General features: G+C 31.9%; 2 long non-coding RNA genes across 2 annotated transcripts; one reads left to right on the top strand and one right to left on the bottom strand.

Moving 5' to 3' along the window:
* Positions 1–32,776: 32,776 nt before the first annotated feature.
* On the bottom strand, positions 32,777–59,637 carry LOC114164593 (uncharacterized). Its single transcript, XR_014984334.1, has 7 exons — positions 59,462–59,637; positions 59,203–59,280; positions 59,052–59,112; positions 40,075–40,151; positions 34,162–34,259; positions 33,302–33,409; positions 32,777–33,103 (listed from the first exon to the last, which is right to left on the bottom strand). It is a non-coding gene; the product is annotated as an uncharacterized LOC114164593 (long non-coding RNA).
* Positions 35,972–40,060, top strand: LOC146883910 (uncharacterized). The gene is made up of 3 exons (XR_014984335.1): positions 35,972–38,845; positions 38,997–39,099; positions 39,180–40,060. It is a non-coding gene; the product is annotated as an uncharacterized LOC146883910 (long non-coding RNA).
* Positions 59,638–72,089: the final 12,452 nt, after the last annotated feature.

Below are 72,089 nucleotides of genomic sequence, written 5' to 3'. Positions count from 1 at the left end.
TTGTATCACTTTCATCCTCAATATTAATAGTTCATACGAAGAAGTTTCCAATATATATATAAGCATTATTGAGAGTAGATTAGCATATTATTAACTACCCCTCCTTTTACTTGAACGTTAACGCATTTTAACACACCTTTTTTTACACATCAATTTTTGTTAAAATTGATTCAAATTTGATAAATTAGAAGAATTATCCAAAGATCAGAGTTCATGTACTTTTGAAAATCAGGCGACAAACATAGAACTCGAGGGTAAATCCAAAGATCAGAGTCGATACTAAATTGTCACTGCTATTTTTCTGACATAATAATCATCTGCTTCAATATCCTGTCAGCTGAGTGTGTCCAAATGCAAATATATCAATCAATATATAATGTTATATTTTACTCGGTCCTCATTCACTAAATAAACTATGCCATGTTGTGTTATGAATTGAAGAAAACGAAGTTAAGCTCCAAATCCAAACATATTCAACATCTGTTTGTAGCACAGTGCACTTAAATCACATAAGGAAAATAATTAAGGTTTAGATTGATACCTTGAAGAACGCAAGTTTGGAAGGAATGCAAATTGGGTGAATCCCACATGCTCTAAACTTTGTTTCCATTTCAGTTACCCAGGGAAGAATTGAATCTAACATATATCCCTGAAAAAAATGAAATGCAACAGTTATCACACACAAAGTCATACTTGCATACATGAGAGCAATCATTTCAAAGTTTCACAAAAACAAAGTTTGGTACCATATATGTAATGCTAATCATATATCTAAGTACATTCAACATCATAATGGAACCATAAGATTTGTGAGGGAGACTGATAAGGTGCAAGAAGAAAAGTAACATTAAGATGATGGAAAAAGAGGAAAAAGTGTAGGTGCGGAACCTGGTCACTGCAAATCTCAGGTAAAAGAACGTGGAAAATAGAACTCAATGTTTTATGAAATCTTTAAATTAACAACTAGACGTTATAGTTAAGAGTATTTGTTCTCTTTGGATATATGAACTCCTAGAAAAAAAATGAATCACTAATACAACTATGCAAGAAATGGTTCACACAGAGATGAACTGAAAGCCTAAGAAGATGAACAGAAATGGAGGCAACAGAGATAATTGAAGGGGCTCCTTCAGTCCAAGCAAAAGAGACAGGATGCAAAATATCTCCTGCTTCATTCATTCACACAAGTACAGTAGCAAAACACCTCTTATCAATAACCCCTACTGTGTGTAAGAATGAGTCAGCAGATACTTCAGCAACCCTCCATACCTTTGCTAGGACTGAAGAAACTCCTTCACTCTTTCTCAGTAACAATGCATTTCTTGCAGCCTGATGAGGTTAATAAATAAACTAATTTATACATACCACATGAGGTTTTCTGATTTTTTCTTTATTAGTTATTCAATCTTTTGTACTACATATATTTCAATTGTGTATATTTGTTTCGAATTATGTCAACAGGTTCTTTCATAATTATAATATTCATATATTTTATTTCAATTATGTGAATGCTCAAAATTACAATTCACATATAAGGGTATATACACCAACAACCCAAAACCTAGAACAGAAAATAGGCGTAGTTAGGTATAGAACTCCAATTGCAGGAACCCTAAGTTTTAGAACTGCAACAGTGAAAAAAGATTAATCCAACACAACACAATATAGAGAGTAAATTTAATTTAAAAAGATGAAAGATAGAATAGAACAATTGTGGATGTGAATTGAAACATAAAATAAAAGGAACAGAAACTAAAGTTGCAAGTTAGAAGAATTATGTAAGAAGGTGAGAGCAAATGCTCAAACGCTGCTTCTGCTGCCAAAAAACCCTAAACCAGGTAGGTGTGTTTCTGTGGTAGACAGAGGAAGAAACCTAAATTTATAGAAACTAAATCAAAACTGTAATGACCAAAAAGGACTCCTAGGTTGACCATGTCTAATGATGAACAAAAATTGTGTAATCATTATTATTTTTTGTTTTGTTTTATCGGAATTCATATAGTAGAGACATGATTTGTTGTCCCCATGCATATGTACAATTCAATTTCATATTAATTGAGAGCATAGGATTCTTCACATTTTTAATTTTTCCACACATGTCAATTTTTTGGTTACCATATATCAAAACAATAAAAATATATAAAAAGTAAAGGTGTCAAAGTGAGTTAATCCGGCTGATACGGGTTGATTCAGCATGTGTTGAGCTAAAACAAGACCAGTTTAACCCAACTCACCTTTTGGTGAGCCATAAATTTTGCAACGTGGTGGGTTAGTAGGTTAACTCACTTACAAATATTTTTTGTTGCAATTTATTTTATATACTTATTGCATTACAATAATGAGAGTGAATTAACTTAATTTATTTTTTATAGTAGTGAAATCAAAGTGTTCACATAATTCTAAAAATATTATCATAAAGATAATAGCTAAAGATTAAAGTATCAATGTATATAACTTGACAAATAAATTAATTAAACATTCAAAATATTCAAATATTATTGAACAACATTAATATTTAAAAATATGAAATTGTGAACTTATATAATTAGAAGGAGTAAATAATGATAACAAAACAAAATTCAAAAAATTGTAAAAAAATATAGGTGGGTTAAGTGGGTCAACTCATCTTCAATCCAACTCGAACCCGTTTAACCCGTGAGTTAAGTGAGTCGGGTTCAGCTCAACCCACTTTTGAAAAAATTGATTTTCTCTCAACCCAACCCCACTCGAACCAATAGCCAGATTGACTTACGGATTGGCTCACAGGTTGGAACCCATTTTGACATCTATAATAAAATGTATAAATTGAAATTCTTTTACCTTTTTGTTGAACAAGTAATAAAGTAAAGTATTGCATATGGTAAAATAAAATACAGTACAATTATTATTAAGGAGAGTCTTTTTGTAATTGCTTTTGAACATTCATAATTTATTATCAAATTTATCCTTACCATCATGACTTATTTTATTGATTTTATTATTTATAAAAAAGTATAAAATAAATAATAATTATTCTTTAATGTTTTATTATTATAACATTATATAAATTAACAAAAAATATTTATTTAATTTTTATTTTTAATACTTTGTTTCAATAATATATAGGATTAAGTATGTCTTTATTTCCTGAACTTTGACTTAAAATTGGAATTCATCCCTAACTGAAATTTCAACATATTTTAGTTTCTAAACTTTAAAAATTAATGAATATAGTCATTTTAATCCAATTACGTTAATTTTTTTTGAGGTATGAAACACATCAATAGATATTGAACCAGAAATATATTAACGGTATAAACAACTTTAATACTAACATGAAACGCATCCGATATGTCGAAAAAAATTTAACGTAATTGGGTTAAAAAGACTATATTCATTTAGTTTTAAAGTTTAGATACAAAAATGTATCAAAATTTCTGACAAGAACCAATTCTAATTTTAGATCAAAAGTTTAGAATATATATATATATATATATATATATATATATATATATATATATATATATATATATATATATATATATATATATATATATATATATATATATATATATATATATATATATATATATAACCCACCCCAACTTTCTCTTTTCATTCTAGAAATCACAAACCAACCCACAACCACTTTTTGGACCACACCACAAAAATATCAAACTTTTTGTGTGCCTTATTGTGGGTGGAGAATTCGAAAAGGGATCGCATTGATCTGATTCTTGTGAGTGGATTATGCAAGATTTGCTTCACAGGTTCCCTTCTTATTGGATCATGCGATCCCTCAGGAACTTTAACTTTAACTTTTGTTCATCCCTTTGATGAGGTAAACTGAATCATCAAGCTACATGTGTCATCTTCCTTCTCTGTATTATGAAATGTATATTTGGTCATCTGAAGTTTATTATATTTTTGTTTTCTGACACTGCTTGGTTTGTAATAACTTATATTAAACTGCCTTAGCTTTTTTCTTAGTCCATGTTTTGCAGATGATGATATTCTTGTCTTGATTAATCTTTTGAGACATAAAAATATGTAGTCCTCATGAATTGTTGATGATGTTCTTAACAAGTTCTGGTTTAAATAATTGATTTTGCTAATTTCATCACAGCTAACCGCTTTCTGCAGTTTCCTATGTCAGATCTTAATTTTGCAGAGCTAAGCTATCCATTTTACTCTTCTTTTTCTTTTTCAGTAAAAAAATAACAATATTAACTTTTCATTCATGGGGAGAATGAAAGAAATATTCATCTCTAGGATTTACAGAAAGTTTGACAGATAGAATCATACTTATTCTATTTGAAGATTTAAAGTATATATAAAAGTACAAGTGAAGTTTATTGAACCATGAATCATAAGTGAAATTTATATAGTTTTGTAACTTTTTATAAGTTTTAGTCAAGAAATGTGTATTTCGTGCATATATTATGGAGAATATGTCACATCCTTGGAATAAAATAAAAAGAACAATTCTATACTTAAAAAGCAAATACATTATACATCAATTTTGTTAAAATTGATTCAAATTTGATAAATCAGAAGAATTATCCAAAGATCAGAGTTCATGTACTTTTGAAAATCAGGCGACAAACATAGAATTCGAGGGTAAGTCCAAAGATCAGAGTCGATACTAAATTGTCACTGCTATTTTTCTGACATAATAATCATCTGCTTCAATATCCTGTCAGCTGAGTCTCACATAATTTTTTGTTAAAATTGATTAAAATATGATAAATTAGAAAAGAATTATCCAGTAGAGCAGAGTTCAAGTACCCTTGAAAATCAGGAGACAGACACAGAACTCGAGGGTAACTCCAAAAATCAGAGTTGATACTATATTCTGCCATCATCAAGATCTGCTTCAATCTACGTTAGCTGAGTTTGTTTCCAAATGCAAATATATCAATCAATATATAATGTTATATTTTACTCGGTCCTCAATTCACTAAATAAACTATGCCATGTTGTGTTATGAATTGAATAGAAAACGAAGTTAAGCTCCAAATCCGAACATATTCAACATCTGTTTGTAGCACAGTGGAGTTAAATCACAATAATTTAGTTTTAGATTGATACCTTCAAGAAGGCAAGTTTGGAAGGAATGCAAATTGGATGAATACCACATGGTCTAAACTTTGTTTCCATTTCAGTCACCCAGGGAAGAATTGAATCTAACATATATCCCTGAAAAAATGTCATACTTGCATACATGAGAGCAATCATTTCAAAGTTGAACAAAAACAAAGTTTGGTACCATATATGTAATGTTCATTAGATTGCATATACGCTAATCATATATCTAAGTGCATTCAACATCGTAATGGAACCTAGAGATTCGTCGGGAAGACTGATAAGGTGCAAACCCTAAACCAGGTGTATTTCTGTGGTAGACAGAGGAAGAAAACCAACTTTGAAATCAAAACTGTAATGACCAAAAAGGACTCGCAGGTTGACCAATTTATAATAATGAAAATAAATTATGTAATCATTTATTTGTTTTTTTTTCTTTTTTCAGAATTCATATAGTTGAGACAGACATGATTGTTGTCCCCATGCATATGCACAATTAAATTTCATGTCAATTGAGAGTCTATGATTCTTCACATTTGATTTTTTCCACATATGTAGGGATGGCAACGGGACGGGACGGGACGGGGACGAGTTTCACTATTCCATATCCATCCTAGTAAAAAAATATTCATCCCATTCCCATACCCAAATCCAATGGGTATCAAAGTTTTATCTCATCCTCATCTCTACCGGGTTACGGGTATAATCTCGTACCTATACCCATACCCATTTCCTTAGTACTTCAATATAAATTTTACGGTAAAGGAAACATAATATTATCAAATATTTAATATTAGGAGGATGGTTGTTTCTTCAATTTCAAATACGTTGAAATAAATTATAATTATTTACATTTTAGATTGGAATACCAAATAAAATTTCATGACAACTAAAACATTTATTAAATTTACAAACTGTAAACATTAATGAAACCTAGTTGTTAAAATTTAAAATTTTTTTAAAAAAATTTAGAGGAAAACAAATTTCAAATTAAAATATATTTTAAATGTTTGTTTACTTTAATTTTTATATTCTAATAAATCTTTTTTTTATACACTAATAAAAATGATAATACGTCATTTAATCAAAATGAGACAAATAACAAATAATAAACATAATAAAAAAAATTAACATGGATATTGTATCTTTTGAACTCCAATATATGTTGGATGGTGATAAAAAGATATTCATGTCAATTACATTAAATTTTGATATTGTTAAATAAAAGTTATTTATACAATTATAGTGAAAAATTACAGTATGATTGATATAATGAGTTAGAAAACAAAAAATAATTAGATAAAATATACTGAAATAGTATTCTACATGATGAAAATAAACAACAAATAAAAATATTAGAAAATTAACAAATGTATGTCTTAGAAATAATTTTAGAAACTATTGAAAGAAATCGCACAAAAGAAAATGAATGTATAATTAAGGGTATGATAAGATGAAAAATACCTAAGACATCTAAGAACATTTTTCAAATATCAACATATATATACTCAATGGTTGAGAAATAATTGTTTTAGGGAAGCAAAAAAGTTCTTCAAATGAAACAAAAATTAATAAAAATAAGCAAAGAATTTTTTTTATATTACCTAGTAAATGAAAGGTTTATGCTATTAAACACTTAAATTGAGAGTATTAAACATACTCATGTGAAAGGAAAATATACAATAAATAAAAATATTCAAATATGAGACATAAAAAAATTTTAATTGACATACATTATTTTAACATAATTACATAAATGTTATGATAAGATGAAAAATATATTGAAGATGAGAATGAGTTTCTTGACAAACCAAATAATTAGAAGAAATAAAAAGTTGAAATATATATATATATATATATATATATATATATATATATATATATATATAGGGTTACTTAATTAATTGTGAATATTTTAATAATTTAAATGAGGACGGAGATATGACGGGGACGGGTATTATGACGGGGATATGTACATCCTCATAACCATCCCACTACCAAACTGAAAAAGTCGGGGATTCCCCATACCCGTACCCATACCCAGTCAATGCAGGGATTCCCCTTCAAAACGAGGACGAGTTCGGACAATACCCACGGAGACGGGTTTATTTGTCATCTCTACACGTATGTCACAGTTTTTTAGTTACCATACATTAAAACAGTAAATATATAAACAGTATAAATTAACATATTTTTAACTATTTGTTCAACAAGTAACAAATTACTTTATATGGTAAAATAAAATACAGTACAATTATTATTAAGGAGAGTCCTTTTGTAATATTCATAATTTATTATCAATTTTATTCTTACCATCATAACTTATTTTATTGATTTTACTATTTATAAAAAAAGTATATAATACATGATAATTATTCGTAAATGTTTTGTATTTAACATTATATAAATTAACAAAAATATATATATTTAATTTTATTTTTAATACTTTTGTTGTAATAATGAGTATAATCTAATATTTTATTATTTCTGATTTCTAGTTATTAGAAAAAAAAAAGTAGATACACATAAAAGAAAAGTATGAGACGTGGAATGTTCTTCATCTTGTTCTTTATGATCAGAATATGATTTATTTCTCTTTGTATGTTTCCATTTAATATAAAAAAAAAAAAAATCTACTTCTTTGTGACAATGCCTTCAAGCTTTGTCCTCTACACAATCAACCACCACACTGTGACATCTTGCTAGCATTTGCTATTGTGGTGGGGGAGACATGTCCCCCAAATTTTTAAACAAATTATATATATGATAAAATATATTCGAAGTCTCTTTTAACTCCAAATGCAAATATATCAATTTTTTTTTTTCTCGGTCCTCATTCACCAATTGAATCTTCCATATTATGTTGCTGAAGAGTTGAACAGAAATAGGAAATGAAGTTAAGCTCCAAACGCAATCCGTAGTACACTTGAATCATAAATGGAAACAAGCTAAGGTTTAGATAGACACCTCAACTAGGCAGGGTTGGAATGGAAATTGGAACCATATCATGTTGTAAATTTTTCTTCCTTTTCAGTCATCATGGCAATAATTGAATCTAAACATCCTGGAAAATATGTATGCAAAAAAAGTAAGCTGATTCGTATTGTACTCTCGGAATTTATTACCAGTAGTTATGGCAAAAGTTGTTCGTGTATTTATTTTATTCAGTTCTCGGTTTTCTATGTATGAAAGATGAGAGAGTCTACGAATTAGTAGCTAGTATCTAGAAGTGTAGAAGGCCTTTGTATCTGTATCTTTTTGGTCTCTCTGGCCTTGTTTTGTGGAGAAGGAACTATACCTTCTCATATTGCTCTCTCTCTGTATATATGCGCTGTATCAAAGATCTCTTCTTCAACAAGCTAAATCAGAAAGGAAAAACTTTTTTAATTACTGAATTTTTACAACTTTTTCTTACAATTTTAGATGTTATTTTTTAATTGATTTCCATTTCTCTTTCTCAATGTTCCAAAACTACTTAAAAGATGACATCTCATATTGTAAGAGAAAGTTGTTAAAATTTAGTAGTCAAAATATCATTTTTCAATCCAAAAATACTTTCATATGACTTTCACAGATTATAAGGTCGGTAGGCCTAGAACAACAACTGCCGGTAACCCTAATTTTGTGAACTGCAACAACAGTAAAGAATGATTAATACAACACGACACAATATGGAGAGTATAAATTTAATTTTAGAGATGAAAGGTAGAAAAATTGTGGCTATGAAGTGAAAGAGTTGTTCATTTTCTGTGTTTGGATGACATAAATTGAAAATAACATAAATTATAGTTGGAAGTTATAATATGTAGGGAGAGGAAGGTGAGAGGAGAAGCCAGATGCTCAACACTGGTTCAGCTGCCATAAACCCTAAACTAGGTCTTTTGTTATCTGATAAATATATATATATATATATATATATATATATATATTAATTAATATCAATCGATATATAAAAAGTTCTGTGTAATGTTTCCTAACATTAGGGTAGGTGCCATAATTCATGGTTAAGATCTTTATATTTGAAATGTAAATATCGCCACCCTAAACTAGGTGTGCTATCTGTGGTAGACAGACCATGAAAACGAAATTTATAAAGAAAAGAAATCAAAACTGTAAAGACTAAAAAGGACTCGCAGATTGACCAAAGTCTAATAATGAAAATAAATTCAAAATCATTTATTATTTTTTGTTTGTTTTCAGAATTCATATATAGAGACATGATTGCTGTCCTATGCATACGTGCACATCAATTTCATATCGTGGACAGTACGAGATTCTTCAAATTTGATTATTTCCACATATGTCACATTTTTATTAAAATAAAAATAAAAGTATACATGCAGTATAAATTATAATATTTTTACATAAGTTCAATAAGTAAAAACTGATTGTATGGTAAATTTGTGGAAGTAACAATTCGATTAGAGAGATAAACGTTGGCAAGAAATAAAGTTTGGCTCACATTTGTGTAAAACCACCTTTCCATCAAGCAATTGATTTTCACTTATCCCACTGTATTAGAGTGATTTAAGGGATTTAAGATCATTTTTTTTCATTATTTCAAGACCGATATGTATAAGTAATTGAAAGTTTTCTCTAATTAACAATTTTACGAGGTCCTCATTAACTTCACTTAGTTAAGTAAATAATTTAAAAATATTTAAAACAAATAATCAACATAGATTAAGTTTATTACGTAATTTATTATGTTGACTTTCAGGGAATATATCTTCGTTAGTGCCTAAGAATCACCCATCCGTTCCATCTGCTGTGTTTCTCAATTATCATCAAAATGAAACAACTTTCACTGCATTCAAATTCGTCTTCATCCATATAACAACAGTAAAAGAACAAAAGCAAAGAGAGACCAAAAGGAAATTGAATAGAAAATAAAGTTTAGCTCCAAACCAAAGCATATATATTTTCTTACCTTTTTTTTAACTAAAAGAAAGTATGCACAGGATTATTATTCCTTTAAAATATCAACTAGAAATGTTATGTAAAAGTAACGAGACAGAAGGCTACATTAGAACAATCATTTCAATTATAAGTCTATCATACTTAGACTTTAGAACTCCTACATAATAATATAATAGCTACTTTTAGCATCATCATCACTTTCCTAGATAGCAAGATAAAAAGTACTTGGTGGACGTTTTGGGTTGTGTAGTTAGTCACAGTGAAGAGTCAATTTACAAAGATCACCAACTATACATCAGCTACATATGGTGTGGCTGCACTGCACCATTTTTTATCACCAGTATAAAGAATATCCAGGTTATAACATTAAGAAAAAATGTGTTCCACAAAAAGAGATATGCGTTAACTAAAACTATCAGCCATATAAAGATTAGTCCCGGTTATATATTAAAAAAATAGAAGAGATATATAATTTTTTTTATTAACAATAACTAATAAATAAATAAATAAATGAAACATTACGAATGTCTCAACCCATATACAATATTAATAAAAAATAAAAAGGATGAGAAAAAAAACCTATAAATATTAAATTTCCTTTTCAATATACAAAACCCTCAAATAACACCAAAATTCTGTATAAGACTAAACACGAATGAGATATATATTATAAATCCAAAATATTAATATATATATATATATATATATATATATATATATATATTATAACCAAGATAAAAAGTACTAGGTGTAGACGTTTTGAGTTGTATACTTATTTAATCTTTATTAGATATTCTCATTTTTTTTCACCATACTTATTAGATATAAAATTTATGTTACATCTGTATGTATATCCATTGGTAGCATATATACTTGTACCAGTGTTTCTTTCGCTATTAGGACTTTTCCAAATATTAATTAAATGGTTTTTACAAAAAATTACAATAAAGAAAATAAATATTAAATAACATTACACAATTAAAATTTCACAACACCTATAACATCTATTATATATTCATTAGTGAAAAAAAAGAGTCATTACTTGACTGGTTTAATGTCTAACCTCAAAAGACCTGAAATGAAGGTTAGTGATTTAAATCATCATTGAGATCATTGAGGTTAGTGACACTATGATATGAGTCCTTCATAGAGAGAACTAAAATGCAAACCTGAACTTCATTGATAATACTAAATCGATGTTGCACTAGATCATTTTAGTAGCACATCAAAATGTCCAAATAGTTTGAACAGCAGTGAGACAAAAGAAAGTAATATCAATATATGAAATAGTGATTCATGAATGTTGTAGTTGGGTGTGTGAGAGACTCATAGCATTATCTTTAGCGACTAAAGCATTGTTTGGTGGAGTGAGTAATAAATTTACGTCGGGTTATCTAAATTTGACGTAAATTTACATTGACATTTTCCAGTTCTGACGTAAATTTACAGCAAAGAATATTTAGGTCCGATATCGGCAAATAATTTAGGCAACATAACCAAATATTAAATGGGTCGTTCTTCACATATTTTGCTTTCATTTCCTCTGCTATTGTTGCCTTTCATGGGAGGGTTCAATACTTTGAAGCCGATGGGAGATTTTCAGCTTACTGCAAGTGTTGAAGGGTCTTCACCAAAAGCAATGCCATCAATTTGGTCATAAGTTCTCTTGGTAGATGACTCAATGTAAGTCCAAAGGGAAAGGTGGAAGTAATGAAAATGGTGTAGTATAGAATTGTGTGAAATGCTAAAAGTAGAGATGTCAAAAATACACTTGCTCTTATTCCTATAAAGATAAAAGGTTGTGCAAAAATATATTGAAAACTAACATGCATGTGGAACTCATGAGAAAGAAGTAAGAGCCAAGAAGATCAAGATTAAACATCAAGCCAAGTGGGGTTCAAAAGCTTAAATGAAATGCTAACAAGGGATATTTGCAACAAGGTTTGAATGCCTTAAAATGTCCTATAAGTATAAATGTTGGAACAATATGTAAAGAATATGAAGGTCAAAGACTATTCTTTTGAGTCATTATATGTATGAGTTATTTAAATATAAATTTAGGATAGTTTACTGAAATGTATTTGAACATCATCAAGGTGGTATTATTTGTAGTGCTTATGTCAATGTAAATTAGCTACATTGTTATTATTTTTAGTGTTCTGGATTATTATAGAGTTACAATATAATAGTAACTAATTTGTAGTGTTTCTGTAACTTGTAAAAGGGTTAGGACATCACAAATGTCCTATTATATTTATTTAATTTTTGTTGCTGATAAAAAAAGAGAAAAAGATATGGTCTAAGATCTTATCAAATTCTCTTTAATTCCGTACCTTTTTGTTTAGTAAATTACTTTCCCTTGAAGGAATGAATGTTTACTTATCCGAATGCATCAGTGTAGTCTACAAATTTAAATGGTATTATTTTGTGAATAGGTGAGGAATAAGTTATTTGGTGAAACAAAACTACTTACTCTGGATATACTTGTGACACTGGTGTTGGAGATTTTGTGCCTGCTGACATTGAATCTGTTGGGTAAGTTGATTCATGTATGCTATGCCTTCTTTCTTAGTGTTTCCTTTATCATGTTGAGAAGCTTACTTGAATTTCCCTGTTGGAAATACCGAGTATTCCTAAGAAATAAGCGATTCTTGGTATTCATCAAGGTATTGTACTCGATCTATAATTTATATAACATTACTCTAGTTCTAGATGTCTTCTTGTTCCAACCCAAATGATTCCATAATTTATATAACATTGGATGAATATTGATGTAACATGGATGTGAATTTGTCATAATTTCTATCGGATACATTGTTATATAATTTGTTCTTTTTTATTAGTGTTTTATATAAAATTATAATTTATAGAGGGTTAGGTTGGAAATGATTCAGGTCCAGCGCGAGCTTCCTTCAGTGCCTCTTAATTTAATCAGAGGCTGCATGCTTTGACTCATGGATACTGTATAAACTACAAATGGGACCTCCTTTGTTTTCATTGTTTATGTTAGGATTTATAAATGAGGTTTCATCGGAGAGATATAACACCAATGAGATCTGAGCATAATCATATAAGACATTGGCACCACTCTCAACCCAAAACCTTAATAGGTTTATGGGTCTTTATTCTTATATAATGCTCTACTTTCTCATTTCTAATTAATGTGGTACTTAGACTCACACTTAGATTCCTAACTGTTTAGCACCAAATTTTGTGGATTTACATTCTATTATGTCATAGGATTTTCTGTTTTTAAACTTTGTGTAATTAGACTTGGTTAAATTTGTAATTTTGTAGGCTAAATACATGTGGATATCAGTATTCTTCCACTATGGTATTAAAATAAAGTAGTTAATTTTGTGACATTTTTTTGGATGACAACATCAAAATAAAGAAACTGCATATTATAATGCATGTAGTGTAAATATTGGTGTGCAATATTTTACGCAGTGTATACAATTTAACGTTAATAATGTGTTTTCTAATTAATTTGTTGAAATGTTACAAAATATTTATATCAGTGACCTTTTATATTGTTACCTTTATAAAAAAAATATCACTTTTTAGTAATATTTGGAAAATATCCCTTTATTTCATAAAAAAAATGTTACTAAAGGTTTTCGGTAACACTTTTATACTTTTATAGTGTTACTTATTTATAAAAAAAATAATACTAAAAATGTTTAGTAACATTTTATGCTACATTTTCATTAAATAAATGATACTAAAGGTGTATAATAACATTTTTATAAATGTTACAATTAATATGTAAAAATATCACTAATAGAGTTATTAGTAGCCTAGTATATACGAAACATTTGGTATAATACTATTAAATCATATTAGTCATATTTTTTATAATTTAGTAATTGTTATAAATTAAAGCTAATAATAGAGAGAAGAAGTAAGGGGATAAAGAATGACAGGATGAGGAGCAACATCTCTGTGTGTCTTATTATTAATAGAAAAAGTCCTATTTATAGATACAATATAGTAACCCATAAAATATACAAATTAAATAGGTTAAAATACTCTATTTGTCTATGTGTTTGTTCAAAAATCTCAATTAGGTCCTAAGAGTTTTTTTAGTTTTAATTAGGTCCATTTTTTGAAAATACGTAACAATTAGGTCCATTCGGTTAATATGGTGGTAATGATGTTAAGGATGTGTCATGTGTCAGCTCCTCATTTTTTTGAATTTTCTTTTTTTTTTAATTTTTTTAAATTTTTTTTTAAATTATTCATGCCAAGTGTCACATCAATATTGTGCCACGTGTCAAGCTAGTCAAGGTGACACATGTCAAGTCATTGTCTGAATCTCAATTTAGTCTATATATTTGTTATTTTGATGACATTTCAGTCTATTTATTTTAAAATTTTAAATAATTTATTTTAACTTTTTACAAAATTATTTTAAAATTTTGTATTTAAATTTATAAAATTGTTATTTTTAAACCAACTATAATATTTGTATATAAATTATTTAAAACAATTTTGTAACAAATTAAAATAAATATTTTAAAATTTTAAAACAAAATATAAGTAAAGTTTAATGTAAAATAAAAATTTAAATAAACTTAATATTATTAAAAAGTTTAATAAAAATATTATTATAAAATTTATATAAAAGTTAAATGTGGTCTCATTGGAGAGGATGAAATTGAAAATTAAAAAAAAAAATAGACTGAAATATAATCAAAATAACAAATGAATGGACTAAATTGAGATTCAAATAATGACTTGACACGTGTCACCTTACTGACTTGACATATGACACAATATTTACGTGATACATGGCATGAATAATTTAAAAAAAGGAAAATTTAAAAAAATTTAAAAAGATTCAAAAAAAAGTAAAAAAAAAATTCAAAAAAATGAGGAGTTGACACGTGGCACAATCTTCAACACCGTTACTAGCATACTAACGGAATTGACCTAATTGTTACGCAGTTTCAAAAATATAGACCTAATTAAGACTAAAAAAAATCTTAGGACCTAATTGAGATTTTTGAACAAAAACGTGGACCAATAGAATATTTTAACCCAATTAAAATACTAAATCGGTCCATAGTTTCGAAATGGACTAATTCCAAAATTTACTGAAAGTTAAAGGACCAAAAACATATTTAACCCTTAAATAATTAATACAAATATTTAGATAAAGAGTAATGAATCATATGAGTATCAATCATATCAATTATATGAGTAACTGTATCTCAAATCAATGGATGATCATTAATTCATAATGCTCCCATTGGGTGTTCATTGATAAGGAAATATGTCTCGTTAAAACCTTATTAGGAAGAACCATTTGGAATAAAAACCTAGTGAAGGAAAAAGAGTACACCATTCTACATAATATTGTTCTTTACATCTTCTATTTCTCCCCCTCATATAAACTTACATCATTAAGATGATGGAGTGCAATCTTGTGAACCAATTGCTCAAAAGTTCTCCTTGGCAAAGACTTTGTAAATAAATCTGCTAGATTTTCGCATGAACGAATCTTTTGGATCTCTACATCATCCTTTCAGTTGAGCAATGCACTATTATCTTCATATATGGTTGTTGATTCCATTCTTCTCAAGGATAGACCACAAATTTGTCGCACATATTGAATTATAAACCTTAACTATACATATTCACAACTTACCTCATGTAGTGTTAAAAATTATGCATGATTTTTACAATGTTTCTGTTATGGTCTCTTTCACATATCACCATGAGATCATTGTGCTACCACATGTGAACAAATATCTTGTTTGTGATCAACCATTATGACATTGTGAGAATATAATAAATAACATGCATCTGTATAATCCATTAAATCCAATTTTGAATCATTTGGATAAAATAATTCCATATTCATAGTACCCTTAAGGTAACAGATTATATTTTTTACTCCAATCCATTGTCTTCTTATAGGTGAAGAATTATACCTTGCTTAACAAATTTATAGCAAATGCAATATCACGTCAAGTATAATTATCAAGATACATTAGTGCTCTTATAACACTAAGATATGATACTTTTGGACCAAGAAGATCTTCATCATTTTCTTGAGGTCTAAGAAGAGCATTTATCAATATCTAACGACCTCACAACTATTAGAGTGCATAATGAATATGACTTGTCCATTTAGAACATTTTACACACCTTAATTATATAAGCCTCTTGATGTATAAAAAACACATTTGTTTAAATACTCAATTTGTAATCTCAAACAAAAATTTTGTCTTTTCAAGATCCTTCATTTTGGCCAATCATTTCTTTGTCAATAATCTTCAATGATCATTGGTTATTGATCCTTATTGTCATTCATAGCATTCATTGTAACACACCGTCAGGATATTACAAATTTAATAAAACAAAATAGAAATAATACGTCAGCATCATTTATTAAAAATCTCATTTAATAGTAATACCTCGTTTCCCAAAACACGGGAAATGTAAAACTTCATTAAATTACCAATAAGTCCACGAATACAAAACTGTGAGTTTAGTCAAATAGGCCATGAGCCTTTACATCATTTTCTAAAATAGAATAATAAAAACGTGAACATAAAAATTCCCCTAATCATCCCCTCTCCGTAGCTAAGCGTCACTAGCTCCACCTGCATCATTACCTGCTCACGTGTACCGCGTACACGATCATTGCCAAACATAAGCACATAGGGTGAGCTAACAGTTGAAACACACAAAAGTATACCAAACATACATATACATGTAAAGCCAATACAAATAATATAACCATAACACAAACTCTTTCTTTATATTGCATGGCCACAACCATATAAAATACTCTTTCTTTTCCCACAGATCCTTACTCAATTTCCATCACATGGCCACCACCATGTACACCGATGGCACCTAGTGGAAGACTCGTTACCTTCCCTCCACATGGCCACCACCATGTATATTAAGTACATCAGGGATCACACACCGTAACGCTAGGTGGAGTTCCCAAGTACGAACATAGTCCGTAACGTCCCAGGACTACCAAACTCGTCAGCAACCATTGAGGAAGGCAATCCATCTGGACCCATCCGTACTGGCCACAACCAGGCACTCACACCGGCACACTCGCCAACCCGAGCCACAACTCAAGGATACGCTTCGGGTTTATTAAGTACATCAGGGATCACACACCGTAACGCTAGGTGGAGTTCCCAAGTACGAACATAGTCCGTAACGTCCCAGGTGGAGTTCCCAAGTACGAACATAGTTCGTAACGTCCCAGGACTACCAAACTCGTCAGCAACCATTGAGGAAGGCAATCAATCTGGACCCATCCGTACTGGCCACATAGTCCGTAACGTCCCAGGACTACCAAACTCGTCAGCAACCATTGAGGAAGGCAATCCATCTGGACCCATCCGTACTGGCCACAACCAGGCACTCACACCGGCACACTCGCCAACCCGAGCCACAACTCAAGGATACGCTTCGGGCCACAACCCTTGGAACACCAGCAAGCCCACCATCAAGATATTCTTAGAAGCCTTATAGACCATGCTTTACAATTTCCACCTCATCCCATTAATATAGCCTGATTCAGGCACATACACATTGCACCAGCACCCAACTCTGCATAATTTGAAAAATCCCTTGCTTAACTTCTGAAATTGGAGAAATTCCTTTGATCACCACTTCAAGCCCATTATTAGTTGTTTTCACCTATTCATATTTAGCCACACAACTTTTTAGCCAAAAGAAGTTAAATTTGAGTCCACCCAGGTTCGAACCCACACCATGCCAAATCCAAATTAATTCTAAACCATCAGGCCAACTCATGTTTCTTGCTAACACATACAATTCAAGCATTATCTCATACAAAAACGTGGCCCAACATATTACTAAAACAATAATAACAAACACACACAATTGGCATACATATGACTCGAACCCAAGTCCTCTCGCACAAACAAAGTACTCTCAATCACTTGAGCTAGTACTTTTCCACATCATACATAACAGAATTTAATGTCATAAATGCACTACCCTCCCGCATTTATTAATTATTTATTTATTTAATTAATTAAATTTCACGGATCTTACATTCATCGTTATATTATATGTAAAATTTTCGTCAATGACTTCATTTTGGTTCCATATTATATGATTCATGACATAATTTATTGAGATCTCATCATTTTGAACAATTTCAAGTACCTGAAGCTTTTCTGAAACCGAATCATTAATTATGTCAAATGAATCTTTTGGGATTTCCACCTTTTCATTTAAGTTATCTTGCATTTTAGCTCTCTTTCTCATTCAAGAGTTTTTATCTTTGGAACCAATAGGCTTACCACGCTTCAAATGTGTCTTTGGAACTAACAGGCCTACCACGCTTCAAGCGTGTTTTGAATTAATATCAATTATCTTTGAAGCATTAGCACCTAGTATTAGTTACCCTTTTTCTGTCAGTAAAACATAAGGTAATTGATTGACTAATTTTGAAAATGAACTATCCTTTGAACTTCTAGTTCACATTCTTTTGTACGATGATCAAGACGAGATAATGATAATTCACTCCAATCAATACCTTTTTCCAATTGATTTCTTTCTCCCCTAATGTTAGAAAAACTTATTCATCAAAGTGACAATCTATTGAGGGAGAATCATATCCAACATATATTCTCAATCGAACTGTAAACAAGTTTTTTGTTGGTAGTTCAAGATATTTAATTATTGAGCGAGAATCATATCCAACGTATATTCTCAATCATATCTGAGGACCCATCACAGTCCCTTTTGGTAGGGAAATTGAAACATATAGACCATACTAAAAAATTCTTACATAAGAATATTAGGTCACTGATCACCAAAAACCAACTGCATAATAGAGTATTTGTGATAACTTGTTGGCTTGATGCGAATTAATAATGCAACATGCAAAATTGCATATCTCTAAATAGCCATTGGAAGATTAGCTCTCATAAGTAATGGTCTTGCAACAAATTTTAGACGTTTCAGTAATGATTTCGCAAGTCTATTTTGAGTATGAACATGTGCTACTAGATGCTCAACTTCAATTCCAATTGATATACAATACTCATGAAAATCATGAGATGTAATTTCACCAGTATTATCAAAACAAATTTTCTTAATTGAATAATTTGGGAAGTGAGCTCTTAAGTGTACTAATAACTTTGCAAATACTTGATTGTGAGTTGATAATAAACAAATATGTGACCATCTAGTTGATACATCAAGTAAAACCATAAAATATATAAATGATTCAGATGGTGGGTGTATTGGATCACAAATATCACCATGTATTCATTTTGAAAATGAGATTGACTCATTTCTAGTTTTTCTGGTGATGGTCTTATTATCAACTTCTGTGAACATATTGTACATGAGAAGTCATTGGTCTGAAGAAATTTCTTGACTCTAAGTGAGTGTCCATATGAGTTTTTCAATTATTTTTTGCATCATGATATATTCAGGATGACCCAACCGATCATGCCAAACAATAAATTCATTTGTATTTGTAAGCTTCTATGTCTCAATTGCATTACTATATGTGTAGTATAAGCCATAAGAGAAGGCTAATAATTTCTCCAATACACGTTTTATATTCGACTTAATTCGAGTGATATAAAGATATTCACTATCACATTTTTTTTATTCGTAAACTTTTGGTTTACCATGACATGCATTTTAATTGTACTAATATATGCATAGTACAAATCATCTAACTGATCATGCCAAACAAGACATTCATTTTGATTCGTAAACTTTTGGTTTACCATGACATATATTTCAATTGTACTAATATACATGTAGTACAAATTATAAGAAAATGTTGATAATTTCTTCACACACTTTTTTAACTCAATCGTAGAGATATAAAGATATTTCATTGTTTGTCCTAATATGATATTCGTTTAGACAAATATCCTTGAAACTTAATAAGTTTCTATTTAACTTCTTGGTAGAAGTATAATAGCTCTTCGAGAGCCTTCAAATATATTTGTAGTACTATAAATAATACTAACATTAATGTCTCGCATTATTAAACAAGAGAAAAATTTAGTACTGTTGAGAATTTTATAAGTTGTTGTACTATCAATAAGATATATATCCTTATCATTAGTACTAGTGCCAACATTCATTCTTTATATAAATGTAACCAATGAGGTGATCAATACTTTCATTTGGTTTAGCAAAGAAAATAATAATATCAAGTTGAGTAGCATCCATATGGCCATAATTAGAATCACCATCTTCATAAGCAAAATGTGTTTCTATGTTCTTCTCATTATTTGTAAGATGTTTTGGTGTACGATAAGTGCAACTCAAATGGCATTTACCACCGTAATGATAATATATACTTTCATCTTATTTGTCAATATTTTCACATTTTCCTTTTCCCTTTTTCACATTATTGTGCCACTTCTAGTAATGAAATGTGTCTTTGAAATTTTCTTTATAACCTTGTCCATAATCAATATCACGATCATGAAAATATAAATCAAATATTACTGCATTCACTTTTGGGAATGAAGCAGAACCAATTGGACAAGTTTCATGATTTTCTATCAAAAAAACTCATTATTTTGTTCAACCATACAAAGGCATGAAATAAATTCATAATATTTATTGCTACATTCACTTTTGGGAATGAAGCAAATTGGGCGGATGTCATAATTTTTCATGAAAAGCTTCATTGTTTTGTTCAGCCATACAAAGACATGAAATAAATTCATAATATTTGTGAAATCTCTTTTCACAATATTGTTGTCATATGAGCAAATTAATTGCTTAGATGTTTTATTTATTTCTTTAATAGTATCCCATTGCATCTAGATGTATTTCAACATTTAAAATCCAATATAAGTAATTCTTTCTTGTAATATCAAGGATGATAAATTCAAAATTTGCAAGATTTGACATGTTTAAAATGAGTACATAAAATAATAGTAATAATAATAATAATAATAATAGTCACTATCATAATAAAAATAAAAATAATAAGATGAAGATGAAAATTGATAAAGTCAAGCAATTCTTATCACAAGAATAAGAACATAAGGTAAAATTGTAAATGAATAAAGGATTAGAAAGAGTTTGGATTGAGACACACAGAGCACTGTCGTTAGAGAGAAAAAGCTTCCAGTAGTCCTTAGTTTGTTAGAGTATGGTGCTGATAACGTGTTATAAATTAAAACTAATAATAAAGAGAAGAAGTAAATGGAGGATAGAGAATGATAGAATGAAGAGCAACTTCTCTGTGTGTCGTATTATTGATACAAATCAAATAATTAATACAATACTTAGATAAAACATAGAGAGTAAATGAATCATATAAGTATCAATTATATAAGTGATAAATAATTATATTTCAAATCAATAGACGATCATTAATTCATAACATTAACATCTTTTAATTATTATTAAAAGTCATATAGATATATAGTCGTGCACGTAAATTTAAGCAAAGATTGCCTAAGTCTGATGAAAATTTATACCATGATCTAAGTTTGACATAAATTTACGTCACTCACAATCACAATGTAGTTTTACCTCATGTATATCCATCATAAAAAGTCTTTAATATATTAATAATTTTTTAAAAATATAGAGAGGAAAAATTATTGAGTAAACTTCATAAATATTGAATGAGTTGAATGGGAAAATAGAAAGTTATGATAGTGAAAGATATTTTTTTCGGACGAAACGAAAATTAAGAATATATAAACTAACCTGTTATTTGATAAACTAAAGATTAATATGTTTTTCATCATCAAAATTATACTAAAAAAGTATTACATGACAAAAAAAATAAAAAATAAGTAAAGATATTTTAAAAAACATAAATGATTAAGTACTGTACTATAAACATTTTAATTTAATAAAATTAAGGATTGAATTTTCTCGAATCAAACTATCAGATTATGATATGAAAGAAAATATCTTAAAATTGTCGTGACTTACTGTTCCCAATGAGAGCCGAGGACAACAAATTTCCAAATTTTAAAGAAATCATTCTCACACGTGCACAACACGAAATTTACTTCACGGGTTTTACGAAGATGGTCTAAATATAAACAAGTCTATTTCAATCGGTTCGGAAGGGCGGTTTCTCTTTGCACCTCTCTTATTTTTTCCTGCAACCCATAAAACTAGTAAATCTTAAGTTATCCTTTATGAAAATTATTATATAAAGGTAAAAGTTATTATGCATTTCTCTATAATAATTTGGAAAATATTTTCAAATTTGAAAATACAATTCAAAACACACATTTTGAAATGTATTTAAAAAATACATTTGACATTTAACAGTAAAAAAGATATTTATAGATATAAAAATATGTTCCAGATCAATCCACAATGTATTTAAAATAAATTACATTCCATAATAAATTTTAGATATTCAAATACTTTTGAGATTATACAATTCAAAATATAAAAAATAAAAATAAAACATTTTAAATCATGCAATTCCTAGTATTGTTATCTTTAGTGGAAATTGCTCCTCTTCATGTCACTTACATAATTTCCCCCCTTTCCTTCTCTTTCTCAAAAACAATATCTTTCTCTCCTTTCATGCATGTGCTCCTTCATCGCTCCCGTCTCCACCACCTCCTACGAGGTAACAAGGATTCCCTTTTTCTTTCCTTCATAACATGCAAGCCCATTACATCAAAATGGTGAAATTCATTTTCTTTTAGAAAAAGAAAAAAAGATGTCTTTTTCTCCTACAACAGATATTGCAGGGATGGAGGTGAAGACGTGTGAGGCTGTCGCGAGGGAAGGTAAAAGGTTGTTAGGTTTTATTAAATTTTTAAAGAGAGGGTAAAATAGGATTTATGAATTTTATGGGAGTGCATAAAGAAAAAGGGAAGTGCAAAAACCAAAAATAAACATTTGAAAGGCCAAAGATTATACACGGGCCAATAACAAGCTTGCCCATGAATTAAGGCAATTTCTTCCTACAGCCCCACCAAATTTATTCCTGCACCTCATCGCGAAAATACAGACTTTGAAGACCATAATCTATAATAGTACAAGATGATTTTTGCGTCAAACTTGAGAAGAGTTTAGACTAGATTCGAGTTTGAATGTTGAACACGAGTGCTCAGATGTAAAATGTCATCGAACAAATGAAAGAATATTGTTTTAATTAAATAAAGACCCAAAAAGTATTTTGCAATCACACTAAATATTTCTTGATCCTCTCTGGAATTAATTGTTTGCAATGCAAAAGGTGGCAATGAAATAAATATAATATCATATTGTTGTTGTTTGTGTGAGGCCAGAGCAAGACTATGTTTGTTGACGAACCTACCTTGTTTCCCTCTAGATAATATATTCTGTCAACAAATTGTAGGATGCTCAAATACTTCTTCATACCTTTAACAAATTTGTAGCTAATTTATATCAATTTTGTTGTCAGTAGATTCGTAGTTAATTTGAAGCAATTTTGTTATCGCTAATATGTAATTAATTTGTTACAATTTTGTTGTGGCTAATTCATAGTTAATTTGTTGTAATTTTGGTATCACTAATTTGTAGTTAATCTCTCACGGATATTGTTTTGTTAATTACAATTACAAAAATTAAATCACAAATAAAATTAATAATAAATTTAAAAAAAGTATAATTTTGTTTAAAATTATTTTTTAATTACAAAACAACCTATAAATGATTTATTCATTTTACTAATATAGATACTTAAAAAATTAAATTATAAAAATTAGTGCTTAAAATAAAAAAATGGAAATCGCAATGGATCAAAATATAAAATAATTTAAAGATTCCTTAAATATAAATTAAATAATTCTAATTTTTCACTAAAAAGACTTTGATTTACAAATGCCAACATTAAGTTTTTCATTTTACCTTTTGTTTCTAATGAATAAAATAAAGAGGAGTAAGTTTATTGATTATCAACTCATTAATTACCACTTAATTAACATCGAGGTATAAAACTTCTAATCACAACAATTTGTAAATTCAAGTCAACTTGCATACATATTCACCATGTTAAAATTAAAAAAAAAAATAGTCTTGTAAAGTCGCTTGGAAGAAATTTTTCTAGAATTCCTAAAACCTAATCCAACACTGTGTATTCGGGCAATGCATGGTCCTTTTCTTCTTTCTCACTCACGCGGGACAACTTATCCTTCTCCAAACTGTGCAGAGACTTATCAACAAAGCTTCAGATAGAACATCTTCATCATCTTTATATGGGAAAAATCAAACATATTTGAAACCAAAACAAAATTGAGTATCTATCACACATACAAATCATGTAGATTTCTTCAAACAATTACAATCCATAAACTACACTTAAATAGATTGTAAGTATATTCAATCATTTTTTACTTGAAACCTATTCATTTTATATAGTATTCACAAAGTGGAATAACATCCCTTCTGCATAACTTCTCATCCTCAAATTTGCAACCATTAAAACAAATGACTAATCCTAAAAACAGGAGAATCCAAACGATTCAAACGTCCAACATTAAAGTAAATTTTCACGTGCACCAAACATGGGAACATAATATGATCTCACAGGTTCAATTAAAAGATAAAATAAAACTTGATAAAGGAAATCAAAAATAAAATTTCATTCCATCAACCCGAAACCACAAATGCATCATTATGAACTAAAACCTCAAACAGATTAGAACATTGATAATCAGACCTCAACGATTAACAATTAATCAATAACACTCGAATATTCAAATACAATTACATAATTTCCACTACAATTACCAATAATTTTGAATTCCAGCGACCAAAATAGATCTAATTTCATAGCATCAACCTTCACATCAATTTTCAATCCCAAACCAAAACTTTGAAACTAAATCCATCAAAATTAAGGTTCAAACCAAATTCAGAACACCAATCAAGTACGGTAAAGAGAGACTAATCGTGAATACAAAGCATCTCAATCATCAATACTCATCTAATCAGCAGCCTTATCAATTCAACAAAACATACATCCAGTAAATTTCCAGAAAATTCGAACATTAAAATCCAACAAATATCCTTTTATAGTTGCACCAAATCCAGAACACCAATCTTTGGAACCAACATGCCAAACGCTTCAAGCATGTAAAGATAATTCATTCCAACAAATATACTTTTATAGTTGTTTTCTTGCTCTCCTAATGTTGGAAAAACTTATTCATCAAAATTTTAGTCGAAAAATTGAGTTGTAAATAAGTCTCATGTTGATGGCTCAAGATATTTTATTATTTATGAAGAATCATATCCAACATATATTCTCAATTGTCTCTAAGGATACATCATAGTCCTTTTTTGTGAGGAAATTGGAACATATACATCACACCCAAAACTTTTTAAATGAGAATTATTCAGCTGCTAACCAAAAACCAACTAAAGAGGAGAGGATTTGTGATATCTTGTTGGCCTGATACAAATCAATACTATAACATGCAAAATTGCATATCCCCAAGTATCCTTTTCTAAGTAATGGTCTTGCAATCAATTTTAGACGTTTTATTAATGATTATACACGTCCATTTTGAGTATGAACATGTGCTATTCAATGTTGAAATTGAATTTCAATTGACATACAACACTCATTAAAAGCATGAGATGTAAGTTCACCAACATTATCAAGAAAAATTTTCTTAATCAGATAATTTAAGAAGTGAGCTCTTAACTTGATTGACCGTGGTAATAACCGTGCAAATGTTTGTTTGCTTGTTGATAAAAAACAAATATGTTAAGTGGGTGTTCACATGAGTTTTCAACTATTATTCGCATTATGATAGATCTAAGATAACCCAATCGATCATGCCAAACAATGAATTCATTTTGATTTATAAACTCCTAGTTTACGATGACATGCGTTTCAATTGTTCTAATATATGTTTTATACAAGCCATAAGAGGAGGGTGATAATTTCTCCAACACACATTCTTTTTCAACTTGAGTCTAGTGATTCAAAGATATTTCATATCTCCTTCATTGTTTGTCTCGATATGATATTCATTTAGAGGAATATCCTTGAAACTTAATAAATTTCTATTAGACTTCTTGGTAGAAGTATAATAAGTCTTCTGGAGCCTTCGCTTATATTTGTAGTACCAGAAATAATGCTAATATTGACTTCTCGCATTACAAAATAAGAGAAAAATTTATTACTCTTGAGTATTGTATGTGAGTTGTTCCACTATCAGCAAGATAAAGTATATTGCACGAGTTGTTAAAAAAAAAAAACTATGCCCTAGAAAATTTATTAGTCGATACAACATTATTGCATACCAAATGATCATATATAATTAAATTTTAATGGCCTTAATAACCTCAACTTGCTATAGGTGCCACCCAAAATTAATTAATTCTACAAGTATATGAAAATACCAAAAGATTCATTTGACATAATTAATGATTCGATTCCAAGAGAATCTCACGTACTTGAAATTTTTGAAAACGATGATATCTCAATAAATTATGTCATGACTAAGATAATATAACGATGAATGTTATGAATGACAACGATGATCGATAACCAATGACAATTGAAGATTGTCGACAAAGAAATGATTGGTCAAAATGAAAACATGCAATTGAAGAAAAATTAATAAAGCCTTATTGTTTTGTTCAGCTACAAGAAGACATATAATTAATTCAAAATATTTATGAAATCATTTTTAATGATAGTATTGTTGTAGGAGCAAATTACCTACTGAGATGCTTTATTATTATTTTTTTTTGACATCACCTAAACTCATTACATCTAAATGCTTTTCAACGTATAATATCCGGGATAAGTAATTGTTCCCTATAATATCAAGGACCACAAATAAAAATTTTGGTAATGTTTGATATGTATCCGGGATAAGTAATTGTTCCCTATAATATCAAGGACCACAAATAAAAATTTTGGTAATGTTTGATATGTTTAGAACTAATTAAGACAAAAAAAATTAATAACAATCATATTTCATGTATGAAACTATAAAATATAAAAACAACATTAATTTATACTAAACAATGTAACCATAAAATGTGAACTAAATATAAGTTTGTAAATTAAGAATTTAGAATTTTAAAACATGTCTAGAAAGAACACATAATATTCATCGACTTATGAAGAATAAAAAGAAGGAAAATTATAATTTATTGATATAGTTAGAATATGATTTATAATGTATAAAATACATTTATATTTACAAACTTATATCAAATTAATGAGAGAAGAAAAAAGAGGAAAAAGAGAGATCAAGAAAGGATGGAGACTAATTGTTAATGTCTTATTATTGAGAGAAAAAAAAGAGCACTAGTTATAGATATAAAATGCAACCAAAGTATAACAATTCAAGCCTGACACATAGTTAATACAAATAATTAAATCTCATATATGAATAATTGTACAAACTTAATGGACAACCATTAAATCATAATAATATTATAGATAATTATTTTTTTTTGCGTAAACATGGTGTGAATTAGTTGGATAGGACAATGATATATTATTTGTTTGAACAAATTATGAAATTTCTTTTAGTCTTATACTAGACAAAATCGTATTTATTTATTTGGATAACGGAGAGAATTTATTGAATGTATTAGTGGTTCGTTATTACTTTTTATTTTCAACTAGACCAACAAATAGTTAATTGACATGACAAAAAGTTAAACTAAATTAGAGAAAAATTTCTCACAAAAGTACCAATTGCAAAGATAGACGACTTCTAAAAAGTACATACACATACAAACATACTTTATACAAGATTTAAATTATAGCCAAACTAAAAACGAATATAAAAATTATAACCAGTAAACTTTTGTTGATGTTTTTATTGTTCGAAATTTGAGACAAATAAAAATTCGTAAACTTCACATAACAGACATTAGCTGGAGTTAATTGGGTTGAGAAACTGAGCCCAAACCATTTTTGCCGTAGCCAATAAGAGGCAATTGCTTCCTCCACCCGCATCATATTTTAAAATTCCACTTTTATCTTTGATTGTTTTGGAGATGAAAAATGAGATGTCTATTTTTAAAAGTATAAAATATATTCCAAAAAGATTAATCTGAAATATAATCATACATAAGACTTCTGGAAAACAAATTTCATAGTGTATTATTGAATTTATGTTCCGGAATATTAGTTTCGGAATAGATGTGTCGTGAGTTTCGAAAACAAAAACCAGGAAACCGCTGACCTGGTTATTGTTGTCTTAAGTTCTTGTAATTGATTTTACGTTATAAAGAGAACATGACATTCTTGTTGTTCGAGATTGATGGAATGTTGGATGAAGCATTGTCAAAGTACTGAATGTGTAGGGAGATGTGTATTTTAAGGTAGTTATAAGAATTTATGTAAGCTGAAATAAATTTATAAAATTTTCTCTAGCTTGTTCAGTTGTGTATGGATTTGTATAAACTTTCTATAAAAATTCATGCGTGTATGTAGTTGAATTATATATGTGAAAGCTTCTAATATTGTAATATGAAGATTGACTTGTGTAGGTATATGAAATGGGCAGAACAATTCGGTTGCAAATTTCCAAATCATAAAATGTCATTTACATGTGCATATAAGTATGTAATTCTAAGAGAAAGAAAAACATGAATAGATTAAACTTTTTGAGACGTGTTCATTGCCCTTAAAAATTTATTTATAATGTATTGTGTAACGTCCCATTTAGTAAATAAATTTACTAAAACGACACATAACACATTATAATATGAAGAGCAAAGTTTCAGAGTATAACGTCACTCCTACAAAATGAAACCCAAAGGCAAGACAATACATGGGTCATAGCTCTACAAGAAAAGCCCAATAAGCGGAATCTAGTCTAGGCGGCTATGTAGCAGAGTCAACATTTACCTGTTGACCACGAGGATTTCTCGCATATGCTCACATCAATAAATTGATGATCATCGCAAAAAGATAAAACCACACAAATAGAGCATACAACAACAGAAGGGTAAGCTAGTGTAGAAAATGATCAATCATACAGTTACATTCAATTTTATAGTTCAAGATGCATATGTCAACCAATCGGGTTATGACTTGCAAGCAAACACTAAGACTCAAGACACGACTCATCCGAATATATATAATTAGTCGGATTCAACGGATGCTTGCACTTTTGATGGCGTTTACTGCTCTACCGAGCTAATTGTTCCAGTATTACATCCCCCCACACAAGGTTAGCCCTTAAAGTGTTTCAGGCCTCTACTACTCTCACCACTTGAGTCAGTACGTTCTATGTGAGACTAACTGACTCATTAGAGTGTTAGGATGCAATCCTTACCTTGAATCCTTACTAAATTATATAAATGAGGCACCACCATGAACTCCCACTAACAGGGGTCATGAAATTACGTCCTGACCAACTGAGGTACCACCATGAGGTCTTACTTAGAGATTCATGGAATTACGTCCTAACCAATGAGGCACCACCACGAAACTATTGTGGAATTACGTCCTAACCACATACAAATCATGTTTCAACAACCAAGTATGTACTTGTCATGCATACCAATCTCATGCCAATATTTATAACCAACCTTCATTCATGTTCATAACAAAATCATACCAAACTCATCATATTCAACCCATGAACCATTTCATACATGCACATCACTCATTTCATGCTTTTAACATATTAATTCACCCAAACATGTGGCAAACATACAAGGACAGAGAAGAAAACAAAACCTAGGTACACTTTTGCCCAGTTCTCGCTTAGGCTGAAAGGCCTCACTCAAGCGAGCTCCTTTCGCCTAGGCGAGAGCTCAAAAAGGGAACAGTGGCTTCCTGCGATTTCTTGCTTAGGCGAGCCCTCCTCACCTGAGCGAGACTGTAGCTTGCTCAAAACGGAGACTTGTCGCTCAAGCGACAGCTCGAGCGGGAAAACCTGGGCGAGCCTCTGTTAGTCTCGCTTAGGCGAGACGTGCTTGCTTGGGCGAGAATATCAGTTCTCGCCACTATTCGTACGTGCATCAACCATATTTGCATACCCAAAATACCAAACAGAGCATATCATACAACCACAATAGCATACACTTCATATAAACTCGAGACAAGTCAAAAATAGGCAATTATTTAGAAAATAGGAGGAATCCTAGCTTCCCTTACCTAGAAAGAGGTTGGCAAAGGACTTCGACACCAGACTCAACGAATCCAGCAACTTCAAGAGCGGACTCGAGAGCTGAGAATAGTGGTGAAGGAAGAATAACAGGGTTACTACAGTGAACCCAATAGAACCCACGAAAACTAACTTAGAAAGAGAAGAGCAAGGTTCAAGAACTAACTTACGTGAAGGGAGAACGAAGTTGAACTAGCTTGAATGGGACGAAGGGGCAAACCCTAGCAGAGGTTTTGTGAAGAGAAAAAGGGAGAGTTGGAGCACTAATTTTTCAGAGTGAGCAGCAAACGAGGGACCTTGGCTGCTTTAGGGGCCTTGGCACCCTATGGGCCAACCTTTAGGCCCAACACTGTAGCAGCCCTTAAACATTAGGACACTAAATAAAAGTAGACCTTATATACTGTACTGATATAATATAAATTTTTCAGTTATTTTTGAAGATATGAGAACTAATATAAATAAGACTAAAAAAGCAAATAATCCAGAATCTACACCACTTGATAATCGACAGAGATCGACACTAGATCACAACATTGTTGGCGAGAAAGCAAGAGAGGATCTATTTTATTGCCGAAAAAGAAGGAACCATGATTAAGTAGATTTCGGTTCAAGACTATAAACTCTTTTTTTACAACACTTATATATTAATGACGTTATATTGATTGGAAATATAGTGGATACACTAGTGCAAAATTGCATTTTTACTTCACCTTATAGGTCTCGGTTGGCAAGGAACCGAAGCATATAACGGCACGGTGGTATTTTTGCAATTCCAGGCAACTTTTATGCCTCGATTCAAGAAAAGCCCGAAGCCAAAAGGGGTTATAGGCTTCGGTTCAAAAAAAAACCGGTGCCAAAAGGTGCTTATATGCTTCGGTTGAACAGACCCGAAGCCAAAAACGTGGCTAGAAATTTCAAAAATGCCACTAGCTGTTATGTCTTTGGCCTCGGGTGGAACTGAACCGGGGCCAAATAGGGCTATATGCCTAGGTTATTAATTGAACCGAGGCCATATAGTTTAATTAGGGCACAAAAACACGAACCCCTCTACTTCTTCCTCGCGCGCCGTTGCATCTCCTTCATCTCTCTCTACGACAACACCAACCCCTCACCCTGTTCAAAATGAACACTCTCCTCACTCTTTCCCTTATCGCCACTCCCCAAAACGTCATTCGACACAACAACAACAACCTCATCGGTATTCTCCAGCGAGACCAAAACCTGCGCCTCTACACGCACCGAGGGATTGGTAGAAGACCCACCACTCCGGTTGGCGTTAGAAGAAGAACCACCGCCGGAAGAACCCCTCTGAACCAACACTCGAGTCATTGTAATTGACAACGCAACGCAAACCCTAATCCCTCTCACGGTTGCGCGGCCCTGCCCACCGGGGACTACGTCAACGATTCACGCCGGCGCGCATTAGTCTCCAAACCCTAACTCTCTTCTTCCGCACGAGAGAAATGTCCTAGGTCCTGCGACTCGCTGCCACCACGCTAGCCACCGAGACTGGGTCCGCGAGCACCAAGGAAACCAGCTCTCCAGCCGCCGCGACAGCGACCGCTCTTGTCCGAGACTCTGACTCTCTGTTTCTCTATTTCTAATTTGTTCTTGGGTGTGAACGATTGGGGAAGATTCGGTGTGATGTTGTATTGCAGGGAAGCTCTTGCGGTTCGACTTGTGGTGACAGATTTTTCTGGCGAAGAGGAAGAGGAGGAGGAGGCGGAGGAGGAGGAAGAAGAGAAGGAGAACGAGGTGGATGACGGTGGTGACGCGAAGGTCCGTTAAACCTCTCACCAACAACGTGCACAGGGACATGTCTTGCAAAAAATTTAATTAAAAAAAAATATTTTTACCATAGGCTTCGGTTCTCGTGGACCCGAGGCAGAAAAGGAATCCTATGGCTCCGGTTCATTTAGAACCGAGGCATAAAAGGGACTCTATGACTTCGGGTAACAACCGAGGCCAAAAGGTCCCTTTTGGCCTCACCCCAATATGCCTCGGTTCCAGACCCGAAGCAAAATGAGAAAAATAACCGGAACAAAAGTCTTTACTGCAAATATCAAATTATTTCTTCAAATGTTTCGTTGATATCGTCTGTTTGTAATGTTTTATTCTATTTTTAATGAGTAATAATTGTACTACTTTTTTAAATTATCATTTACTGTTTTTAATTTGGAGTTATACTTTAATGGTAATTATATCTCTTTCATTTATAGTTATGTCTTCTTCTATTAGAGATTTTTAATTAGTTTGATTTAATATTTATCATCTATAAATAGTACTCAAAACTTTTACAATAACAACAATAATATTATTAATAGTGCATATGAAGAAGTTTCACATATATAACCATTATTCAGGGTGAAATGACTTTTATATATATATATATATATATATATATATATATATATATATATATATATATATATATATATATATATATATATATATATATATATATATATATATATATATATATATATATATATATATATATATATATATATATATATGTGTGTGTGTGTAGGAGATGTATCATTTAAAATATTCAAACCATTTAAATTTATTAACTATTATAGTCCTATAAATTTTAACTAGCTTACTTTTATTAGCTCAATGTGAGAGTTTAATTCTCCAATATTTTGTAGAACGATAACATTCTTTAACATGTATTCTATTATAGGTTAAGATTAGAATAAAATATATTGGTTAAAAATATATAAATATTATACACGAGTCTTAATATTAAAAAAAAAATGCATTGGAAAGAGTAGATTAGAAGGCATATTTCGCCTTCCTTTTACTTGACCATTAACATATTTCAACACACCTTTTTCTCACATAATTTTTTGTTAAAATTGATTAAAATATGATAAATTAGAAAAGAATTATCCAGTAGAGCAGAGTTCAAGTACCCTTGAAAATCAGGAGACAGACACAGAACTCGAGGGTAACTCCAAAAATCAGAGTTGATACTATATTCTGCCATCATCAAGATCTGCTTCAATCTACGTTAGCTGAGTTTGTTTCCAAATGCAAATATATCAATCAATATATAATGTTATATTTTACTCGGTCCTCATATGCCATGTTATGTTATGAATTGAGTTATGAATTGAATAGAAAACGAAGTTAAGCTCCAAATCCAAACATATTCAACATATGTTTGTAGCACAGTGCAATTAAATCACAATAATTTAGGTTTAGATTGATACCTTCAAGAAGGCAAGTTTGGAAGGAATGCAGATTGGATGAATACCGCATGGTCTAAACTTTGTTTCCATTTCAGTCACCCAGGGAAGAATTGAATCTAACATATATCCCTGAAAAAATGTAATGCAACAGTTATCACACAAAGTTGAACAAAGCAAAGTTTCGTACCATTAAAGATGATGAAAAAGGAGGAAAAAGTGTGGGTGCAGAATCTGGTCACTGCAAATCAGGTAAGTAATGCAGTACTCAGTCATAGCTGCAGAAGCACAAAGAAGAACATCAACTCCAAACCATACAAACAACACTAGCATTTTGGGATATATATATATATATATATATATATATATATATATATGTGTGTGTGTGTGTGTATATATATATTGTGTTATAACACTTCACTCACTGTTATTTGTATATGATATCCCAATCCATTCTTAAACTTTATTTATAAATCTAAAAGAAAAATATATATTTTTCCTGAACTCTCCTGCAGAACGCACCTTGCCAGAATACTAGAGATATCATAAAAATTCACAAGGTATCAACATCATAATGATTTTCCTTGGCAAGCAAAAGTTTTTATTTTATTTTCATATTTTTTTATTGGTAAAGAAATATATTAACCGTGGAGTACTTGGAGTGCTCTAACAATTTTACATATAACACATTCATAGTTTTTTCACTACATATTGAAAAACAGTAAAACAATATTATCTATCAAAATCCTGCTAATCTTCTTACAAATTTTGAACAAAACTCTATCATGCTCTATGAATACAGTTAGAATGAATTCAAGAGGTTATTGTTTCATTCTTTGATGTTGTATTTTGTTTTCTAGCACAATATAGGAACCCTTAATAACCTTCGTTCACTGTTCTTGCAAATTTGTAGGATAAAGACATTGGTGAATACTTTGGCAAAGCGTCACTCCATTGTAGAATCTGTTTGCTAAGATCGCACCTGCAAGAAAAAAAATCAGTCACACTAAACTCCAAAGTGTAGGTTATAGATAGTCCTATAGAATTATCTTTATATTACTTCTATCATAAACACAGATTTTTTTATGTGTTCCTAACATATGAATCTTAAAGTAGTTGGTGTTTGCGGAATGGTTAGCAGTCTAGATAGAGTGTTATGCAGTGAAGAGTCATTACTCAGAAAGACCTAGAAGACGATATGCTACATGAGGTACATTGTGTGCACCCTTTTTATTATATCTATGAACAGAAATGGAGGCAACAGAGATAATTGAAGGGGCTCCTTCAGTCCAAGCAAAAGAGACAGGATGCAAAATATCTCCTGCTTCATTCATTCACACAAGTACAGTAGCAAAACACCTCTTATCAATAACCCCTACTGTGTGTAAGAATGACACAGCAGATACTTCAGCAACCCTCCATACCTTTGCTAGGACTGAAGAAACTCCTTCACTCTTTCTCTCCCACTATTCTCACTAACAATGCATTTCTTGCAGCCTCACAAGGTTAATAATAAATCAATCAACACATTAGTATCTATACATACCTCAATGGCTTTTCTGAGTTCTTCTTAGTTAGTTATTCAATCCTTTGTGCTACATATACTTCAATTGTGTATATTTGTTTCGAATTATGTCAACAGGTTCTTTCATAATTATAATATTCATATATTTGTTTTCAATTATGTGAATGGTCAAAATTACAATTCACATATAAGGGTATATACACCAACAATCCAAAACCTAGAACAGAAAATAGGCGTGGTTAGGTATAGAACTCCAATTGCAGGAACCCTAATTTTTAGAACAGCAGCAGTGAAAAATGATTAATCCAACACAACACAATATAGAAAGTAAATTTAATTTAGAAAGATGAGAGAGAGAATAGAACAATTGTGGATGTGTATTGAAACATAAAATAAAAAGAACAGAAATTAAAGTAGCAAGTTAGAATTGTGTAAGAAAAGAAGGTGAGAGCAAAGATGCTCAAAGGCTGCTTCTGCTGCCAAATACCTAAACCAGTTGTGTTTCTGAGTGGTAGACAGAGGAAAAAAACCAAATTTATAAAACGAAATCATGAAAATAAATTGTGTAATCATTTATTATTTTTTGTTTTTTTTTTGAGAATTCATACAGCAGAGACATGATTTGTTGTCCCCATGCATATGTACAATTCAATTTCATATCAATTGAGAGCCTAGGATTCTTCACATTTGAATTTTTCCCCACATGTCAATTATTTAGTTACGATATACCAAAACAGTAAGAAAGTATAGAAACAGTATAAATTAAACAAAATTTACCTATTTGTTCAACAAGTAACAAATTATTGCATATGGTAAAATAAAATACAGTACAATTATTATTAGGGAGTGTGTTTTTGTAATTGTTTTTGAATGTTCATAATTTATTATCAATTTTATCCTTGCCATCATAATTTTATTGATTTATTATTTATAAAAAAGTATATAATAAATAATAATTATTCTTAAATGTTTTATTATTATAACATTATATAAATTAACAAAAAACATATTATTTAATTTTATTTTTAATATTTTTTTAATAATTATTATAATATCTATTCTTTTAAATCATTATTTCTGATTTCTAGTTATAAAAAAAAATGTGTCCACTATTAACTATAATATATTTAAAAGTTAATTTTCTTTCACACGTGCACCATCCATGTGTGAGACGTGGAATTTTCTTCTTCATCATCGTATGAGTTATTTCTCTTTGTATCTTTCCATTTAATATCAAAATCTGCTTCATGGTGATAGTGTCTTCAAGCTTTGTCCTGTACACAATCAACCACCACACTGATACATCTTGCTGCCATTTGCCAGGAAGGCATGTCCCCCAAGTTTTTAAGCAAATTATATATATGATAAAATATATTTGGAATCCCTTTTAACTCCAAAATTTTACTCTGTAGTTTTTTTTTTTCTGTCCTCTGCCGAGGATTAAAAGAACATTGTTTTAAAATTTCAAAGATAATTTTAATATATTTTAAATTTTTAAAATTAATAATCATCGATATATTTTAACCTAAAACCTTAAGACAATGGGTTTATGCGTCTTTATCCTTATATAGTGTTCTACTCTCTTATTTCTAGTCAACGTGGGACTTAGATTGATACTTGGATTCTTAAAACCTTTCTCTTCTCATTCTATAAATCACAAACCAACCCACAACTACTGTTTGGACCATCCCACTCACACACCACAACCAGCTCCTCAAAATTTCACAGCAAAATATCAAACTTTTTGTGTGCCTTATTGTGGGTGGAGAGTTCCAAAGCGATTGCATTGATATGATTCTTGTGGATGGATTATGCAGAATTTGCTTCACAGGTTCCCTTCTTATGGGATCATGCGATCCCTCAGGAACTTTAACGTTAACTTTTGTTCATCCCTTTGATGAGGTAAACTGAATCATCAAGCTACATGTTTCATCTTCCTTCTCTGTATGATGAAATGTATATTTGGTCATCTGAAGTTTATCAGATTTTTGTTTTCTGACACTGCTTGGTTTGTAACTTATATTAAACTGCCTTAGCTTTTTTCTTAGTCCATGTTTTGCAGATGATGATATTCATGTCTTGATTAATCTGAGACATAAAAATATGTGGTCATCACGAATGATTGATGATGTTCTTAACAAGTTCTGGTTTAAATCATTGATTTTGCTGATTTCATCACAGCTAACAGCTTTCTGCAGTTTCCACTGTCAGATCTTAATTTTGCAGAGCTAAGTATCCATTTTACTCTTTCTTTTTTCAATAAAAAAATAAAATTTTAACTTTTCATTCATGGGGAAGAAGGAGCAGAAAGGAATATTCATCTCTCTCTATGATTTACAGAAAGTTTGACAGATAGAATCATACTGATTCTATTTGAAAATTTAAGGTATATATTATGTACAAGTGAAGTTTATTGAACCAGTGAAGTTTGACATATAGTTTTGCAATTTTTAATAAGTTTTAGTCAAGAAAAAAATGTGTATTTGGTACATATATTATGGAGAATATGTCATCCTTGGAAGAAAATAAAAAGAACAATTCTATACTTAAAAAGCAAATACACAGAAAAAAAAAGTAAGGAAAATTATGCTTTTACAAAAATTTTTTTTACAAAGTTGAGAAACTTTTCATAAATGGAATTAAAATACATTATTTTTTTATTTTTAACTAAAATAAAGTAATAAAGTGGTACTTTTAACTTAAATAGATATTTTGTCAAAATTTGTTAAATTTTTTTTTTTGTTAAACTGTCATTTTCCAATAAGTAAATATTTTGTTTGATAGATGTTGCAAAATATCTATATTATTAGCAGTATCAAACATAACTAAATAAATGGTTGCCAAAAAAAAGAAGTAATATCATTCATTATACACATGTTGCACTCATTTATTTCCACAATTAAAATAAATAAAGCCACATTTCAGGACTATTTTCATTTTTTTCCACTTAAAATCAATAAAATTAAATACACAAGAGAAACAAAACAAGTAATTTATTGTTTGATAAATGTTGTGTTACTAATATCTTAGCAAACATAATTCGTTTACGAATTTAATTTGCATATATACCATCAGTTTCTATACACAATGTATATTATTGATCAGTAAAAAGTTGTCATTAGTAACACTTTTAAGACAATTATTTAAAATTAATAAAATTTCATTATATGATTATTTACCATTGTATAACATTGAAAAAAAAATACTATAAATACACATATGTTATTTATTCTTAAACAAATATGGGTAAAACTCATATTCAGTGGAGTGTCTTATTTAAGCTAAATCTATATTATTGAAAAGAAACGTAAAGTATTGTGTTACCACAACATTCTTCCTCATTATCAGCTGCTTTAAACACTGTTATATCCTTTCCATCATTAGTCCCTTTTCTTAAAATTGCTAACACTTCAAATCCTACTGATGAAGTTGTTGATGTTTGTTGAAGTTGAACCTTCTCTCCATGACCGATTCATGATTGAACCTTACGGTCGAGGGAAATACCTTCTATCATCTCTAAAACTAATTTGTATTACATGACTTATTTTACCTTGCCCTCTTTTTGCATGACTTTTCTTCAATCCATATGCAAGATTTTTCCTTCTAGAGTCGCTTCCTAGGCCATCTGAATGTCTATTAAGCAACAATATCTAAAGACTTGGCCGACATAGGGAGCCATACCTCCAAAAGAGAAAAAACCTTTCTGGCAACGTTTCAAGGTAACACATCATCAAACTTATTTTCTGTTCCTTATTGTGTATGTTAAGTGTGAAATGTAATTTCACTATTATTGATGATTCGTACTTGATTGATTGTCACAAAGGAAGGTTTAGTGGAGACCATAGCATGAAGCTGAAATTCATAAAAGTTTTCACTCTAAAGCATCCCATAGGCTTTATGAGATGTTTAGAAAGGCTAAGAATACAAGACAACGACCTTCTTGGCTTGGGAATGATGTGTGGAACAATTTGTTGGCACAATGGAGTTCTCTTAACTATTGCAATAAATGTGTTACAGCCCAAAGAAACATAGCTTCAAACAAGGTGAGAGCCTAAACATAGGTAGTTCCATTTCCACTCATGAGTATGTCATTCGTATGGCAAAAAAAAAACTTCATTCCTAAGTAATTCATATTGTGATATAACTTACAATTTTAAATTTTTTGTGTATATATAATACCATATTTTATTACAGGCACATGAGTTGGGACGACATGAGTACATTGATGAGTTATTTCAACAAACTCCTCTACAAGGGATCTAGCGACTTTGTTGATGAATGATCTTGGAGGACAAATGTAAGCAAACACTTACATTTTTTTCCAATAAAGTTTAATTTTTACCATATTTAACTAATGCATTCTTGTTTACTTAACAGGAACAATATTAAAATAAACTTTCACAAGTCAGATTTGAGCAAGGTTCATGTGTTGGTTCATCAGAAGACAATAACAATGATGATCCTGCAACAGTTGAGAGGATTAAGACTAAGTGTTGGGTTGAGGTTGTCGGTGGAAAGAATAAAGGAAGACTATATAGGCCAGTTTCAATCCTTAGATATTAATCTTGACATTGTTGCCTGCTAACCACCAGGTCCTTCAACAAGCTCAGTCCAACCTAACAATGTCTCAGCAACAACCCACACTAGTCCAGCCCAGCCTAGTACCAAAGCCACAACACCTTAATGAAGAGCACATTAATTCTCATGACTATGTAGATTATTGGGAGTTAGTATGACAATTATAATATTTAGAATTAGTTTAGTTTGTATTTGAGGATTATGTTTGATTAAGTTGGTGATTGAGTTTGGTATTATTTAACTTATGTTTACATACATTGTTCTACATTGTGTTTAATTAGTATTGTGATATGTTTACACTTAATGTGATATAAGCTTAGATATGTTGATTATTGAATATTTGGTATTTTGTCTCTGTAATTGGAAGGTCTATTTCTGGTTTATAATGCTTACACTGATACAAAAAGGTTTTTAATGTATGTTATTTTAGACTTTTGACAGTTGTTAAAGGTCCGACGTGATAACGGGAGACGTTAATTGATGTTTGTTGCAGGGACAACAAACATCAATTTTTGGGTTTTTTTATTTATTTTGAGCCAATATTTTTCCTTCACTAAAACCATGGAAAATCAATATACAATTCAAGAATACAACACAAAAATTTTTAGAATTTTCTAAGTACTTTGAGTGTCGCAAATAAAGCTATAAAGTTTGGAAAAATTAGTGAAAAAACTAAGAAATAAAAAAACCATACCTTATAATTTGTGACCAATTGGAATTTTTTCACCCCAAAATCTTCATAACTAAGAATCTGTGTCCAACATCTCAGACCTGAACACTCAACATTTGAATACAAAACAAATTTGAGTCAAAACGCAAAAATGTAAAAATGCAACCTTTAGGACACACATGCATGAAAAACCAACTTCAATGTGAAATGCAATTGGGGAAAATGAAAGTTTAAGTCCAAATGAGCACCAAAACAGTAAGAAGGAATGAAATAGATTGAAAAACTTCCTCCAACAAGTTTGCCACTGCCCTTGAACTATAGAGGTTTCCCGCAAATGAGAAAGAGAAAGGTGAGGACGCTGCTGTTTCAGAAATTTTAAAAGGCATATTGACGTCAGACGCTTCACAACAGACGTTAAAGGACATTAGACATAGGGCCAACAGACAATAAAGGACATCATACTTAGGGACAACAGACCTTAAAGGATGTCAAACTACCTTAGGTCTTTTGTGTGGTAAGGAGACCTACAAAACTGACTTACAAGTCTGCTTTATATTTACCGACGGGCGTACACGGCTAAATTTGTCGATAAAGGTCATTCTCAAATTATTGACAGACCTGTAATGTGTTTGTAAATTTTACAGACCGGCATATTACTGACATATTTTTGTCCGTAAAAAATTTGCTATTACCAAAGGATATTCCTAATTACAAACGAAAAATGACAATCGGTAATATGCAATTTTTTTGTAATGTAAGGTGCTCTATAGTTGGAAGAACAAATACCTTAGATCTACATTGTTCCTAATGACAAATCCATGTGCGCTTCCACATATTGCTTTATATGGTACTCAAGATTGTTCATGGTATGAAAGGGTTTGATTGTTTATTAATTATCAATATATATATTGGATGCATAATCTAAGAATTGGTACCAGAGCATGTTAGATTTATGATTAAGTTTTTGTTCTCAATTGGCATGAATCTTAATATGCCTTTTCCCCGATTTTATCAGAACCCTAATTGAAAAATTTATGGTTTTTCTTTCAATTGTCTATTGAAACCCCAATTTCTTCTTCTCGCGTGGGTTTTGAGCCCCAAATTCTAGTGTGCATCCAAGAGTAAAACCCCCAATTTCTTCTTCTCGCGTTGGAGGGTCATCTTATTCTCGCATTGAACAATCATCTTCTTCTCGTGTTGGAGGCGTTGCACATTCGTCTTCCATGGCAATCCAGGCGCTGCTTCTTTGCCCCTAGCCTTGTAGTGTTGGAGACATGGGGAAGTCATGGTGTATCTAGTTAACTTTCATAAAGGGAGTCAAGGTGGTGTCACTAGTTCTATGTAGTGAGTGATGACGCTCTTGATGGCTCCTGATCTGGTTGCGTTTGCAGGAGCCGCGATGTGGGGATATCTCTCTGCCACTTATTCATGAGTTAGATTTTTTCGTGCAGTGGTGGCCATTGAAGGTAATGCAACTTCTATCTTGCTTAAATCCGAGTCATAATAAAATTTGTATCCTTACTACTTTGGGGCCGATATGGAAATTTGGGGTTGGGAGATAGAGATTGTAAGACCCGTGAAATTTAATTAATTAAATAAATAATTAATTAATAAGTGCGGGTCGTGGAAGTCTTTATGGCATTTAATAGTGGTTGATATGACGTGAAGAAGGACTAGCCCAAATGGTTGAGAGTACTTTGGTTGAGTAAAAGGACTTGGGTTCGAGTCTTATGTAAGCCACTTATGTGTAATTTAATTATTATTGTTTTAATAATATGAATGTGCGTGTTAAGTAAGAATATAGTAATTGAGTTATGTTAGTTTAGCATGAAACATGAATTGGCATGATGGTTAGCATTGACTTAATATTCGCATGGTTAAGGGTTCAAACCTTGCTTTGAACAAAATGATTTCCTTTTTGTTAAAAGTAGTTGAGTGAAGAGTTCGTATTGCTTGTTTTATTTTGCAATGATATGAATGTATGATTTGAACCATATTGAGATCGTGGAACCTGCTTTCTCTCGTTATATTCGAGTTTCTGGATTTTTCCAGAAACCGCCTGCAGCCTATTTTCTGGGTTCGCCTATGAACCGCCTGGCGGTTGAGGGTGGCCCGCCAGGCGACGCAACGCGCGTCTTCTTATTTTTTTCGTTTTGGTTGGTTTGTCAGCGATGCCGTGGTGTTTGGGTTGTATTTCTATTGTACATACTTAATTGGCATGATGAATTATGGGATTGTAGTTACTAAATTGATTGGACATTGCATGAACTTGAAAATTTCATGAATATCAATTGGTGGGTTGATGAATTGGGGATTTCATAGTCGCACTAAATTAAAGGGAAAAGGTTAATGGAATTTTATTTATTGGAAGTTTTAGGAATGGATCATGAACCTAAACATGTGAGTACAACCTTTTGAGTCGTAAATTGAATGAAATCATAGTTGTTGTGAAGGAGGCAAGGTTCACAGGTGCAGGAACCGCGTGGTGGCACCATATTGGCCGCCAGGCGCCACACCAGAGGTGTGTGGTGTGTTGATTCACGAAAAATGTTGTTTTTGTACTTTTTGCGTAACAGTAACCGCTGGGTGGTATTTTAGTTCCGTCGGGCGCCAGTCGTCTGATTCTGGGCGCTAGGCGCCACCAATTTTTCTAGTTCGTGCAGTTTTCGTAAAACTGCATTTCCCAGTTCGTTAACCGTCCGATTTAAGTGAAATTTTGACAAGTGGTCCATAACATGTGGTTCTTCACTTTGAACAGTGGAGATTGGATTTGGAGGTCAGTAGCTAGAGATATACATTACTTAATATTGCTGATTTTGGAGTTTGGAGTTTGTAAAATACATGAATAAGCCTTTGATGAGTTCAAGTAACTTCTAATGAAGCATAATTGGGTGCATGTGGTAAGTTAAATTGAGAATGTATGTTAATTGGGTACAAGTGAGATAATTATGTGAGATATGGTATGGATGGTGAAACTTTACCCTAGTCGTAGTTTTGTGCTTGTAAATTTTTATTGAGGTACATATGCAATATTGACAAAAGTGTGGTGTCATGAGTTTATAAAAATATCAGACTGTATGATCCTAAGATGGGGTGTATGTGGAATGTATGTGGCATGTTTAAAGGGGTAAGTGAAGGAGAGTATGGGTGCATGACAATACTTGATTTGATGGCATGTTTGAATGGGTGTGGTGTAATCTTATTATAGTTGTATGACTGGAAAACCAGGTTGTGTTGTAAATTGTTATGTTGTATGATTGGGATCCCTTGGGGATTTATTTAAGTGCCAAGGAATCAATAACAGTGCGCTACTAGTATGGTGCCTGACGGCGCGAGCAAGCCGCCAGGCGGACGGAACGCAATCAGCGACAATGGTCATAGCGCCTGGCGGTAGGGAGGGTTCCGCCAGGCGGAATGGTGCAGTAGAGACTCTAATGGTGCGGTGGCGCCCGGCGGCACGAGGCAGGTGCGCCAGGCGGTGACGATGCAGTGATGATGCTGCAGGCGCGTGGCACGTGGCGGTGTGTGATGCCCGCCAGGCGGTCTGAACCTAGTGTGTGCCTGGTGACATGAGATGCGCGCCAAGAGGTTTTGGTTCAGTGATGGTGCGTGAGGAAAGGTTTCTACACAACTTTAGGGGATGTTCATGATGTGATGCTTTGGTTGGGGGCCCAGTTACGAGTGTAATCTTGTATTGGGGTAACACGTGACCACTCAAGGTTGTAGCCTGGATGTTTAAGAAGTCCAGTGGAGTGTGCGAGTTGTGGCTCGTACGGCGAGGTTCGGGTGATTGCCCTCTTCAGAGTGATTCTGATAGAGTTTTGGTAGTCTGGGACAGCTACAAACTTATGTTTGTTTCGGAGAGCTCCACTTGGTGTCACGGTGAGATGCTGTGGCAAAGTTATTCCCACGTGTGGACTATCAGGTGGTGGCCTGTAGTCGGAGGGGCGAGTAGACACTCGTGCAGCAAAGATCGATCATCGTTCTCACCTAAAGGGTATAGAAATGATAGACGTCTAATGAAAGTATTGGAAGTGGAGAAGTAAGGAAAGAGGGAGAAGAATACTAACCTGGAGTTTAAATGTTTGATGTTGTATTTCATATTTTATTGGCTGGTTTTATTTAAATGAGCTCACCCTATCTGTGTGTGTGTGGCGATGATCATGTAACTTGTTACATGAGAGCAAATGTTGATGCAGGTGAGCGGACAGGTGCATAGAGACGGAGTGGGGATCTATATATGCTTTATATGGTGACTTCCTATAGTGAATCCTTAAATACGAAATCATGTAGTGTAAGCGTAAAATTGACGATACTAATTCAAGAGCATTATACCAAAAGTGTTTAGGTCACATCTCTAAAAATAGAGTTGAACGACTTATGCCAAATGGGATCTTGGATTCCATTGAATTTACATACTACAATGTTTATGTTGAATGTGTTAAAGGTAAACAGATCAAGACATTGATATTATGTGTGTATAAAGCTATAAACATCTTAGAATTGACACTTACGAACATTTGTGGGTCATTCACTACACCATGTGGGTTCACCTAGCATGAATGGTGTGACTGAAAGATGAAGTTGAACTCTTCAAAATATTGTAAGGAGTATGATTTATCATTCCACCTTGCCAAAGTCACTCTAGAAATAGGCACTAAAGATTGCAGCTTTCATTTTAAATAAAGTATCAACTAAGGCAATTGCTACAACACCTCATGAGCTTTGGGTTGGGCGAAAGCCTAGTAACACTTTCGTGTGTGGGGCTATCAAGCTGAAGCAAGGCCTCATAAGCCAAATGAAAAGAATTTGGATTCACAAACTGTGAGTAACTATTTTATTGGTTATTCTGAATTTGGATCCAAGGGCTATAAATTCTATAATCCCAAACGGGAACTACCACATTGTTTGAGGATATTGAGTTTTGGGGGAAGAATAAGTTAAAGACTTTGTCTTCGAGGAAGAGTAGGTGACAATTCCATATCTGATACATATAGTTGCTTTTGATGAAGCACGTTCAAAACCTCTACAAGATACTGTTGTTGAATCTGCCACTTAAGACAATTTGGTTAGTTATGAAGAACAAACTCAAGAACCTATGCTTCATGAGCCAATATCTTTGCGAAGATCCATGAGAGAAAGGAGAAGTTTTATTCCAAATGATTATGTGGTATTTCTCCAAGAAAATGAGGAAAATAATGGTATGATGGAAGATGACCAGTCACCTTCCATTAAGCTATGCAAGATTCTAACCCAGGAAAATGGATTGAAAAAAATGAATGGGGAGTATAAGTCCATTCAAGAAAATATGAAGAACAACCTAATTGTCATATATAAATGTCATTTGAGTGACATCTCCAAATTGAAACTCTCTAATCAATTGCTTAAGCCAAAGAAGTTTACAAGTTCACATGGTGGGCATTGCTTGTAAAACAATGTCATCAACATATACTATCAAATAGATGCATTCAACACTTGAGTGATTGTAAGAGACTGAATGATGTGCCTCACTTCGAGTCATACCAAATTGTTGAACAACGATGCTAAATTTTCCAAACCAGACACTAGGAAACTATTTTAGTTCATATAAAAATTTACGAAGACGATATACTAATCCAAAAGACTCCCCTTAACCAACAAATCTGGGTGGTTGCTCCATATAAATTTCTTCCTGTAGATCTCCATTGGGAAAGCATTTTTCATGCCCAATTGATAAAGAGGCCATTGTTGAAGAGTAGCCATGACTAGAAATAAACGAACAATAGGCATTTTTGCCATTAAAGAGAAAGTATCACCATAGTCTAACCCAAAAATTTGTGTATAGCCTTTGGCTACAAGTTCAGCTTTGAGGCGATCAATAGTACCATGAAGACCAAATTTTGATAGCAAAAACTCACCTACAACCAACAACAGATTTCCTAAACGATACAAGCTCCTAAGTTCCACTATTTTAAAGAACAGTTAGTTCATCTAGCATGGTTTGACGCCAACCAAAATAAGTTAAGGCTTCACTAACAGATTTAGGAATGAAGACATAAGAAATTGATGAAAAGGAGGTATGAAAAGGTGAAGATAATTTATGGTAACTCAAAGCAATATAATGTGGAAAAAGATTACAAGTAGAAAGGATACTTTTATGGAGGACAGCTAGTAGGTCAGCCTCAGTTATTGAATTCGGAGGAGACAGAATAGTTGACACTTGAAGTGAGTCACTTAGTGGTTGTTAGGGACGATGTCTTCGACTATAAACATGAAGGGGTGGTGGAGGAGGGGACTGGACTATGCATAATAGGAGGATCACAAATAACAAGAATATTAACTATAGTAGATAGAGACGCATAGGAAGAAGAAGGACCATTAGAGTAAAAAAAAAATTCATTAATGTGACATCTGCAGACACAAAATAACAGTTAAAAGAAAGAGAAAAACATTTATATCTTTTTTTTGATCGAGTAAATCCTTAGAAAACGCATTTACGTGATATGGGAAATAACTTATCAAGACTAAGATCAAAATTATGGATAAAACATATAGACCAAAAAATTTTCGAAGATAAGAGATGGAGAGGTTCATCAAGAAATAAAATAGAATGAGGAATTTTGTTATCTAAAATCGAAAATGGCACATGATTAATAAGATAACATGCATTAAGAATAGCATCAACCAAAAAATGTTGTGGAACATCACCATGGATTACAAGGGTGTTAGTTGTTGCAATAGGGTGTTTATTGTTGCACTCAGCCATCCCATTTTGTTGAGTTGTATAAGTACATGAAGTTTGATAGAGAATGCCACGAGAAGCCATAAATTGTTTAAAAGAATTTGAAAGATATTCACGGCCATTAACACTTCACAGAGTTTGAATAGAAACACCAAACCAAGTTTTAATTTCATTATAAAAGGTTTGAAAGGTATAAAAAAATTAGAACGATTTTTCATTAAAAATAATAGAGTACATCTGGAATAATCATCAATAAAAGTAACAACATATTAAAAACCCAAATTAGACTTAATATGACTTGGTCTCCAAATGTCAGAGTGACCTAAGGCAGAAGAAGATGAAGCACATTGTGAGACACTACTAGAAAAGGAACTACGATTATGTTTCCTAATTGACATGACTCACACACCAAACTAGACAACTTGGATAAGATGGAACAAACTATTGTAATTTGGCTAGACTAGATGACCTAGCTAAGCATGAAGAAGCGAGGAAGACTCCATAATTGTGCCAACATGTGTAGAAATGCAGAGATGATAAAGAAGACTCTCACATCCGGTGCCAATCACCTCGAATTTCTGTGTTGTAAACAAACAGAAGTTTTAGTAAGAAAAAAGAACACAATAAAGAGAATGAGTTATACAACTAATGGATAATAAGTTAAAAGGGGACCTAGAGACATAAAGAACATTATCAATGGATAGAAAGGAAAAAAGTTAACAGTCCCAACACCATAAGCTAAAACCCTAGATCCATTAGCTATTATAAAAGAAGGTAAATTATTCGGAGAAGAAAACAAAGATTTGTTACCAGTAATGTGATTTGTGGCTCTTGAGTCGAGAACACAAGGACCAATAAACAAAGATTAAGTAACACCAACAAAACATATTCCTATGTGCACAACATAAGTAGTGGAATTAGAGGGCTAACGATCCTCACACCATTTAAAAAATTCATTAATGATAGCAGATTTGTCAGTAGGATGAGGATCCACAATAGATGATTGTAAGAGAGTATCATCAGAGCAACAATAGCAGATCGAGGAGAAGGACACTTGGGATGCCCTTTTCCTAGCTAGCGAGAGCGATTGCAGACATCATGTTGAAATGCCAAAACAAAGGAATCATCAACAAAAACAGGTGTATCACTGAGAGGTTTACATGGCACATACAAAAGGGTGGAACAAGTAGAAGTAAATTTGGGTATAATAGGGAAACCCGAAATCTGATCATAGACATGAGAATATTTATCAGTAAGTCTGTGTAGAGTTAAAAACATGAAGAACTTTGACTATCACTTTAATTCTTGGCCGAGGAGTAGAGGCAAGAGGTAATAATTCATTAAATTCATGAAGAAGACCATACATCATTCACTTTTTGAGTAAGATGATCAAGATATCCTTGACTTTCAAGCCAAAGCTTAATGTCTGATGCTTAAGTCGCATAATTCGTGTCATCTAACTTCTCAATGGGCAAGTGCAGATTGATATAGTTAGTAAGGACTAACGGGTCAGACACATTGATGACAAAAGAGGTTTTGGAATTGGAAGAAGCGACGAAAGACACCAAGGAGGAAGAGAGAGAAAAGAAAAATCTAAGACATCAAAGAGGTCTGATTGGATCAAGGGGGTCAGATCCAGAAAGAGGATAACAAGGCAATGCTGGCAGCAGTTGTATTGGTAGGGGCGACAAAAAAGAAATGCCAAAATAACCTTAAGCTCTAGATACGATGTTAAATATAGAGAAATACTATGTATGGTAAATCTTCCTTGTGTCTAAAATACACATAGAGTGAATATATTTACAATAAAGAGTGATACAAGAATATACGGCAGCCAAACATAAATATGGTAAATAGATGTTATTACAAAAATATCAATAATATCTACAAATATAAAATGTTCCTTCTGGAACAATACACTACTTGATGTTGTGAGGCTGAAATAATACCTTTCTAAGACCTCAGAACTTCTCAATGGATTCCTACGTCTTCCATCTCGATAACTTACAAAGTATATGTCCTTCTTTTGTCACAAGTGGAGGTGCACCCGTAAAAGGGGGTCCAACACTCAAGTTGACTCAGAGCTTTTCTTAAGGTCAAATCTCATATTAGTCATTAATGAATTGTGTACCTTTAATTGTAGGGGTCCACTTGTATTTATAATGATTATTTGACTTTTAACTTACCTTTGTTTTTGGTCAATAGGCCTTTGATTGAAGTTTATTTGGGCCTGTCTTTGTAGGCCCAATTCATACCAAAGGCTTTGTTGAAAGTTTATCTTGATTTTCCTAAGTTAGAGGTCGCATAGATACCGATTTGTTGCCATGTTACCTGCCATTGATTCTGGTGGTGTTGTATGATTGTTTACTCCACATCAATTAGTTGTTTGGAATTTGTCACGGATGGTTCATATGGTTATGTTTATAATCCTTTGGTTAAATCTTCTAAAAATGGATTCCAGCTCTGAATTAGCTAACAACTGTGAGTTGGTTAGTTTTCTTGTTATGGTATGCACTTGATTGATAAGTACCAAGTCCAACACGGTACTCGAGTATCCAACCCTTTCTGGCCCTTGTAGTACGTGGAGTATTCGACTCTTTCTGGCTTTCATGTTATGAGGAGTATATGTATCCGACCTTTTTTTGCCCTTATAGTATAATATTTATGATATGGGAGGTATCAAGCCTTTTTTGGCCTTTACAGTATGGGGAGTACCTGGCCCTTTCTGGCCTTTACAATATATCAACCCCCAAGCCTTTTGATAAAATTTATTTGTTTGCTAAAGGCTTTAGTTATAGTTTGTGCTTATCTTTCATTGATTTTTACTTTATTCATTTTTTGTTTTAAAAGAAAAACTCCCATTTTTTGTTTTAAGAGAAAACATCTCATTTTCTTTTGTCTATTCTCCTATGGTATGGTATCCCCCAACCTCGAGGAATGCAAATGACGAAGAGGTTTGATTGAAGTGGTTTGATTTTGGAAACTTGGCACATAAAATGGGGGTAGTGGGGAATGTGGAGAGTTGCCTTGTAAATTGTGCCTATTATGTGGGTTAGGCAGGAAAGTGAAAAGTTGCATCCATTTGCTTATAAATAGGGGATCATTTGTAGTTGTGAGCATTGTGCGATCCTTAGCTTGTTTGTGTTGCAGAAACATTTGTGCAAGAAAAAACATCTAATTGTCACTTACATCTGTCTTTTTTAAGGTATGTCTTGTAGTAGTTCTAGTGAGGGGTTTATAGGAAGTTTGGGTAGTTAAGGTAGCCAGCCTTTTACCTCCTTTGTTAGTGATTCGTTGTCGAAGACTAGTGGTTTGGTCGCAGAAATTATCGGTCATTATATTTACAACCCTCACCTGGGTGTTTCTTACATTTTTATAACACATGACCTAAAGATCTGATTACTTCATTGTAGTTGGTTAGTTGTCCAGGTATTAGTGTTTTAGACACATATTCTCAATCCTTTAAATGTTTTAAGGACTGGTTCTTCAAGGTTATTGTAAATCCAACTGGACCGATAACCCTTGGCGTATAAGGATATAAAGAAGGAGACATTGTCAGCTAAGGATAGGCGGATTGCGAGGACACTAGATAACCCTTTGCCTTACATGTGCATGCCTTGATCATTTTGTTCTATTAATGTAGGGTACACGGCTCAACACGCTAGGAAGACTAGGACTGGGTGAACATGTTTCAGAACTTGAGGCATCAATTGGTAGAAGTGGCCTAAAAATCAGGAGACCTTGATTTCCTAATCTTACGAAAGCTTTGGTAGACATTCATCAGTTGAGTAATGAAAAGAAGAAAGGTGAATTAGTCGCTCAAAGAGGAGTAGGCAATGAGAGAAAGAAGCTGAGAGTCGAGTTCCTAGGTCGCGAAAGGAGTTTAGCTTCTGGCAACAAGTGTTTGGAGTTTGGGACCCTGGAGAAGCCAGAGCTCAATGTTTGTAAAGATATAGAGATCAATGTGGACGAGGAGGTAATGGAGCCAAATGTCGTTATCTGAGCATTGCTAGAGTTTAGCAGCAAGACTTTAATCATGGGTCGAAGAGTAAATGGTTTACTACATAAAAAGTTAAAGAATGGGGACAAAGTGAGGCTCGCCAAGGATTTGTCCTCGCTTCAAGCCAAGTATGACAAGGATAAGGCGGCTTGGGCTAGGAGAGAACAAGCTCTAAAGGCTGAGAAGAAACAGTGGGCTACCCGGAAAGTGGGATGTTTGGATTCCAAGAAGAAGACGAATAAAAAGGTAAGAAAGGGTTAGAGGTGGGATTAATGAGTGGAAGGAGAAGTTTAAGGTGATGGAAGTTCAGTTGAAAGACTTAAAAAGATATGTGGTGGTAGAACATATTAACAGTTTTCATAAAGCATTGTGTCAAGTGGAGTTTCTATACAACGGGTATCGGTAAAAGATGTTCTCTTTGATGTAAAAAAGGATGTTTATAACAATCGCCTTCTTAATGAGGATGAGATTGAAGTGTTGAAGGTTGCAGAAAGTTTGGATCCGACTATTATTGCTTCAGTTGTGGAGGATGATGGCAGCTCTACTGAACGTACTATTGGGGTGAGTATTCACACTTGGGGTGTTGAGAGAGAGCTGGCTAATGAGGAGGAGGAAGTTGCCAATGCTTGATCATGACTTTCAAGATTTTGAAGTTCTTTTGTTTGTAATTGATCTTTGTATGTGGCAAGTAGCATGACAACCTTATATTTGTATTTTGTTTGAAGCTTATGATGGCTTCTTCTTTTGAACTTGTTTTAGGAACTTAACTACTTAACTTGTGACAGTTTTATACAATAATTTCAGGTTTTTCTAACTTTAGCCACTACAGTGCTTGTTCTTCTGACATGGATGACTTATATTTAACGTACGTTGTGTGTAAAAGTTATTTTACATTATTTATTCACATACGTACGCAACAAGTAACGCATATATGATTTAGTTTGTTCGACTAGGACCGTCTAGGTAGGCAGTAGGAAACGCATAAACAATTTCATTGTTTGACCAAGACTGTCTAGGTAGGTTGTAAGGAACACATAAATGATTTTGTTCTTCCATTAGAACCGCCTAGGTAGGTGACAATGAATGCATAAATGATTTTGTTGTTCAAACAGGACCGCCTAGGTAGGCGGCAGGGAACTTGTAAATGATTTTGGGGAAGTTTGAACGAACTCTATAGTATGTGAAAAACCTTTGTTTATTGATGGGGGTGCCTCGTTAAAATCTCCCTGGCCAAAATCCTCTTTACGGACAAAAGACCCTGTGAGGAAAAAGAGTACAGACAAGGTTACAAGTGGTCTTATATGTACAATCTTTACAAATATTGTTGCTATTCTATCATGTACACTATCTAAAATAGAATTTCAAGTGTGTTATATTCCATGTGTTTGGTATGGGCTTTCCGGAGAATTGTTCTAGTCAATATGTTTTACTTCCAACATCTTTTCTTATTCTGAATGGTCCCTCCCAATTGGCAGAAAACTTACCTTCTTTCTTCCTTGCATTGCTAGCCATTCGCCATACGAGGTTTCGCTTCATGAAGGTGTGTGGTTGGGGCTTTGAGTTGTACTTTCTAGCCTCCCTCTATTTAGCCGCCATATTTTGGATCTACGCATTTTCTCTTAGTTCTATTAGGTCCAAGCTTGTACTAAGACTTTCTTTATTTCGGTCTTCTTCATAGCTCTATCTTTATAATGAAAGTTCTCTTATTTCCACCGGTATCATGGCTTTTATGTTGTGTACTATGCTGAAAGGGGATTTGTGGGTTGAGGATTGGGGAATACATCTGTAAGCCCATACGATTTCTAACAATTCTTCTAGCCACCTTCCATTGGAAGAGTCTAGTCATTTTTTGAGTTATACTAAAATCACTTTATTGACAGCTTTTGCTTGGCCATTGCATTGTGGATGTTCTATAGAGATGGTAATATATTTGATGCCTAGGCATGTGTAAAATTTGTCTAATTACTTATCGATGAATTATCAACCATTGTTTGTAACAATCGTACGTGGCACTCCATACGACATATAATGTTCTTCCATACAAATTGTTGCTAGTGATTGGGCTTCAATCCATTTTGTGAAATGGTCTATGCCAACTATAAGGAACTTGACTTGTCCTTTTCTTTTGATGAATGGTCCTATTATGTCCATTCCTCATTTAGTAAACAACCAAGGAGAATAGACATGATGAAGTTCTTCTTATTTGATGTGAGTGATGTTGTCGTGTTTTTTACAAGGTATACACTTTTTGACATATTCGTGATTTTCCACCACCATTGTTGGCCTAAAGTATTTGGCACGTATGATCCGATTTGCGATGCTCCATGATCTGGAATGATAATCACATATTATCTCATGTATCTCTCTCATTATATATTATGCTTGCTCTCTTGTAATGCATCCCAATAGCGAATGGCTATAGCCTCTCTTATAATTATCCTCTTATTAGAGTGTATCAGACCACTTTCCTTACCCACCCATCGTCCTTAGGCTCAAGTATGTTTCCAATCTTCAAGTATTGCATACACTACAAGAAAATGTCTTATTAGTAACCAATTTTAGTGACTAAAAATTGTTAGCCACTATAGTGATCAATTTAGATACCAATTTACAAAACTAAAATTTATTGATTACTAAAATAGTCACTAATATAAATAAAAAATTATAATTGGTCACTAAATTTGTCACTAATTAATTAGAGACCAATTTAGTAACTAAGTTATTGTGGTAGCCAAAACTTAGGTAGCTAATTTTTAGTGACCAGATTTCTTTGGTAGCCAAAACTATGGTAGCTAATTTTAAAAACCAATTTAGTGACCAGTTATAATTTTTTATTCATAATAGTAACTAATTTAGTAACCAATAATTTTTTTACTTTGTAAACTTGTATCTAAATTAGTAATTATAGTAACTAACAACTTTTGGTCACTAAAATTGGTTACTAATGAAGCATTTTCTTGTAGTGATATAAGGGTCCATCCAAGTTCTTTTGTCGGCATCAACGTTCATGCAAGTGTTAGCCCTATCAATTGAGGGGCCTATTAAGATTTGTAGAAGCAAGAATTTGTACTTTCCCTTTTTTTGTTGGTGCTTGCTAGTTTTTACAAAATATCAACTCTTGTATTATTGCTTATGAGTACATGTTGTATTTGTATTTCGCTGAAGCCGATATCCATAACTTCACGAACTATCATTGTTCAGGTGGTCTATAGTGAGGCTGGAATTCGTTCTACATAGTAACCCTCACACCCCGACTTTCTTGGCTAATCACAATCCGACGTAGATGACCTCATACTCTGCTTGGTTGTTCGACGTTTAAAACGCAAAGTTCAACATTTTTTCTATTACTACCCAGTTGGGTCCTTCCAATACAATTCTAGCACCTACACCCTTTGGATTCGAGAATCCATCAATATATAGCATATGTAGTCCTTGCAGATTCCCAATGAAGTTGGCTAGGCATTGGGCTTTTATTGCCTGCCATTGTTTCTGGTGATGTTATATGATCGTTTACTCCATATCAATTAGTTGTCTGGGATTTGTCAGGGATGGTTCATATGGTTATGTTTATAACCTTTCGAGTGAATTTTCTGAAATGGGTTCCAGCTTTGAATTAGGTAATAGTTGTGAATTGGTTAGTTCTCTTGTTATGCGCTTATTGATAAGTACCAAGTCCCACATGGTACTCGAGTATCAGGCCCTTTCTGGCCCTTGTAGTATGGGAGTATTCGACTCTTTCTGGCTTTCATGGTATGGTGAGTATATGTATCCGACCTTTTTTGATCCTTATAGTACAATACTTATGATATTTAAGGTATCGACCCTTTTGGTTTTTATAGTATGGGGATTACAGTACATCAAACAATGTCTATGTTTTTCTAATAAATCATAGACACTATATTTTGCTAATTAACATGCAGAATATCTAACAAATACTAATAATGTGGTGAAGAGTTAATACTAGCAAAGACATATAAGACGAAATGCAAATATATGAATATATATATATATATATATATATATATATATATATATATATGAACACAAATGGAGGCAGCAGAAAGAATTAAAGGGGTTCCCTTCGATCCAAGCAAAAGAGACATCTCATGCTTCATTCATTCACACGATAGTACAGTAGAAAAAATGCCTCTTATGAATAATCCCTACTCTATGTGTACGAATGAGTTAGCAGATACTTCAACAACTCTCCATATACCCTTGCGAGGATCGAAGGTACTCCTCCACTCAGAAACAATCTTATTAAAGTATAATGCAAATTCTAGAAATATCTAGAAAAATCTAAGATAAAAGTATTAAAATGTAATGAAAGTCCTAGAACAAAGTAGAAAAGCCTAAGATAGGAAGAGAATATCAAGAACATTCTACTATGTAGAAAAATCTAGAACTTTTTGCTCAAGTTCTAGCTAGAAATTTCTAGAATAATCTATGGGTCTATAAATACCTCATGTATCCTACCATTTGTAACATCAAGAACAACTAACACAACATTCAATACAACTACTCTCAATTACAAGATACACTTCTCCAACTACAACTTCCACATTTTACTATCTCCACAATTTTCTCTATCTCATCAACTATCCCCTTCACAACCTCAAAATACTCAATGGTACCAGAGCTACATTCGGTCATCTACTGGGCGTAGATAAAGTTTTCAACTACTTCAAAAAAAATTAGAACTCCATTCTATACTACTTCCAAAATATTTTCTCAACCTATGGCCACTACCAATCAAACATCATCAATTCCAGTACCTATTTTCACAGGAGAAAATTATGACTTTTGGAGTGTCAAAATGAAGACATTCTTTTGCTCCCAAGACTTATGGGACATTATAGAAGAGGGATTCACTATTCCAGAAGACACTTCCACTCTTACTGCAGCTCATAAGGAATTGAAGGAAAACAAACAGAAGGATTCAAGGGCTTTATTTGCTCTTCAACAAGCAGCTGATGACACAATCTTTCCGAGAATAATAGGTGCCACAAGTGTAAAGCAAGCTTGGAACACAATACAAGAAGAGTTTCAAGGAAGTGATGAGGTACGCAATGTTAAACTTCATTCTCTAAGACGAGAGTTTGAATTAATAAGAATGAAAGAATCTGAGACCATTAAAGACTATTATTCTAGAATAAAGGAAATAGTTAGTCAGATGAGAGCCTATGGGGAAACTATTCTTGACAAAAAAATCGTTGAGAAAATTTTAATTTCTATTCCCCAAAAATATGATGCAATCACAACTGCGATTGAACAAACAAAAGATTTGGCCACATTGTCAGTAACACATTTAATGAGCTCTCTTAAAGCTTATGAACAAAGATTAAAAAGGCATGAAGAATACTCAATCGAAAATGTCTTTCAATCAAAACTAAAATTACGGTCTCAGAATAAAGAATATGAAGGAAATATAAGTAGAGGAGAAATTTCTAGAAATAAAGAAAATTCTAGAAGCTTCCCTATGACCCGTCAAGGAAAATATCCCCATGTGGCATATGTAAAAAGACAAGTCACATGAAAAAAGATTGTTGGTATCATGGAAAACCTCAATGTCAGTACTGCAAGAAATTTGGCCACGTAGAGAAGTATTGTCATAATAAAAATAAGCATCAAGCAAACTTTGTTGAAGAACATAATCAGGAGCAACACTTATTTTATGCCAATCAAGAATCTCTTAACGGAGGAGAAAGTTGGTACTTGGATAGTGGATGCAACAATCACATGGCCAAAGATCAAAGCATCTTCAAAGACATTGATAAATCTGTCAATGTCAAAGTTCGACTAGGAAACAATGCCACAGTGGAGTCTCAAGGCAAAGGAACTGTCATGGTGGAGACAAAGAAAGGTACAAAATTCATCAAGGATGTTTTACTGGATCCCAATCTCAAAGAGAATCTTTTAAGTATTAGCCAAATGATGGAGATTGGATATTCTCTCCACTTTGAGAAAGATACATGCAAAATTTATGACAGTAGAAAGATAGAAATTGGCCAAGTAAAAATGGAGAAGAGAAATAGAAGCTTTCCCATAAGCTTCAAACCTGGAACTAATATTGCCATGAAGGCAAAAGTTGATGACTCGTGGCTTTGGCATAGGAGATTTGGCCACTTCAACACATATGCCTTAAAGCTTCTATATAAGAAAAACATGATGAGAGATCTTCCATGCTTAAAGGAGAATAATGAATCATGCGAAGGATGTCTCCTTGGTAAACAACATCGATTACCATTCTCGACCGACAAAGCATGGAGAGCAAAAGACTTACTAGAGTTGATCCATATTGATGTTTGCGAACCAATGATGACGCCTTCACATCACAGCAATAGGTATTTCATCCTCTTCATTGATGACTTCTCTAGAATGACATGGGTCTATTTCTTAAAGGCAAAGTCAGAAGTCTTTGGAATATTCAAGAAATTCAAGGCTCTTGTTGAGAAGAAAAGTGGAAAACACACATAAAAGTACTTAGAAGTGATCGTGGAAAGGAGTATACATCTCGCGAGTTTGACAAATTCTGCGAAGATGAAGGCATAGAGAGACAACTCACAGTCACATATACTCCACAACAAAACGGTGTATCAGAAAGAAAAAATCGCACAGTCATGGAGATGGCAAGATCAATGCTAAAAGAGAAAGGTATGCCTAACACTTTTTGGGCTGAAGCAGTCTACACTGCAGTTTACATTTTAAACAGATGTCCAACTAAGGCAGTCAAAGACAAGACTCCTATTGAAGCTTGGAGTGGAAGAAAGCCATCAGCCAAACACCTACGAGTATTTGGATCTATCTGCTACATACATGTTCCTGATCAAAGGAGGCACAAACTTGAAGATAAGACTATACGAGGAATATTCTTGGGATATAGCACACAATCAAAAGGCTATCGAGTTTACAACCTGCAAACAAAAAAGCTCGTCATTAGTTGAGATGTTGAAATTGATGAAAATGCTTCCTGGAATTGGGAAGAAGAAAAAGTTGTTAAAAGCATCACTTTAGTCCCAGTGCAACAATATCAAGAAGAAATTCAAGAAGAGGCAGAAGCTTCAGGTACGCCTTCTCCACCTCCATTAGAAGATTCTTCACTAGAGACTACTCCAAGACGAGTAAGATCTTTGGTAGACATATACGAAACCTGCAATATGGCCATGATTGAGCCTAACTACTATGAGGAAGCATCAAAGCAAGAAATATGGGTCAAGGATATGGAAGAAGAGGTTAAAATGATTGAGAAGAATAACACTTGGGAGCTCGTAAACTGTCCTCAAGGAAAAGACATCATTGGAGTGAAATGGGTATATAAAACAAAGCTCAATCCTGATGGAACTATACAAAAGCACAAGGCCAGATTGGTCGCAAAAAGTATTGCACAACAGAAGACCAAATTGCAGATATTTTTACAAAGGCACTACCAAGACCAAGGTTTGAACTACTACGCGTTATGCTTGGAGTTACTGAATTTGCATCAAGGAGGAGTATTAAAGTATAATGCAAATTCTAGAATAATCTAGAAAAATCTAAGATAAAAGTATTAAAATGTAATGAAAGTCCTAGAACAAAGTAGAAAAACCTAAGATAGGAAGAGAATATCAAGAACATTCTACTATGTAGAAAAATCTAGAACTTTTTGCTCAAGTTCTAGCTAGAAGTTTCTAGAATAATCTATGGGTCTATAAATACCCCATGTATCCTACCATTTGTAACATCAAGAACAACTAATACAACATTCAATACAACTACTCTCAATTACAAGATACACTTCTCCAACTACAACTTCCACATTTTACTATCTCCACAATTTTCTCTATCCCATCAACTATTCCCTTCATAACCTCAAAATACTATCAAATCCATTTCTTGAAGTGTGAGAGATAATAAATAATTCAATCAATACATTAATATATCTATACATACTGAAGGGGTTTTTTGTAACTGCTTCTTGAATCCTGTGTATTTTTGTTTGAACTATGTGAAGGGGTTTAGCTACTTTTGTATTCATAATATTAATATATTTTATCTCTTTTTGTTGAGCCACATCAACAAGAATTACCTATCAATAAGCATATATGCTGTATCAAAGATCTGATCTGCAGCAAGCTAAATCAGAAAAATACAGATGAGAAGAAGCATACCGACAACAGTAGGGAGAAAAGGAAAACAATAAAAACTGAGAAAATAAGTTATGAGTGTAGAAGTAGGGTGCATGGATATGACTTTCACAGATTGTTGAGTAGTTTTGTTGAGAAATAGTGAGAATCAGCTTACATTATGTTCCTTTAAATCCTTTGTCTTCTGCAGACGCAAATGAAAGAGGCTCAAGCGAATCCTGTGCAAGTTAGAAAACTCCGAATTACATTCCATTTCAAAAACATTGTGGTCAAAACTACAGTTCACATATAAGGGTATATATACATACCAGCAATCCAACCCCCAGAAAATAAAATAAGCGCGGTAGGCATAGAACACCAACTGCGAGGAGTCCTAATTTTGAGAACTGCAACAACAGTGAAGAATGGTTAATACAATACAACACAACACAATATGGAGAGTATAAATTTATTTTTAGAGATGAAAGGTAGAAAAATTGTGGGTATGAAGTGAAAGAGTTGTTCATTTTCTGTGTTTGGATGACATAAAATGAAAATAACACAAATTAAAGTTGGAAGTTAGAATACTTAGGAAGAGGAAGGTGAGAGGAGAAGCCAGGATGCTCAACACTGGTTCCGCTGCAATAAACTCATAAACTAGGTTTTTTTTTTTTTTGACAAATTCATATATAAAAAGTTCCCATAATTGATGTGTATATCTGAACCGTAAATTTCCCTACCCTAAACCAGGTGTCCTATCTATCTGTAGACAGACCAAGAAAACGAAATTTCAAAAAGGACTCGCAGATTGACCAATTTTAATAATGAAAATAAATTGTATAATCATTTATTATTATTTTTTTTGTTTTCAGATTTCACAGTCGAAACATGATTGCTGTCCTATGCATTTGTACAAATCAATTTCATATCTGTTGACAGCACGGGATTCTTCAAATTTTATTATTTCCACATATGTCACAATCTTTTACTTACATTTTAAAATAGAAAAAAGTATGCATAATAAATAAAATATTGATACTTATTTATGAGTGATCAAAGTTAAATGAGTCAGTATCTGCGAGAATCTCTATGATTATCCTGTTGTCTCCAACTACAAATGACTACTCTCTGAAAAGTGAGGTATTCCTTTTGTTATATCCGTATGGATTGATGCTCATTGTCCCATATTTATATATATCACAGTAACTTGATAAAAAAAAGAACTTTTTCTTCATTCACAACAAATTAAATGTTATTTTGTGTACAGTATGTCTTTGACCGGATTGAGTGATTAAAAGTGAAAAAGGAAAAAAAAAACGCAAGAGACAAGAAATAAACTAAAATGAATGTATTTGGATTAAAAGAAAAAAAAGAAGAAATGAACATAGAATATTTATAATATTGTTACAATTAACTATTACTGTTATTACTCATATATTATATTTAAAAATATTTGAAACAAATAATCAACAAAAATTAAGTTTATTACGTAATTTATTATGTTCACTTTCAGCACATATCCTTCGTTAGTGCTGAAAGTTACCCATCTGTTTCTTCAGCTGTTTTTCTTGGAATTATCGTTAAATTAAAGCAAATTTTGATGTTATAATAATATAATAGCTACTTCTAACATCATCATTACTTTTACACCTGGTGCAGGCGTTTTGGGCTGTGTTAGTCACAGTGAAGAGTCAATTTACAAAAATAAAAAATCTCATTATCATGGTCCTTTAAAAAAATCTCCAACTATGCATCGGCTACATATGTTAAGAGATGTGTTCAAGAAAAAACGTTAATTAATACTATCGCAAGGATACGATATGGAATGCGACAAGTAAATTTGAAAGAGAATATAGCAATGAATAATTTTTTTCGTTAATTTGTGAAAAAATTATAAACAAATAAAATTTTAATTAATTCGTAGTAAAATAACTACAATAATCTACAAATTTATTGGAATATTTTTTTTTGTTAATTTTTTTAATTAAAAATATAATAAATAAATAAAATTAATTTTATATAAATTTTTTAAAATTTTTCGATTTTGTTGGTAAAGAAAAAAACCCTAAATTTAGTTTTTCAAAATGAAAATTAAATTCAAATATTCCAATTACAAAACATAAAAAAATGTTATTTAAATAAAATTATATATAATGTTAAACTTTTCTTTCCTCTTTAAGATTAATTTCTTTTGATGATGAACACTTGTTCCATGAAAATGAACACTTATTCATCGAAAATGAACACTTCTCAATTTCAGTTCATTACATTACAAGAAAATGCTTCATTAGTAACCAATTTTAGTGACCAAAAGTTGTTAGTTACTATAATTACTAATTTATATACAAGTTTACAAAGTAAAAAAATTATTGGTTACTAAAATAGTTACTATTATGAATAAAAAGTTATAATTGGTCACTAAATTGGTTTTTAAAATTAGCTACCATAGTTTTGGCTACCAAAGAAAACTGGTCACTAAAAATTAGCTACCTAAGTTTTGGCTACCAAAATAACTTAGTTACTAAATTGTTCTCTAATTAATTAGTGACAAATTTAGTGACCAATTATAATTTTTTTATTTATATTAGTGACTATTTTAGTAACCAATAAATTTTAATTTTGTAAATTGGTATCTAAATTGGTCAATATAGTGACTAACAACTTTTAGTCACTAAAATTGGTTACTAATAAGACATTTTCTTGTAGTGTTATGGGTTCTCTTATTCTAAATCAGTAACATATTCTTCTCTTTTGTCTATTCCATCTTCAATACTTTGTTTACTCATGACAATATTTTTCTGTTTAGGAGCTCATTGCGTCGTTCAATCTATTCACATTGTCGATTGATGTCCAGAGTTTCAATCTTCCACTTTAAATCTAGAATAATTCGTTGTAGCCTTTAATTCGATTAATCAAAACATGTATTCCGTTAGATTTTTAGGGTTTGAAATTAATTCTTGGACTCGTTATGTTTCTTTTTGTGTTTTTATATGGCATTTATTTTTCATATTTTGCAATTATATTAGGTTTCTAATCATGCATCCATTTTATCAAATGAAAATGTTTTTTATTGCAATCAGATTGAATGAATATTCTGAGAAGATAAGAGCATTCGGTCTTAAACATTCAAAGATGTCACGAGTCATGATATATGAAAGGTGTATTAGAGGAGAGGAGGTGGTCGGAAGTGTGTTTAATTTTGGGAGTGTTGAGACACGATAAAACATTTTATGTAGCTAAATATATTCACGTGTACCGATATAATATCATATTTACTAGAAAAGCCTTAATGATGCAGGGGAGTTTCCATATATGATTTACGGCCATATTTGTCTAATTTATGCTTCCTTTGTTTGGTGTCTTCGTCTTGGTTTAGTTTGATTTTGCAAGTTATCTATGTGTCTCCATTTATACTAAAGCCTTGTTTATGCCTTATGTTGAATATAAGATTTTTTGTTATTAATTTTAGTTTGTGCAAGAACACGTGAATTAGTTGCCAACACTCATTCTATCTTTTAATTGTGGACAAGTTAATTATTTCAAAGGTTTATACAATTCAATTCTACAACATTTTCAACTTGAAAGTCCTACGAATTAGAGAATATACAAAATGGCTATAGAATTAGAATGATAATGTTTATATTTTCTACTTGACTTAGCGGTGTTGCTTTTAATGCATAATAGCTTATTATTAGGTTAAAATACTTTTTTTTTATAAATTTTCGTCAATTTTGTTCAATATGGTACTTTTTTGTTAACACCGTTTAAATATATGAACAGTGACTGCTATGTGTCATTTTGTGATTTTTTTAATATATATATATATATATATATATATATATATATATATATATATATATATTTTAAATGTCCATGTTTCAATCCAACGGGTACCACGTGTCAAAGTCAATGTTTTATATTTAATTTAGTCTCTATATTTGTTCTTTGGGTTCAAATTGGGACCGAATTTAATTTTTATTTAAAAGTTATAATTATTTCAATTTTAATATATTTAATAAAAAAATGTGAATTTTAATATAAAAATTGAATTTGGTCTCAATTTGGAAAGGAACAAAATTGGTTCATGTTAAAAAAATTGGGATTAAATTGAACAAAAATAATAAATATAGGGACCAAATTGAATATAAAACATTAACTCTGACACGTGGCACGCTGCTACATTGACACGTGGCACACGGCTAGATTGACACGTAGGCATTTAAAAAATTTAAAAAGTAAAAAAAAAAATAAATTTAAAAATTAAATAAATAATCCACTCTATGACACGTGATAGTCATTATTCATGGTCATTAATGATTAAACGATGTTAGCAAACAGGACCAATTTGAACAAAATTGAAGAAAATTAGGACCTATTTGAACACAAAAACAAAATTATGACTGATTTGACAAAACTTAAAAAATTGGAATCAAAAAGTTATTTTAACCCTTATTATTTTGCCCTCATTTAATATTTAAATTTGGAAATTTTATTTTGAATTTTAGTGCCTAAAATATATTTGGATTAAAGAAAAAAAAAGAAATGAACATAGAATATTTATAATATTGTTACAATTAACTATTACTGTTATTATGAATATAGTATATTTAAAAATATTTGAAACAAATAATCAACAAAAATTAAGTTTATTACGTAATTTATTATGTTCACTTTCAGCACAATTTCCTTCGTTAGTGCCTGAAAGTTACCCATCCGTTTCTTCAGCTGTTTTTATTGGAATTATCGTTAAAATAAAGCAAATTCTGATGTTATAATAATATAATAGCTACTTTTAATCTCATCATTACTTCTACACCTGGTGCAGGCGTTTTGGACTGTGTAGTTAGTCACAGTGAAGAGTCAATTTACAAAAATAAAAAAATCTCATTAAATATCCTTTACAAAAATCTCCAACTATATGCATCAGCTACATATGTTAAGAAATGTGTTCAAGAAAAAACGTTAACTAATACAATCGCAAGGATACGAAATGGAATGCGACAAGTATATTATATGGATTACAAGAATTTTTTAATTTGATAGAGAAACTAGCAACGAATAATTTTTTTCGTTAATTTGTGAAAAAAATTATGAACAAATAAAATTATAATTAATTCGTAGCAAATAGCTTTAAATTTACTGGAATATATATTTTATATTAATCTTTTTTAATTAAAAATATAATAAATAAATAAAATTAATTTTTATATAAATTTTTTTAAATTTTTTTATTTTGTTGGTAAAGAAAAAAAACCTAAATTTAGTTTTTTAAAATGAAAATTAAATTCAAATATTCCAGTTACAAAACATAAAAATATATTATTTAAATAAAATTATATATAATGTTAAACTTTTCTTTCCACTTTAAGATGAATTTCTTTTGATAATAAACACTTGTTCGATGAAAATGAACACTTGTTCATTGAAAATGAACACTTCTCAATTCCAGTTCACTCACTGTGGGTTCCTTTGCTCTAAATCGGTAACATACTTTTCTCTTTTCTATTCCATCTTTAATACTCTGCTTACTCATGACAATACTTTTCAGTTTAGGAGTTCACTACGTCGTTCAATCTATTCACAGTGTCGGTTGAGGTCCAGAGTTTCAATCTTCCACTCTAAATCTGGAAGTGTGAAATTAAAAGTGTGAAATTAAATTGTTCAAAGTTACAGAGTAAGGCCAAAATCAGTAATTATAGAAAGAAATAAATCAAGAGCTAAATGCACTCCTAGTTTTTACTGATACACTCCACCCTTTTCAAATAGCCCATATAAACTATGTTCTACACCCTCTGTTTTTACTAATTTTCACCCTCTCTTACCATTTAAATTCAACTTAACCAAATCATGTCATGTGACAATCCTCACTTTAAAAGTATGTCCACTAACAAACTGCCACATGTGCATCACCCTCCACACACTAAAACTAGCCAACCAAAACACGCCACGTCATCGTCTTCAACCCAAGCCTCTCCTCCACCAGAAACCCTAGGCACCATGGAAGGCAACACCATCCTCAAGATCGCGCCACCATAGCCACCGTAGATTTGAAAATTGAGCAACCAGCATTCAACCTGCACCTTAACGTCACAATGCCACCATGAACCTGCAACCACCGTGACGCATACATTAGCAACAACCACGAACTCGTTGGGGCATCATCGTTGAGCCTTAAAATGTGAAGACAAAGCTACCGTCAGCTTCAATTCCAGATTTGCATTCTCACTACCATGACACTGTAGAAACAACCCACCAACAACCCACTCCATTGTGCCGCCATTGACGGAGCTGCCACGCGTAACCACCATGCTACAATAAACCCTAAAAAAAGAAAGAGAGACCACATGGCAGCCTCTCATTACACAGTCAGCAGGTCAAAGCTAGTCAAAGTCTGGTAAAAAAGATAGTTGAAAGGCAATTATTTCTCTTTTTTTTTACTTCTCTGCAAATTTGGATCGTAGGGGTTGAATTGAAATTTTGGGTAGATTTAGTTGTTGATAATTAATTAGATATTTTTAGATAATTAATCAGAGAATATCAAGAGAGAATATCTTTCAGATATTTTTAAAATTGTTAAAATCTTTTAATTATTTGAAAGATATTATATCAAAAGATAAAAGATTTTAATAGAAAAGATAAAGTCCAATTCCATTCAAGCCCTATATAAAGACACCCAAGGAAGTAGAAGAGGGACACTTAGTAACTCTTTGATTTTGGTCGCTATCATCCATCACATTTCTCACTTTCTTTTTATATCCCTTTCCATATTATTTTTTTCATCTATCATGTATTCCACTTCATCCATGGAGGGCTAAGTTTTTTTTGGGTTGATTCCACTGTAATCTTATTATGGATTTTGAGGTTAGATTAAAATAATATCTTTGTTTTCTAATTATTGTTGTGGTTTTTATCTTTCTATGTATTTTATCTCCGAATCACGTGAACATTAATCATTTTTACATCTTAGCTAATTAGCAAGATGTTTTAATCTATATGTATTATGATCATATGAGTCTAATAATTTTTAATTTTAATTGAGAATATATTTTGATTAAAATTAGGAATTTTCATATGATTGAATGTGTTTTTTTTCTATTGATTGAGAATGTACTTTGATTGATGATAAAATTTTTAACAAGAATTAATCAAGAATATACTTTGGTTAATTAACTTTCTACTTGGTAAGGAGACAAGAGAATAGACATGATTAAGCATAATAGAATTTAATTGTATTTTGGCTAAATCTATTATGATTAATCTAAAAAGTTCTTGCTTTTAATTAAGAATCTACTTTGGTTAATTATGAGGACACCAATAAATTAATTAAGAATTTATTTTAATTAATTTGGAATCACAAACAATAATCAATTGAAAAATAATTTGTAGATGACTGATGATGAATCCATTTTGAAAGCAGCCAAATTAACTTGTTTTACTATTACTGTGTTTACAATCTCTTATTTACTTGTCATTTATTCTTTGCATATCAAACCCCCATTTTTCCTAGCTTTACTTACATTAGGATAGATTTTAATCATAATCCAATAGTGAAAATCAATTTCATAATTGTTGGGAAATGACTTAGGGTTAGCTTAAATCCTATCTAGTTTGTTCATTATTAACTTGGCAATACTACAGTTGCTATAGTAGTGATAATTTGATTGCATCAACGACAAAGTTATCAATCACCCACTACCCAATACTTTTCCCTTTTGTAAACCATGTACCACGCCTCCTTTTCTCTTTCTCTTTTTCAATTCCATTGACTTTTTCTCCAATTTTACTTTCTCTCTTTTCCCTCTTCTCATTTGGCGCGACAACACCCTAGAGGAGGAGCGCCCACCCCTTGCAAATTTCCTTCCAGCCATCTTCTTCAACCTTACTCTAGAAAGGAGATAAAACTTCATCTTTTGAAAAGAGTATGTTTCCCTTCTACTATTTTCTTGAATCACGAATCAATTCTCATGATTGTGAGGTGGTGGTTATGCATGTGCTCTTAGAATGTCTTTCAAGATTTCTTAGCTTGCTTTGAATCTAAGAGCATATTAGATTTTGAATTTGGGTTTTTCTTGTGTTTGTTTAGAGTTTTCGTGAAATCTAGCAGTTAGGGGTTGTGGGAGATCAGGAAGAATTCTTAAATTAGGTAAGGGAAGCTAGGTTTTCTGTTTAATTAAGTGTGAATTGATCATCTTGGTAGTGAATGTGATGTTGCATGTTGAATTTGATGAAAATATATGTTGAGATGGTTGTTATTTGTTAATGCTTGGTCTTGATTTTGGGAAAAACTTAAATATGTGTTTTGAGTAATTGGGTATCGTCCTGAATCCTCTAAACCATTTATAATAAAAAAAACACTACATGAATTATTCAATTGCTCAAGTTTAATTTTTCCCCAAATTATTGTTCTAATACACCGTTGGGTGCCGTTATGATGTTGTCAAGCACTAGGCCACTGACTTGGTATCATCAGGCGCCACTTTTGAACTATTGGGTGCTAAAAGTCAGTCGGTTCTAGGTGTTGGGTGCCAAGCGCCAATTTTCCAGCGTGGGATGTCACCCTGTTTTCTGGTGTACGTTCTCTTATTAAAATAAATATTTCCATTTCGTAACCGTCGGATCGAGCTTAAATTTTGACAATTGATCCTAAACACCTGATTCCTCACTTAGACTAGTAGGATCTTGGTTTTCAAGTCTATGGTTAGTTAAATGATTTTCACTATTTTGATGAACTTTGTGTATTTATATGTGTGAGATTGTAATTGAATGTGATGAATTAAGATTATACATGAATATGATGAACTAGCTATGTATGATTGTTTGGTATGAGGATATTGGTGTGAAATCATGTTCTATGGAGAAGTGACGAGGTTATAAGTATAAAAGTGAATCCATAGAATCAAATGGATAAAGTTAAATTGCATTCTTATTTTGAGTCTTGGCTTCTAAAGAAGAACTTTGGATAAATTTGTTTTATGGTGCTTGTAATTATCATAGATTTTGACGATCTTTTTCTATGGTACTTAGAAGTAGCCAATTTTTAAAGGGCATAACAAATAATTGCTATTATTACTATTAACTTTTGTGTATTGTTGCCTTAGATTACCTTGTGTTTTGTAACAGTGGTTGCAGCGTTTAGTTTCCAAATATGATTTTTGAATAAGATCTGTTTTGTAACAGTGATTGTTGCCTTTTATTATTATTGTGGTTATTTTTACTTGTAGGTGAGGCGTTTCTAGAAAAGAAAATGTAGAGATTAATGAGTACTTTGATATAAGATTATAAATGCTTGCGTGATGAAGGTTATTTCTATTGTGCTTGGTTTGAGTTTCTGCTTTTGTTTTCAATACCTCCATGAGTATTCACATTTAATAATTGCTCACCGAGACCTCAAAGCAAGCAACATTCTTGATGTGTTTGAAGGAACCACATTGTCGGCCTAAATTCTTGGAACACAACTTACGTATGTGCATTAGGTAACTTCACCCAACATCAACCTTAAGATAAAAACTAGCTTACTATAAAGTCGTGACATGAATGAAACTCCTTTAGAGCATTGATCATCACTTAACATATCATTTGGCAGCATAGTAAAGTTATCATTCTTAACTTTTGTATTGAACATCTAAAACTCTTTGAGGATTTTAATGAACATCGTTCTTAACTTTCCTGTCATTTTTTGTCAGAGGTTATACACCTCCTGAGTATGCAGACATCTATAGTTTCAGATTTTGTGCTTGAAATCATCTGTTGCAGGAAAAACACAGACCTTATTTTACTTTTTACAGCATTCTGGTGACGGTGGTGTTGAATTGGTGAAGGCATTGGCACATGGAACCAGCTCCATCACATTGCAACACTTTGTTGTTGGAGTTTTCACTACCACCACTACTTCAACCACAAAACCTCTAAGCATCATCATGCACAACACACACACACAAATCGAATCTTCATTTTCAAACAACACACAAAAGTAGAGATTCTGAGATTTAGAGAAGAAGTGACTTTGTTGAAGAACCCTGCATGATTGCTGGAAGCCATTCATGCACCCTTGACAGATTGTATTCTTGGGAGACAAAACTTTATGATGAAGTAAAGGTACTACACAATCAGTAAAAGATTATGATAAAAAAGAAAATATCTCAAAATTGTCACATGATATGACTTACTGTTCCCAATGAGAGCCAAGGACAAGAAATTTCCAAATTTTAAAGAAATAATTCTCACAAGTGCACAACACGAAATTTACTTCACTGGGTTGGGTTTGATGAAGATGGTCTAAATATAAACAAGTGTGTTTTAATTGGTTCGGAAGGGCGGTTTCTTTTTGCACCTCTCTTATTTTTTCAGTCCCATAAAACTCCTGAATCTTAAATTAGATATAGAAGTATGTTCTGATTATTCAAAAATTATTACATGTATTTTTAGATTTATAAAACACTTTCAGATTATACAATTATAAAGCATCTAGTATTGTTATCTCTAATGGAAATATCTCCTCTTCATATTTGCTATCTCTTCTCAAAACTCAAAACTCTTTTAAACCTAGTGTGTTGTTACTCACATCATTTACCCCCTCTCCTTTTTCTCAAAAACAATATCTACCTCTCCATTCATGCATGTGCTCCTTCATCGCTCTCGTGTCCACCACTTCCTACGAGGTAACAAGGATTCCCTCCTTCTCTTTCCTTCATCACAGGCTAGCCCATAACATTAAAATAGTGAAATTCGTTTTACAGCAGCGGATATTACAAAGATGTTAAAAGTTGTGAGGCTGTCACGAGGAAGGGGAAAAGGGTTGTTAGATTTTATTAAATTTTGGTTAAATTTTTTTTTTTTCCAAATTTCATCAAGTTTTGTCAAATCACTCATAATTCTGTTTTTTGTGTTTAAATAGGTTTCAATTTTTGTTAATTTTATTCAATTTGATTTTTTTTTAAATCATTAACTATAATGAATAGTGACCACCATATTTTGTGATTTTTTTTGTTTTATTTTTGTTTTATTTTTTAATTTTTTTTAAATGTTCACGTGTCAACTCAACGTGTCAGTGATGTTTTATACTCAATTTGGTTCTCATATTCGTTATTTTTGTTCAATTTAATCCCAATATTTTTTAAATAAAATAATTTTGTCTCTCTCCAAATTGAGACCAAATTTATTTTTTATTTTAAAATTCATATTTTTATTAAATATTTTTATTAGAGTTACAATTAGTTTAAAATTATAACAAGAATTTTAAAGATAAAATTTTAAGAGGGACAAAATTTCTTAATTATAAACTAAATTGAGACTAAATTGAATAAAAATAACAAATATAGAGACTAAATTGAATATAAGACACTGACTATGACACGCTACTGGAGTGGGCATTTAAAAAAAAATTAAAAAATATTAAAAAATATTAAAAAAACCACGAAGTGATATGTGACGATCACTGTTCATTACGGTCAATGATTTAAACGGTGTTAGCAAAAAGGGATCAAATTAAATAAAATTGACAAAAATTAAAACCTATTTGAACACAAAAAACAAAATTATGACTGATTTGACAAAATAGGATAAAAATTGAGAAAAAAAAATATTTTAACCTTAAATTTGTAAACAAAGGATAAAATGGGGTCTATGAATTTTATGCGAGTGCAGAAAAAAGAATAGAAAAAAGAATGGGTGCAGGAAAATAACAACCATTCGAAAGGTCAAAGATTCTAAACGGGCCGATAACAAGCTTGTCCATGAATTAAAGGCAATTTCTTCTTACACCCCATCAGACTTTTCCTTGCACCTGATCACGAAAATGTAGGCTTTGAAAAATCTGTTGTCACTCTTTAAGACCACAATATATAATAGTAAGCATTATTTATAATTGTATGTGGCCTAAGTAATAAGTGCTATTCCTTTCTTATTTTCTGAAACTGTTGCTCAAAGTGACGTGGACGAAGCATTGAGTTTAATGCGGATGTCAAAATTCTCTTTGTACTCTGATGATCGTCAAAAGTTAGGTCTTGATGTCATATCAATAATGGATGTCAATTATGCACTGAACTGGATATCTAAGAAGGTAATTACATATTGCTAATCGTTGATTGTTGTCTATTATTATGAAGTATTTTACAAGATGATTTTTGCATCAAACTTGAGAAGTAAAATGTCATGGAACAAATGAAAGAATACTTAATTATTTCATTAAATAAATACCCAAAAAGTACTTTTGCAATCTCTAATTATTTCTTGATCCTCTCCGGAATTAGTTGTTTGCAATGCAAAAGGTGGCAATGAAATAAATATACTATCATATTGTTCTAGCTTTGTCGATGTCATCCTAAGAAATTGAACTCGGTGCCGAATGGTGTGATGAGCGTCGAAGAAGAGAGGGCTGTCGATCTCTTCGGGATGTGCTGCGTGTCCCTCTTGTTGAGGATCTTGGTACCTCGACCTAAGCAACTGTTGCAGGTGTATCCGTGTCAGAATCAAATGGATCTGATCATAATTGAATCATGACATTTGAACTATTATATATTTAAGTAAAAAAAATTATACTCCGATTATTAACTATAATTTTGAATCATGACATTTAAACTATTATATATTTAAGTAAAAAGAATTATATTCCGACTATTAACTATAATTTTAGTTTAGTGGTAAGCGTTCCATAAAAACCACCGCAAGTACCAACTACCCATTCCGGAATACTTCTCTTCCAACGTTCAACAAGCACCACAACACATCGTCTTCAAGGAGAACACCGTGTCAAATAAAACTCCATGGGAAAGACAGGTATATTGTAGGGTGCAGGTACAAAAAATGGGGAATAGGAAGTAAAAGCCTTCTGGAAATTACTGTAGCAGAATTTCTTCTCGCTTTTATGGCTTTTACGGAAAGTACGTTTATGTTTTCAGATTTTGGTTTTCAAAGCTAACCACGCATCTATTCCCAAACTAATATTCCTGAACATAAATTTATAAAATTTTAAATCCTAAATACTGAACCTTGAAGCTTGAAGCTTGAATTCTGAACATAATAAACCCTCGACTAATATTTCTGAACATAAATTCAATGATATAGATTAAAATATACATTTATTTTTTATTTTCATTCAATGATATAGACAGGTATATTGTAGGGTTTCATTCATATTCTAATTTTCGTCAATTTTGTTCAATTTGATACTTTTTATTAACACTTTTTAAATGATTAAAGGTAATGAATGGTATTACTT

Source organism: Vigna unguiculata, chromosome 9 (assembly GCF_037176805.1).
Source record: "Vigna unguiculata cultivar grain cowpea cultivar isolate G323 ecotype 2 chromosome 9, ASM3717680v1, whole genome shotgun sequence".
Classification (NCBI taxonomy): Eukaryota; Viridiplantae; Streptophyta; class Magnoliopsida; order Fabales; family Fabaceae; genus Vigna; species Vigna unguiculata.
This window is presented reverse-complemented; position numbering and strand designations above follow the sequence as displayed.